Source organism: Bos indicus x Bos taurus, chromosome 3, assembly GCF_003369695.1.
Source record: "Bos indicus x Bos taurus breed Angus x Brahman F1 hybrid chromosome 3, Bos_hybrid_MaternalHap_v2.0, whole genome shotgun sequence".
NCBI lineage: Eukaryota > Metazoa > Chordata > Mammalia > Artiodactyla > Bovidae > Bos > Bos indicus x Bos taurus.
In genome coordinates this window covers 76,947,380-77,019,468 of record NC_040078.1, presented here as the reverse complement: position 1 = coordinate 77,019,468, position 72,089 = coordinate 76,947,380, and the positions used below count along the sequence as shown (strand labels likewise).

Below are 72,089 nucleotides of genomic sequence, written 5' to 3'. Positions count from 1 at the left end.
CAGAGGAGCCTGGTGGGCTACAGTCCATGAGTGGCAGAGCAGACACAACTGAGCAACTAAGCACAGCAAACAGCATATGATCAGGGCAATGAATGTTGCCCAGCTTATTCACAGGGTTGTGGCATTAGGGTTCTTAAAAGCAGCAAGAGACAGCAAGCCTCCAAACCCAAGCACTTTTCAGGCCTCTAGTTGTACCATGTTGACTAAAGTCCCATTGTCACATGGAAGTCACAGGACCAAGACCAGATTTAGAGGGTGGAGAGACACTCCGTCTCAATGGGAGAGACTGCATAGTTGCTTTGCAAAAGAGTGTGGTTAAGAGGATAAGGTAAATTTCTAGTAAATGTTTATCCCACATGTACCACACACTCAGCAAGTAGTCTCTTTCTCTTTTAAGACTATAGTGTAAAAATATGCATAATTTAAAACCAGAGAGTGGACTAGAAGGAACTGATTCAGGCTGCTTGAAAAATCATTGTTAGCCCAGAAGATTTTCTGCAACAGATGTTAATGCATGAGCCAACTTTGAGGGAGAAAACGTCAACATAGAATAGATGACAGCATTTGTGAACACCAACACTTTTTTGTTTTAAGATCCAATTAATTAGAAATTGGAAAGATACATGGAATCTGATATATGTTAGTAGTTAAGGATGCAACAGTGAAAAGTATGTCACTATACCAAATTGTCGTGAAAAAACAACTCTGAACACAAGATTTACAATCAAGAATCACCTTGCAATTGCGTACCTCATTGATAGCGGAGGAGCATTTTTGAGCTATGTAAATAATAACATGATGAATTATTAGTCTTTTGGTTTCTTTATGGATTCATAGCATTTATTATCATTGGACAATGTTGATGATCTTCACTCATGGCAGGAGGTTGATTTCTGGAACACTGATGATATTATCTCTTAGCTATGCTAATTCCTAGTTATGAAATTACTTAAGGTGATTAATTTCTCTAACCTGGGCTCTTTTTTCAATGGTATCATTGAATTAGCTAATGATAATGTGGTAACATTTCACCTATATGGAATTCTGCAATCAGTTTCATTCAGTTCCACAAATATTTTCTGAGCACTTGATTTGGTATAGGCATTGTATAGGCTGGGGATATAATGATGAATAAAGTAGGCATGTTTGGAGCCTTTATTTTGGTAGGAAAGACATAGGTTAATTAATTATAAATGTTAGATATTTCAGTTAAACCAGCTATGAGATCATGTACTAGGATATCTACCTTAGTTGAGGAATCAGAGATGTCCTTCCTGAAGAAGTGATACTTTAGCTAAAATTGAAGAATGGATAGGAGTTAACTGGATGGAGATAAGGACAAGATGTACAGAGTAGAGATGAGCTTTACAAATAGATGAAAATGTATGTGGACAGATCTGTAGGTACAAGACAGCAAGAATATTTGACAACCTGAGACTAGTCCATTGTACCTGGATTAGAGAGAGCAAGGGAAAATGACGGGTGGTGAGGCTAGAGGGTCAGTCATGGCCAGATTGTTCAAAAAAATCATTGAGATTGATAGGAAAAGTATTATCTTTTTTGGAGATTGTAATATATATAGAAAGTGTAGATCTCAAAAAGTATGAAAAATCTCTGGCTGTACTCTGTATATCCCCTAGGGCAAAAAAAGTGTTCAAACTCTGTTTTTCATGGATTTGCTTCATTATACAGATAGCTGTCTAGTTTCTCACATTTCCCTAAACAAAACATGTGGATTGTTTTCAGTTTTTTGGTATTATAAGCAATGTTCCAATATACATATTTCTTGCAGAAATAAGTTGACTATTTTTGTGGAATAATTCCCAGAAGTGGAAGTGCTAAGTTAAGGTGTATGTGCATTTCAAATTTGGTTAGAAATCATTGCTTCACAAAAGGGGATATATAAATGACTAAATATGTATTTGAAAACAAGGTGCTTAATATTATTATTCACCTAGGAAATGCAAATTAAAGCCACAAGGAGATACCATCAAGTCCCCATGAAAATGCCTAAAATTAAAAAGGCTGATTAACCAGTGTTAGAAAGGATATGGTAAAACTGGAACTCACATACATAGTTCGTGGGAGTATAAATTAATACAGTACTTTGGAAGACTGTTTGGGAATATCTATTAAAGCTAAAGACATTCTGTGGCTCAGTAATCCCAAGATAGATGAACAAATATGCTCCCCAAAAGACATGTGCAAGAATGTTTACAATAGCTTTACTCCTAACAGGCCCAAACTGAAAATAATCTAAATGTTTACCAATAGAAAATTGACCAAAAATTTGAACTCCTTACCTATGTGAATGAATTCACAGATGTGTTATTGAAAGAACCCAGATGCAAAAGAAAACTAACTTTGATTTCCTTTACATGAAACTCAAGAATAGGCAAAACTAACTGTAATGATAGGAGTTACCATATGTTAATCTTGGTGATAGTTACATGATATTTTACATGTGTAAAAAATCTCCAAATTGTATAATTAATATAGTACACTTTGTATCTCCATGAAAAATAAAAGTAATTAAAAAGGAAAGATATACATTTTACTAGATAGTATAAAACTGTCCTTCAAAACACTGTACAAATACACAGGCCTGTCTAAAGAAGTGGATTCCCAGGTGGCTCAGTGGTGAAAATCTGCCTGCTAATGCAGGAGATGCAGGAGACACGGGTTTGATTCCTTTCCTTCCTTTTCCTTCACCTTTTCTTTCTTCTTCCTTTTACTCTTCTCTGCAATATTAGGCTATTTGACATTTCTTCTCTCAGATGAACTTTGGAGTCAATTTTTCAAGTCAAGTCTTCCTATCCAGAATGTAACATACTTCTCTATTAATGACATATTTTATGTCTTTCATAAAATTCTAGAGTTGACTCCAGAGAGGTGTTGGATTTTTCTTTTTAACTTTCTTCTGAGCTATTTTAAAACTTTTTCTTTAATGGGATCATTTTCATGGCATTTTGAAAATGAACTTTGCTTGTATACAAGAAAAAGATTTCTTTCTCAATTTTTACCACAGATTTACTTATTTGGTCTAAAATTCTCAGTTATTTTTTTTTGAAGTTTCTAGGTAGACCATTATGTTACCTGTAGATAGAGATAAAAATTCCTTCACTTTGTAATATTTAATGCTATTTCTTTTTTCTATTTTATTGTATTTCCTAACATAGCCAGACAATATTAACTACTAAAGTCAATAGTGTTCCTATCTTAGATTCTTAGATTTTAATAGAATGTTTCTATATTTGAGATAAATAAATATATACATATTATTTATGTAAGTATATGAAATAAATATATAAATATGTTAGTTTGTACAAATGAATTTTATTAAGGATGCTTCCTTTTATTCTTATTTTACTAGGAGTTTTCATCACAGTTGTTTAAAAATGTGTATCTGTACATTCTTATACTAAAATTATTTTGGAGGTGACTGTTAAAATTTAGGTATAGTTGATGTACACTATTATGTGTTACAGGTGCAGAATATAGTGATTCATGCGTTTTGAAGATTAAACTTCATGCATGTGTGTATGCATCTTAGGTTGCTTCAGTTGTGTCCAACTCTTTGCAACTCTATGGCCAGGCTCCCCTGTCTATGAGGTTCTCCAGGCAAGAATACTGGAATGGGTCACTCTGCCCTCCTCCAGGAGATCTTCCTGATCCAGGGATCAAACCGAGTCTCTCATGTCTCCTGCACTGGCAGGTGGGTTCTTTACCACTAGCACTACCTGGGAAACCCTAAACTCCACGTATAGTTATCATAAAATATTGGCTATATTCCCCATGTTGCACAATATATCATTGTAGCTTATTTTATACCTAATACTTTGTACCTCTTACTCACCTACTTCTGTAATGCCCCTCCCACATCCCTTCTTCTTAATGGTAGCCACTAGTTTGTTCTCTGTATCTATGAGTCTGATTCTTCTTTTTTTTGTTATATTCACTAGTTTGTTATATTTTTTAGTTTCCACATATAAGTGATATCATACAGTATTTCTCTGTCTGGCTTATTTCACTAAGCATAATGCACTCCAGGCCTATCCATGTTGCTGCAAATGGAAAAATTTCATTCTTTTTATGACTGAGTAGTATTCCATTGTGTGTGTGTGTGTATGTATGTATGTATGTGTGTGTGTGTGTGTGTGTATATATATATATATATGTATATATATATGCCACATCTTCTTTATCCATTCATCTGTTGATGGACACATAGGTTGCATCCACATCCCCAAGTGAAGTGAAAGTAGCTCAGTCATGTCCGACTCTTTGCAACCCCATGGACTGTAGCCTGCCAGGTTCCTCTGTTCATGGAATTCTCCATTCTCCATGGAATGCTGGATTGGGTTGCCATTCACTTCTCCAGGGGATCTTCCTGACCCAGGGATCGAACTCAGGTCTCCTGCACTGCAGGCAGATTCTTTACCATCTGAGCCCTGCTATGAACACTGGGGTGTATGTATCTTTACACATTAGTATTTTTAGATTTTCTTTATAGATATATACCCAGGAGTGGAATTGCTCGGCCATACGGTAGTTCTGTTTTTAGTTTTTTGAGAACCTGCATACTTTTTCCCACAGTGGCTGCACCAATTTACGTTCCCACCAACAGTGTATGAGGGTTCCCCTTTCTTCACATCCTGGTCAACATCTGTATTTGTGTTCTTTTTGATGACAGCCATTCTTAACAGTGTGAGGTGACATCTCATTATGGTGTTGATTTGCATTTCCTTGATGATTAGCAATGTTGGGCATCTTTTCATATGCCTATTGGTTATCTGAATTTACTCTTTGGAAAAATGTCTATTCAGTTATTTTGTCCATTTTAAAATCAGGTTGTCTTTTTGATGTTGAGTTGGATGAGCTGCTCATATATGTATTTTGGATATTAATCCTTTATTGGTCACATTTTTTGCAAACACTTTTTCCCATTCAGTAGATTGTCTTTTTGTTTTGTTGATGGTTTCCTTTGCTGTGCAAAAACTTTTATGTTTACTTAGGTCCCATTTGTTTAATTTTGCTTTAGGAGACAGATCCAAAAAATTGACTTTAAACAAAGGAAAAAGTGCATATACTTAGCCAATTTCCCTTATATTTATATGACTGCTGCCATTTTTAAAAACTCTCTATCAGTAACATTATCAAAGTACCTTACTATTTTAAAATCTGGAATTCTTGCACGCTAAGTCATTTAGGACATGTCCGACTCTTTGCAACCCTATGGACCGTAGCCCACCAGGCTCCTCTGTCCATGGGATTCTCCAGGCAATAATACTGGAGTGGGTGGCCATGCTCTCCTCCAGGGGATCTTCCTGACCCAGGGATCAAACCAGTGTCTCTCATGAATCCTGCATTGGCAGGTGGTTTCTTAACCATTAGTGCCATCTGGGAAGCCCAAAATTGTATAATTAGTTATAGCTTTTGAATGTTGAGTAGAAAATATAAAGATGTGTAACATATGGTTAATAGTTTGTTTCAACTTACAAATTTTGAATAGAAACTGATTCTTATTTTTAAAGTCTTAACTGAAACCTCAGGTGGAATTTTTTACTTTGTATCTGTTTGATTCTCATCCCAGGCAGACATTTTTCCAAAAGAAGAGTATGGTGGTAGAATGATACATAGAACATAGTGTTAATGCTTTCAGTGAAAATCCCACAGGTACTATACTATTTTTAATTCTGTAGGATTTTAGAATCCCAGGGGCAGGGAAGCCTCATGGGCTACCGTCTATGGGGTCGCACAGAGTCGGACACGACTGAAGCGACTTAGCAGCAGCAGCGGCAGCAGCAGGATTTTAGAATATACATATTTAATAAACTATTTACATAACATTTCAGGTTCTATTTGTAAAACTGCTACTTACAAATCATTCTAAATATTTGCATTTGTCTTTCCTTTGAAAACTTGTGTGTGTTTTCACTGTAAAATATTTATAATGACTTGAAAAATAAATGACCCAATCAAAAAATGGGCCAAAGAATTAAACAGACATTTCTCCAAAGAAGACATACAGATGGTTAACAAACACATGAAAAGATGCTCAACATCACTCATTATCAGAGAAATGCAAATCAAAACCACAATGAGGTACCATTCCACGCCAGTCAGAATGGCTGCTATCCAAAAGTCTACAAGCAATAAATGCTGGAGAGGGTGTGGAGAAAAGGGAACCCTCTTACACTGTTGGTGGGAATGCAAACTAGTACAGCCACTATAGAGAACAGTGTGGAGATTCCTTAAAAAACTGGAAATAGAACTGCCATACGACCCAGCAATCCCACTGCTGGGCATACACACCAAGGAAACCAGAATTGAAAGAGACACGTGTACCCCGATGTTCATTGCAACACTGTTTATAATAGCCAGGGCATGGAAGCAACCTAGATGTCCATCAGCAGATGAATGGATAAGAAAGCAGTGGTACATATACACAATGGAGTATTACTCAGCCATTAAAAAGAATACATTTGAATCAGTTCTAATGAGGTCGATGAAACTGGAGACTATTATACAGAGTGAAGTAAGCCAGAAAGAAAAACACCAATACAGTATACTAATGCATATATATGGAATCTAGAAAGATGGTAACGATAACCCTGTATGCGAGACAGCAAAAGAGACACAGATGTATAGAACAGTCTTTTGGACTCTGTGGGAGAGGGCGAGGGTGGGATGATTTGGGAGAAAGGCATTGAAACATGTATAATATCATATGTGAAACAAATCACCAGTCCAGGTTCAATGCAGGATACAGGATGCTCAAGGCTGGTGCACTGGGATGACCCAGAGGGATGGTATGGAGAGGGAGGTGGGAGCAGGATTCAGGATGGGGAACATGTGTACACCTGTGGTGGATTCATGTTGATGTATGGCAAAACAAATACAATATTGTAAAGTAATTAGCCTCCAATTAAAATAAATAAATTTATATTAAGAAAAGTAAAAAAAATAATCAAAATTCAAAAAAAGGAAGCAATCACCCTATAATACTGATAAAAAACTATTTTTCTGATACATTCTTTTCTGGTATTCTATCCATATACACATGTTTACATAATTATAATCAGAGTAAGCATGTGATCTTTGTAAGTTGTGCGTTTAACTTTATATCACTTATCATCTGCATTTTCCTTAAATGATACATAGTTATCAACAATGGCTTCATAATATGAAATTTTTAGATGTATTATAATTTGCTCAGTCATTTTTCTTTTGTCAGAAATTTAGGTTATTCCTACTATTTCACTATGATAAAGTAATTTAATATTTTTTCCCCTGTGATCTAAATTAAAAAAAATTTTTTGAAAGTATAGTTGTGTATGATGTTAGTTTCACCTGTTTTATATAGTTATTTGACATTTGCACACATTCTGAAATGTTGATCCTTTCTTTAAAGGCTAGATTACTTAGCAGTGAATTTATTGAATAAAAGATTAATCAATTTTCTTATTTCTTTTGATATATTTTTACAAATTGTTTCCAGAAGTTTTATTCCAATTTATGCTCCCATCCATCCCTCAAGAAATGTATGAGGGTGGGATTTTCCTAGTGGTCCAGTGGATAAGACTCCATGACCCCAGTGCAGGGGGCCCGGGTTCGACCCCTGGTCAGGGAACCAGATCTCAGCTGCTGCAACTAAGATTGAAGGTCTTGCATGCCACAAGTAAGACCCAGAGCAGCCAAACAAATAAAATAAATAAATATTTTTTAAAAGAGAGGATTTCACAACATTCTTATCAACACTGAGTATTATCATGTTATTAAAAGTTTTAGTTTGTTATTTCATAAAATGAAATTTTCAAGCATTGGCACAGAAGATAAATATAACCATATAATCTTAAGACCTGAAAAATAATAACTTTTGTTTGCTTCTCTCATTCAGTGCTGTGTGGTTCTTGTGTAGCAGGAGCTCCCTACATTCTTAGCTTAACCTGAAGAATGTATAATTGTAAACAAAATTGTGTCTGTATTCTTAGATGGCCCAGCTTAATAAAAGAAGATATCTCTGTAGAAAACTTGGGAGGAGCCATTCTGAATTCTTGTAGGATAAAAGATGAATGAATTAGATGTTCTCAAAAAGTACTATTTAAAACACAGGTAAACTGCATGTTACTTTTATGCAGACTGAGTAATTATAATTAGAGCATTATAAAGAAGGATCAGTTCCTCTGACTGATCCATGCTGAACATTATGCAGTGACCAGTCATAACTAGGAGCTCACCCTGGTTTAGGAATCTGACCTTGAACTTCTCAAAGAAAATCCAAAAGATTGAAATCATACAAAGCATAGACCAACAATCTCAGTAATCATCCCAAAATGTTAAATAATAAATGCAGAAAACATTGAAATGAAGAAAAATTATATAATAAAATTGACCATTTGTCTCTTTGAAAAGACTAATAATGCTGATAAGTTTAGATGAAAGTTATGAAGACAAAAAGTGAAAAGTTAAAAAAAAATTGAGAAGGAATGACAAAGGGGACGTTAAAAAGAACCATACCTAGAAGGGTGGGACGGTATGGGGGGCGGGTGGTGGAAGGGAGGTTCAAGAGGGAGGGGACATATGTATATTTATGGTTGATTCACATTGTTGTATGGCAGAAGCCAACACAGTACTGTAAAGCAGTTATCATCCAATTATAAAGAAAAGAACCGTAAGAGTGCATTATGAACAAATTAATGTCAGAGCCTTAGAAAATTTAAATGAAACAGACAAATTTCTGGGAAAATAAAACTTACCAAAAATGAGAAAAGACAAAATCAAGGAATTATATATAACTTCTAAAAAAAGTTAATGTATAATTAAACACTTTCCATAGAGAAAACTTTGAGTTCAAATCATTACCAATGAGTTTTTCAAAATATATAAAGAAACAATGCCTCTCACACAAGTTTTTCTAGAAAATAGGGACAAAAAGAACACTTACCAACTTTTTTGTGACACCTACATAGCCTTAGTAATTAAACCTGATGAGAGCTTAAGAAAATTCAAGCCAGCTTTTTAAAAATAAACCTAGATACAAAAATCCTCAATAAAACAATGGGATACCAAATCCTGGAATTTATAAAAAGAATAATAAAATATAACCAACTTGGGTTTATTCCTAATAATGAAAATTTATAAAATTTTATTTGTCACATCAACAAAATATAGAAGGCACATCATATGTTGATAGACACCAAAAAATCACTTTAATAGTCAACATCCACTCATAATAAAAAATTCCTAGGAAATATGAATTAGAAGGAAACATTCTTAATCCAGGAAAGGATATTTACAAAACACAAAATCCTGTTGAAAATACTTTGCTTGTATCAGGCAAATTTGTTTTCTCTAAGGAAGCTCATTGTTTAGTGCTGGAGTTAAACTTTCCATGGTAGTTAAGGAGCAAATTATATAAATCATGTATCATCATCACAGATACTTAATGAATATTTACTGGATATGTTTAACAGTGCTGGGCACATTATGGGAATTTTAAGTTTCTAGAGAAGTGTGAGAACAACTCGTTTAATACTTCCAGTTTTATTATCTAAATGTTTTATTAGTTTTATAATTTTGGAGTGACACTAGAGAGTACTGAGATCAGGAATTAATAGTCTTCCTTGATCAAGCATTTTAGGAAATAATTGAGACAAATGCCCTTAAAATGGGCTTTCCAGGTAGCACTATTGGTAAAGAACCTGTCTTCTGATGCAGGAGACTTAGGTTTGAATTGGGAAGATCCCCTGGAGAAGGAAATAGCAACCCACTCCAGTATCTTGCCTGGGAAATCCCATGGACAGATGAGCTTGGCAGGCTACAACAGTCCATGGGGTCACAGTCAGACAAGACTGAAGCAAATTGGCACAGATGAGGGGGCAAGCAGATCCACCTTGGGGTATAAAAGGGATGTTTCCTCAACTGATTAGAACTAGCTGGTCATTCACACGGACAGTTATGGAAGTCAGGGCAAGGTTCAGGCAAAGAGAGTGGCTTTGGGGTTGTGCTTTGATGTGAGAAGAAAAGAGTGGAGGTAGAAAGAGGAGAGATATTGGGAAAGCAAATAATTCACTTGTTGAGACTGGGTTTCTTTGCTTTTAAAAACACCAATGAAAAAATGCGGTTTCATTAAAAAAAAAAAGTCACTTCCTCAATCATGCTATCACCAGCAAACCCCACTAACAATGCCCAAGAATTAAAAATAGAATTATGGTAATAAAAAGTCTAACCTTTTTTTCCTTTGTGTTTCATTTATTTTTAAATTGCTCACAGGCTTAAGTCTTCCCCTTGGTACTTTAGATCAGCATTCTTAGTGCTAACTGGTTGTGCCAATAACACCTCAGCTCTAGCGTTGTGTAAAGAGACTCTTCGGACTTAGTTCACTGAAATCCAACATGGCGGCAGAAGGCCATGTGCAGAGACACTGCACCCGGCACTGAGATCTGGAGTGAGTGCCCTGAACAGCACAGCCTAGGAGACTCGAAAGAACTCCGCCCTGGCTCTGCTGAGGTAAAGCAGCCCCGCCCACGTCCTGTCGGGAGAGCATGTGCTCTAGAGTGAGCTCCTACCTTTCCATTCTTTGAAGGAAGAGGAAAAATTTCCTTGGCTTTTGAACCAAACTTGGTCTCGTTCTTTTGGCTCAAACAACATGGGGTAGAATTCTTGTCAGGGCTCAACTTGGGAGGGTGGGTTTTAATGATGGCCACATCTGAAATGATCAATAGTCATATGTGGCCAGTGATTATAGCATCGGACAACACAATACAGAACATTTCCACCATCATGGGTCTAGACAGTACTTGGAACATAGTGGTTACTCAATATATTAGCTGAGTGAAAGAGTTGAATAAACAATATTTGTTTTGCCCACTTCACAAAGTTTTTGAGAATCAACAGCTCTTTTCAGATGGTGAGGGATCTGGGCATGTTGAAGAACCTTATTTCCATGATGGCTGTCAAACAACAAATAACTTGAGTGAAGAACCTTTTGTTCTAGCGTTACACAAAGAATTTTTACTGTTAGCTGGGTTTTACGAATGGTGTTTCCTTGTGTTCCTGCAGTTAAACAAATCTTCCCTTTTGATTATGGGAAACAGGGTAAACTTGACATAACTGTGTGATGTTGTTAGTTCTTCCGTTTTTCTCTTCAACCATTTGACTCTGTTAAAAACCCCTTTGGGATTGCTCCTAGGAACATTTGGTGAAGTAGTCTAAGGGGAAAAAACCTGTGTGTGTCTGTGGTGGTGGTGGTGGTGGTGTGAGCAGAGCTGGCAGTGAAGGGGTTTTTAATCCACTTGCAGTGGTTTCCCAAGCAACCTCTGTAGATGACAAAAAAAGCTGCTTTCAATAACAGGAGTAAAAGTGACTTGAATTCTTTGTACTCTGGTTTTAATTATGTTTTTAAAACTTCCTTGCTAATTGACCTATTTATTACTCTCAAAATGAACAGTTACATTATTTGAATCAGTATCTTATATTTAAATCTGTCTCCTCAGTTTATTAAAATGTTTATATGTCATCTCACTTGTCTTAGAATGGTTTCAGAGAGTGGCTGGACAGATATAATTATTGTGGCAAACAGCATTTTGAGTGTTTTGCTTCAGGTTATGTAGCTTATGGAAAGCAAAATAGGGCTAGAATCCAGGGCTTCTGATACTCCTTTACAGTCTGAAGCCTAATTTACTTTGAAGGGGGATGAACCCAGAGGTGGGTAGAGCCTATTTCAGTTTTCTCTAATATCCTTTAAACTGGGTTGTGTTTTGCCATTCTTTTGTCTTTGCTTAACTTAGATACAATGAAGAATGGTAGGATAGAATGGATTTTTAAGTCAGACAGGCTTGAGTTCTGATGTCTCCCCCACTACTAACTAGATGAATACATTTGGGCAAGTTACTTACATTTTCTGAACTTTGGTTTACTCATTAAAAAACAAACAATCAAGCAAATTAGCAAATCAGGAATATCAACTCGCTTACAAGTATACTATGACTTAATAAGCTTTTTATAAATACAGCATTCTCCCCCTTTTAGAACTGTCAGTGACAGATCTCAGATAAAGGTTAGGCAGTCCATGTATTCTCAAAAGGCCTACCACTTATTTATCTACTATGTGCCCTTAAAATGTGCCATGCAAGGCTCATCAGAATGCACAATCTGTGTTCTTGAACTTTGAGGCTCTGACACAGCCTATTGATTAGTGAACAAATACTGTTTATGGAGCACTTATGTATAGCAGTATGTCAAAAATGACATGAAAAATGGTAAGATGTAGCCTTACACATAAGATGAAATCTTAACCACTGGACCACGAGGGAAGTCCCTCCCATGTCCTATTCTTAATCTTGTCGTACGCTTTACTGCAAACTCTCTACAATCTCAGTTTCACATACTCTATTTTGCAACCATTACTGTCTATTTTTTCCTATAACAAAATAGTTTGGCTGGACATGACCAGTGACCCTATCCTAATAATCTTTTATCTTCCTGTTTCTCTCTCTGCTTAAATTCCATGTCTATTCATTATAACTTTTTTGCATGATACTACCTCAACCCATCCAAAATATACATGCCTCAGATTCCAGTTTTTTCTTGTCTTTTCAAGGACATTGCCCTAGAAATTTTCTTCTGTTTCTACCAACTCATCGTGTTCTCCTCTTTACTAGATCATTCTTAATAGCATAAAAATTAGCCATCATTTCTTCAATTAAAAAAAAAAGCTTTTTGGATCCCAATTTCTCCCAGTTACCCCCACTATCATTTCACTGCCTTCCTTCCCTTTATGGAAAAGCCTGTTGAAGGTGTTTGCTATGCTTTATATTTCTGTTCCCCGCTTTCATTTCTCTTGCCCCTGTATCGGTCAAGTATCTTTACCCAGCACTCTGCAAAAACTACTCTTAACAAAGTCAGCCAGTGACTTCCACATTTCTAAGCTAAATGAGCAGATGAGGTTAATTCTCAATCCTTCTCTAACTTGACCTATTGCAGCATTTAACGCAGATGACCACCCACCTTTTCTTAAAACACTTTGCTTCCATAACGTCCATTTTCTTTATTTCTTGTACATTTCTGTCTACCCTTAAAAATTTTTCAATTAATTCCTTCTCATCTCCCTGACTTCTAAATGTTGGAATGTCCCAGAGCTCGCCTTTGAATCTCTTTATTTCCCTTTTGCTATCTTTTCTTTTGTTGATTTTATTTAATTTCATGGCTTTAAGTACCATGTATGTGGTAACAACTCCCAAATATATGTCTGCAGACCTGATTTCTCAACTCCAGAAACTTATAACCAGTAGCTTACTTGATATGTCATGTGGATTGCTATAGATATCTCAAAGTTAGCATGTCAAAAACAGTTCCCGATATTTGTCACTGAACCAGCTCCTCACATTGACTTTTCCATTAATGGTAATTCTATCTTTCCAGATGCTCAGAACAAAAATTCTAGTGTTACTATTTACTCTCTACTGTCTCCCCTCAACATAATTTGTCAGCAAATTTTGTTGGCTCTATCCTCACAATATATCCAGAATTCTGCTTCTCATCACTTTCATCACAACTCATCACCACTTTTTCAGTCCAGACTTTCATCCTCTCTCACATGAATTATTGCAATAGCTTCTTAAAAGCCTCCTTATCTCTGGCTTGTTCCATTGTAGTCTAGCCTCTGAATAGCTACTCCAAAGATGCCTTACATTTGTTTAAACCAGATGACCTTAAACCTGTTTACCTCTCCAATGGCTTGCAATCTGAAAGCCCATGAGATCTCACCAACCTCCCAGATCCGAAGACCTGTCTGCCTACATACTTCGCTAGTTTATTCCATTGTAGATTATTCCATTAGGAATGACTAAAATTTCACCTAATTAAGACTAACCATCTCTCCTAAAATTTTCATCCCCTCCCAATATTCATATACCTCCTTCTTCATTTAACACTAACCACTATTGATTTTTTTTACTTACAGTGTTCATTTCTGCTCAGCTGACTAGAATATAAGCTCCATGAAGTCAGGGATATTTGCCTATTTTGTTTCACCTTGTGCTTGGAACAGAGAGCCTGGCACACAGTTGATTATCAGTTGGTACTGAAGATATTATTTAATTGTAAATCAACATAGAACTAATAACCCTTATGCTCTCTTAATGTATGCATCCTATACAGAACTCACAAAGCTAGAAGGAGCCATAAAGATAATATTGTTCAGTACCTCTCACTTTGAGGACACTGGAGAACAGAGAGATGAGAAGACATTCACAATCCTATGGATAACAACAGAGCCCTGCCAAAGCTCTTTTATTACATGTCTTATAGTAACCTTCATCTTCAACATTTACATTGTCAGGGCTTACTTATAACTTCATGTAAAACTCTAGCTATTTATTTTTCAGTCACTAAGTCATGTCGGACTCTTTGCAAAACCACAGACTGTAGTACACCAGGCTTCCCTGTCCTTCACTGTCTCCCAGAGTTTGCTCAAACTCATGTCCATTGAATCAATGATGTTATCTAACCATCTCATCCTCTGCCACCTCCTTTTCCTCTTGCCCACAATCTTTCCCAGCATCAGGGTCTTTTCCAAAGAGTCAGCTCTTTGCTTCAGGTGGCCAAACTAGCTACTTATGCCATAATCTTAGTTTACTAATATTTTCTTAAATGTTAAGTTTATTAGTTGCAAGTGAACTCCCCTGAAGTCAGAAAAAGCCATGTGACATATCTCACTTACATGACACTAAACACATTTCTAGTTTGAGGGATTATGGTTATACAACTTAATTTTTAAGATCACAAAATTTTAATAACTTAGTGATTATTATTGTACTGTTTGTAATATTGTGATTTATATACTTTGAATATACTTATTATCTAAGGCTAACATAAAAAATATTCACAAGCACCACTTTCTTAGAACAAAGCAAGATTTTTCTGTTGTTTTTCTTGGTAAGAGAGTTATTGTTTATAATCTTAATGTAAGTAAGTTTTATCTCAGTAAAAATTAGCTTTCTCACAAATAGAGCTGTAAATTAGTGTACTCACTGTCTCAGAAATAATGGGTTCCTATCACCAGGGGATTGAAGAAGAGATTAGATAATCCCTTCCCTAAAATGTGAAAAAGATTTATACCAGATATAGGTTGACCTGGATGACCTTTCAATTTTAAGATTCTCTTGTTCCAAATGGGTGTCAGGTATTATGCAATTTCTATTTTATCAAATATATGGTGGGAAGTACACACAAGTACACATATTATACAATTTTTAAATGAATCTGCAAGCTTTGTGAAAAGCAAGTTTTGAAATACCAGTAACAATTATTAATAAATATTTCTAGGAATATTAGTAGAATATATATAAATGTATTTATGTGTATATTATATACAAGTTTCTTATCAGCTGTATTTTTTTTTTTGGAAATGTTTTCTCCTTTTCTGTAAGTTGTTTTTTCACTTTCTTGATGGTGTTCTTTGAAGCACAGACTTAAAAAATTTCCATAGGGGACTTCCCTGTTGATACAGTGGTTTAAGACTCCATGCTTCCACTGCAGGAGGGTGTGGATTCAATCCTTAGTTAGGGAACTAAGATCCTGCATGCCTCCCTGTGTGGCAAATTTTTTTTTCCCCATCAAGTCTAATTTATTTGTCTTTTTATTTTGTTATTTATTCTTTTGGTATCACATATAAGAAACCAGGGTTATGGAAATTTACCCTTAGGAATTCTGAAGTTTTAGCAGTTATATTTAATTCTGTAATCAATTTTGAGATAATTTATATATATTATGTGAGATAAAGGTCTAGCTTCATTCTATGGCATGAATATATCCAGTTTTTCCCCAGCATCTTTCCCTATTGAATTATCTTGGTGCCTTTGTTGAAAATGATCTTACTAAATGTAGGGGATAACTTCTGGACTCTCAATCCTATTAATTTGACCTATGTCTCTATCCTTATAGTGATACCATACTGTCTTGATTACAACAGTTTTGAAGTGAAAAAGTATGAATCCTTCAATTCTGTTTCTTGAAGATCATTTGGGCTATTTTTGGTCTCTTCCATGTTCTATGAAAATTAAAGATACCAAGGGAACATTTCATGCAAAGATGGGCTCAATAAAGGACAGAATGGTAGGGACCTAACAGAAGCAGAAGATATTAAGAAGAGGTGGCAAGAATACACAGAAGAACTGTACAAAAAAGATCTTCATGACCCAGAAAATCACAATGGTGTGATCACTCACCTAGAGCCAGACATCCTGGAATGTGAAGTCACTACGAACAAAGCTAGTGCAGGTGATGGAATTCCAGTTGAGCTATTTCAGTCCTGAAAGATGATGCTGTGACAGTGCTGAACTCAATATGCCAGCAAATTTGGAAAACTCAGCAGTGGCCACAGGACTGGAAAAGGTCAGTTTTCATTCCAGTCCCTAAGAAATGCAATGCTAAAGAATACTCAAGCTACCACACAATTGTACTCATCTCACGCACTAGCAAAGTAATGCTCAAAATTCTCCAAGCCAGGCTTCAGCAATACATGAACCATGAACTTCCAGATGTTCAAGCTGGTTTTAGAAAAGGTAGAGGAAACAGAGATCAAACCGCCAATATCTGCTGGATCATGGAAAAAGCAAGAGAGTTCCAGAAAAACGTCTATTTCTGCTTTATTGACTATGCCAAAGCCTTTGACTGTGTGGATAACAATAAACTGTGGAAAATTCTGAAAGAGATGGAAATACCAGACCACCTGACCTGCCTCTTGAGAAACCTGTATCCAGGTCAGGAAGCAACAGTTAGAACTAGACATGGAACAACATACTGATTCCAAATGGGAAAAGGAGTACGTCAAGGCTGTATATTGTCACCCTGCTTATTTAACTTATATGCAGAGTACATCATGAGAAATGCTGGGCTGGATGAAGCACAAGCTGGAATCAAGGTTGCCAGGAGAAATATCAATAACCTCAGATATGCAGATGACACCACCCTTATGGCAGAAAGGGAAAAGGAACTAAAGAGCCTCCTGATGAAAGTGAAAGGGGAGAGTGAAAAATTGGCTTAAAGCTCAACATTCAGAAAACAAAGATCTTGGCATCCAGGCCCATCACTTCATGGCAAAAAGATGGAGAAACAATGGAAACAGTGGCAGACTTTATTTTTCTGGGCTCCAAAATCACTGCAGATGGTGAGTACAGCCATGAAATTAAAAGACGCTTACTCCTTGGAAGGAAGTTTATGACCAACCTAGGCAGCATATTAAAAAGCAGAGACATTACTTTGCCAATAAAGGTCCATCTAGTCAAGGCTTTGGTTTTTCCAGTGGTCATGTATGGATGTGAGAGTTGGACTATAAAGAAAGCTGAGCACTGAAGAATTGATGCTTCTGAACTGTGGTGTTGGAGAAGACTCTTGAGAGTCCCTTGGACTGCAAGGAGATCCAACCAGTCCATCCTAAAGGAAATCAGTCCTGAATGTTCATTGGAAGGACTGATGTTGAAGCTGAAACTCCAATACATTGGCAACCTGATGTGAAGAACTGACTCATTTGAAAGGACTCTGATACTGGGAAAGATTGAGGGCAGGAGAAGGGGATGACAGAAGATGAGATGGTTGGATGGCATCACCGACTCAATGGACAGGAGTTTGAGTAAACACTGGGAATTGGTGATAGACAGGGAGTCCTGGCCTGCTGCAGTCCATAGGGTCACAAAGAGTCAGACATGACTGAGCAACTGAACTGACTGATGTTCTATGAATTTTAGAATCAGCACATCAATTTTTGTTTCAGTTCAGTTCCGTTCAGTTCAGTCGCTCAGTCGTGTCCGACTCTTTGCAACCCCATGAACCACAGCACGCCAGGCCTCCCTGTCCATCACCAACTCCCAGAGTCCACCCAAACCCATGTCCATCAAGTCAGTGATGGCATCCAGCCATCTCATCCTCTGTCGTCCCCTTCTCCTGCCCTCAATCTTTCCCAGCATCAGGGTCTTTTCAAGTGAGTCAGCTCTTCACATCAGGTGGCCAAAGTATTGGAGTTTCCGCTTCAACATCAGTCCTTCCAATGAACATTCAGGACTGATTTCCTTTAGGATGGACTGGTTGGATCTCCTTGCAGTTCTAGGCACTATCAAGAGTCTTCTCCAACACCGCAGTTCAAAAGCATCAATTCTTCGGTGCTCAGCCTTTTTTATAGTCCCACTCTCACATCCATACATGACCACTGGAAAAACCAAAGCCTTGACTAGATGGACCTTTGTTGGCAAAGTAATGTCTCTGCTTTTCAATATGCTGTCCAGGTTGGTCATATCTTTCCTTCCAAGGAGTAAGTGTCTTTTAATTTCATGGCTGTACTCACCATCTGCAGTGATTTTGGAGCCCAGAAATATAAAATTAGCCACTGTTTCCACTGTTTTCTTATCCATTTGCCATGAAGTGATGAGACCAGATGCCATGATCTTAGTTTTCTGAATGTTGAGCTTTAAGCCAACTTTTTCACTCTCCTCTTTCACTTTCATCAAGAAGCTCTTTAGTTCTTCTTCACTTTCTGCCATAAAGGTGGTGTCATGTTTAAAGACAGTAAATTGCATTGAATCTGCAGGCCATTTTGGGTAGCAATGCTAGCTTAACAATATTAAATCTTTTAATCCAAGAACTTGGGATGTTTTTCCATTTAAGAATTCTTTAATTTCTTTCAACTGTGTGTTACAGTTTCAGGATACAAGTCTTGAAACATTTTTCTTAAGTTTATTTCTAAATATTTTATTCTTTGATACTACTGTAAATGGACTTGCTATCTTAATTTTATTTTCAGATTGTTCATTGCTGGTATATAGAAATGCAATTAATTTTCGTGAATTGGTTTTGTATCCTGCAAGTTTGCTGAACTTACTAGTTCCAGTACATATTATTAAGATAATTACTTAGAATTTTATACATACAAATCATGCCATCTGTAAAGTTTTCCTTCTTTTCCAATTGTATACATCTTATTTTCTTTGCCTAATTGCAAACTTCCAGTAAAATGTTGGATAGTAGTGGGAAGAGCATACATCCTGTTCCTGATCTTGGGCAGAAAATTCAATCTTTCTTCATAAAGTAGAATGCTAACTACGGGTTTTTCAGAGATACTTTTTAGCAGGATGAAGAAGTTCCCTTCTATAGGTGATTTTTTTTCATTTTTAAAATGAATGTTGAATGTTTTCAAGTGTGTTTGCATCTACTGAGATGATCATGTGACTTTGTCTGCTGCTCTATTAATATGGTGAATTATACTGATTAATTTGTGGTTATTAAGCCAACTTTGAATTTCTAGGAGAAATCCCACTTGGTCATAGTATAGTCTTTTTATACACTGCTGAATTTGGTTTGTTAGTGTTGTATTATGGATTTTTCATGTAAATTCTTAAGTGATATTGGTCTGTGGTTTTCTTTTCTTGTGATGTTTTTGTCTGATACTGTTATCAAGGTAAATTTTCCTTCATAGAATGAGTTGGGAAGTATTTCCTCTATGTCTACTTTTGGGAAAACTCTGCAAGTAATTGGTATTAATTCATCTTTAAATGTTTTGTACAATTCATGAGGGAAGCCATGTAAGCCTGGATATTTCTTTGGGGAGATTTTTAAATTACTAATTCAGTCTCTTTATTTCTTATTGGTATATTCAGATTTTCTATTTATTTTTCAGTCAATTTTTATTTTTATAATTTTTCTAGAAAATTGTGTATTCCATCTAGGTTGCTTAATTTGTTGGCATAGAGTTGTTCATACTATTCCCTTATGTGTTATTAAAATTTACCCTTTTATCATTACAAACTGTCTTGGTCTCTAGTAACAGTTTTTGTCATTAATGTCTATTTTATCTGATGTTAGTATAGCCATTTCAGTTCTCTTTTGGTTACTTTTTCCATTCTTTAAAAGAAAAATCTATCTATTTGTGCCTTTGAATCTAAAGTGTGTTGCTTGTACACAGGCTTTCAGTAGATCATAAAAAAAAATACATCTTGCCAATCTCTGCCTTATGATTGGAGTGCTTAATCCATTTATATTTAATTGCTGATATGATTTTTGCATGACATTTTGCTATTTATTTTCTATATCTTTTGTTTTTTTTTCTGTTCCTTTCTTCTTCCACTTTTGTATTCTTTTTTGTTAAATGTTTCTAGTGCATATTTAAATATTTAACACATTTATAAGTTAACATTTTAGTGGTTGCCCTGGTGATTACAATTAACACCTCTAAAATGTAAAAGCACTGGATATTTATTAGGGTTCTAGCTTGTCTTTGAAACAAATGTCTCATGATATGTGTCAATAAAAAAGGTCCTACCCTTGTATAAGATTGACAATTGTTTTATACTCTGTCCCATGTAGTATATCATAAAATACTTTAAATATTAAAGACAAATCATATATTAAAGAAAGCTGTTAAGTTTGTTGAAACCCCAAGTTAAAAATATTAGCTACCATTTCTTGAGTAGCTTAGGGGCTTTTCTGCTGGCTCATTTGGTAAAGAATCCACATGCAGTGATACACCACATTAACAAATTGAAAGATAAAAACCATATGATTATCTCAATAGATGCAGAGAAAGCCTTTGACAAAATTCAACATCTATTTATGATAAAAACTCTCTAGAAAGCAGGCATAGAAGGAACAAACCTCAACATAATAAAAGCCATATATGATAAACCCACAGCAAACATTATCCTCAATGGTGAATTGAAAGCATTTCTCCTAAAGTCAGGAACAAGACAAGGGCGCCCACTCTCACCTACTGTTCAACATAGTTTTGAAAATTTTAGCCACAGCAATCAGGGAAGAAAAAGAAATAAAAGGAATCCAGATTAGAAAAGAAGAGGTAAAACTCTCACTGTTTGCAGATGACATGATCCTCTACATAGAAAACCCTAAAGACTCCACCAGAAAATTACTAGAGATAATCAATGAATATAGTAAAGTTGCAGGATATAAAATTAATATACAGAAATCCCTTGCATTCCTATATACTAACAATGAGAGAACAGAAAGAGAAATTAAGGAAAGAATTCCATTCACCATTGCAATGAAAAGAATAAAATACTTAGGAATAAATCTACCTAAAGAAAGAAAAGACCTATATATAGAAAACTATAGAACACTGATGAAAGAAATTAAAGAGGACACTAATAGATGGAGAAATATACCATGTTCATGGATCGGAAGAATCAATATAGTGAAAATGAGTATACTACCCAAAGCAATCTATAGATTCAGTGCAATCCCATTCAAGCTACCAATGGTATTTTTCAGAGAACTAGAACAAATAATTTCACAATTTGTATGGAAATACAAAAAACCTCGAATAGCCAAAGCAATCTTGAGAAAGAAGAATGGAACTGGAGGAGTCAACCTGCCTGACTTCAGACTATACTATAAAGCTACAGTTATCAAGACAGTATGGCACTGGCAACAAAAACAGAAATATAGATCAATGGAACAAAATAGAAAGCCCAGAGATAAATCCACACACCTATGGATCCATGCACCTTATCTTTGACAAAGGAGGGAAGAATATACAATGGAGAAAAGACAATCTCTTTAACAAGTGGTGCTGGGAAAACTGGTCAACCACTTGTAAAAGAATGAACTAGAACACTTTCTAATACTATACATAAAAATAAACTCAAAATGGATTAAAGATCTAAATTTAAGACTAGAAACTATAAAACTCCTAGGGGAAAACATAGGTAAAACACTCTCTGATATAAATCACAGCAGGATCCTCTATGACCCACCTCCCAGAGTAATGGAAATAAAAGCAAAAATAAACAAATGGGGCCTAATTAAAATTAAAAGCTTTAGCACAACAAAGGAAACTATAAGCTAGGTAAAAAGACAGCCTTAAGAATGGGAGAAAATAATAGCAAATGAAGCAACTGACAAAGAATTAATCTCAAAAACATACAAGCAGCTCCTGCTGCTTAATTCCAGAAAAATAAAGGACCCAGTCAAAAAATGGGCCAAAGAACTAAGCAGACATTTCTCCAAAGAAGACATACAGATGGCTAATAAACACATGAAAAGTTGCTTAACATCACTCATTATCAGAGAAATGCAAATCAAAACCACAATGAGGTACCATCTCACACCCATCAGAATGGCTGCTATCAAAAAATCTACAAACAATAAATGCTGGAGAGGGTGCAGAGAAAAGGAAACCCTCTTACACTGTTGGTGGGAATGCAAACTAGTACAGCCACTATGGAGAACAGTGTGGAGATTCCTTAAAAAACTGGAAATAGAACTGCCATATGACCCAGCAATGCCACTGCTGGGCATACACACTGAGGAAACCAAAATTGAAAGAGACATGTGTCTTCCAATGTTCATCAAAACACTGTTTACAATAGCAAGGACATGGAAGCAACCTAGATGTCCATCAGCAGACGAATAGATAAGAAAACTGTGGTACATATATACAATGGAATATTACTCAGCTACTAAAAAGAATGCATTTGAATCAGTTCTAATGAGGTGGGTGAAACTGAAGCCTATTATACAGAGCGAAGTAAGTCAGAGAGAAAAACACCAACACAGTATATTAATGCATATATATGGATGTGAGAGTTGGACTGTGAAGAAAGCTGAGCGCTGAAGAACTGATGCTTTTGAACTGTGGTGTTGGAGAAGACTCTTGAGAGTCCCTGGGACTGCAAGGAGATCCAACCAGTCCATTCTAAAGGAGATCAGTCCTGGGTGTTCATTGGAAGGACTGATGCTAAAGCTAAAACTCCAGTACTTTGGCCACCTCATGTGAAAAGTTGACTCATTGGAAAGGACTCTGATGCTGGGAGGGATTGGGGGCAGGGGGAGAAGGGGACGACAGAGGATGAGATGGCTGGATGGCATCACCGACTCGATGGACATGAGTTTGAGTGGACTCTGGTAGTTGGTGATTGACAGGGAGGCCTGGCGTGCTGCGATTCATGGGGTAGCAGAGTCAGACACAACTGAGCAACTGAACTGAACTGATGGAAATTAGAAAGATGGTAACGATGACCCTTTTAGAAAGACAGCAAAAGAGACACAGATATAAAGAACAGACTTTTGGACTCTGTGGGAGAAGGCAAAGGTGGGATGATTTGAGAGACTATCATTGAAACATATATATTATCATATGTGAAATAGATCGCCAGTCCATGTTTGGGACATGAGACTGGGTGCTCAGGGCTGGTGCACTGGGATGACCCTGAGGGATGGGATAAGGAGGGAGGAGAGAGGGGGGTTCAGGATGGGGAACACATGTACACCCATGGCTGATTCATGTCAATATATGGCAAAAACCACTACAGTATTGTAAGGTAATTAGCCTCCAATTAAAATAAATAAATTAAAAAAATTTTTTAAATTCTCATTAAAAAAAGAAAGAAGCCACCTGCAATGCAGGAGACCCTGTTTGGATTCCTCCTGGTTGGGAAGATCCACTGGAGAAGGGATAGGCTACCCACACCAGTATTCTTGGGCTTCCTTTGTGGCTCATCTGGTAAAGAATCCACCTGCAATGCAGGAGACCTGGGTTTGATCCCTGGGTTGGGAAGATCCCTTGGAGAAGGGAAAGGCTATCCACCCCAGTATTCTGGCCTGGAGAATTCCATGGACAGTATAGTCCATGGGGTCACAAAGAGTCGGACACGACTGAGCGACTTTCACTTTCATTGCATGTTAGGCACTATGTTAGGTACATAATACCTCCCCCAAACCATTCAAGGCAGATCTAGTACTATTTAGTACTACTTCCTATCATAGCTCTGAAATAATAACTCATAACTACTTATCTTATAAAGAATATTCAAGTCTCTTTTACATTTCACATCAGCTTAGTCATCACATCAAGGCTTTTACAACTCTCTTTATAATAGCTTCAGCCATAATATATATTTTTTGCTTCTTGGATTATTTATTCATTAATAGTTCTATTACAAATGTACTATTATATAATTCCCTAACACTTAGCAATATTTCTTCTTTTAGTGTGGTAGATTGTTTGATCTTTAATTCTTAGTCCTATGTCTCAATGCAAGGGTTGCTCTTATAAAGGGGTGATACACTTTTGCTTACTTTTTGGAAAGAGATTAAGATATATGTGTATATGTATATATATGTGTGTGTGTGTGTGAGAGAGAGAGAGTATATATATAGATACAGAGATGAATCCAAGTTAAAAAAATCTTGAGAAACAGTGAGTTTTGAAATTATTGTTGGCAGCCTCTTAAACATATTTTATCAATCTAGTATAATATTATCAACATATTAGAATATGAAATATCCAGACTAATCATATAAATATTGAATATTATTCTTTCATCTTTCTTTTTTCAAAATAAGTAAAGCTTTTTAATGCAAATTTAATGTAATAACTGATATAAAATGGCTTGTCTTGAGGATGAATTTATAAACTTATTTAAATCATAACCCTCTAGACTAGGTCCTATGAGGTTACAGCTTTACCTACTAAGTTAAAAACAAGAGTCTCAAACAGAGATTCTCTAACTTTCTTGCTTCACAAAACCTTTACTGTCAGAATTAATTTTTATGGCACACTAAAAGAAATACATAAAACCTTTGCTTATTACATAGATAAGTCCAAGAGACACAATAGACATCTTTGTTCTAATAGCTTAGTAACGTTTGGACTTTGCATAACTTCTCAAACTTTGGAATCAGATTGGACATGGTCATTATCACTTTGTATTCCACATTAATTTTTGCATGTAACATATTTTCACAGAAATCAATGGAAAGTGGTTTTTAAAAATGTCATCAAAAGGAATGTAGTGATCTAATGTTGAAATTGTGAACTACCTCAAGGTAGGAGTGCTCAACACATGTGAGCTCAACACGGTGCTCAACACATACATTGGTATTTGGAATCAGATTTTCATTCTGTGTGGAAAGTTGACCAAGTTATTTAACTTTATTGAGCTTTACTTCACCTGCAAAATAGCATTATCAAAACTATATATTTACAGACTAATTAGTGGAATCCCTGGCATAATATATACTTGGTAGTTGGTTACTATTATTCAAGGAGCATTTGACCCACTATCAATAGTAGGAGTTACTAAATTGTCAAAGATTTTATTTGCTCCCAGCTTTCCCTGGTGGCTCAGATGGTAAAGCATCTGCCCGCAACGCTGGAGACCCAGGTTCTATCCTTGGGTCAGGAAAATCCCCTGCAGAAGGAAATGGCAACCCACTTGAGTATTCGTGCCTGGGAAATCCCATGGACTGAGGAACCTAGTGGGCTACAGTCCATGGGGTCGCAAAGAGTCGGACACAACTGAGCAACTTCACTCACTTCACTTTGATGACTGAGTAGTATGATAGTGGTTGTATTTGAAATAAATTTTAAATTAATAGAAATATTTTAGAAAGCATCAGAAACCAAATTTTTAATGGAAGGACTGATAGGCTTAGATTTCAGTTTGAGTTTTGTGACTATTAGAAAAGTTACTTGACCTCCCTTTCCTGATCTTTAAAATGGTGAAGATAGTATCATGGTGGGTATAATATTCGGAGTAATTTCCACCTTTCTGTAAAAGTAAAAGGCACTCAATGAGTATAAGTTTCTTCTTCTCCTGTCTTTCAGAGATTGTTTTCCCATTGAGACTGATTTGGTATTCCCTAAGGGATCCTTTAGGAGACATTTTCTCTTAATCCTAATCATTGATCACTCTTATGTGTTTACAGAAGAAAGCACTGCATTTTATTCTTCAGCCAGATTGTAGATGATAGAATAAAACAGCCACAGAATTCTTGGAAGGTAGGCTGGCTTTGCTGCCTGTTGATCTTTTTTTGGTTTAGAATATAGTATAGGAACTCTAAAAAGCAGAACCATTACTTTATCAACAAAAGTCCATATAGTCAAAACTATGGTTTTTCCAGTAGTCATGTGTGGATATGAGAGTTGGACCATAAAGAAAGCTGAGCACCAAAGAAGTGATGCTTTTGAATTGTGGTGTTGGAGAAGACTCTTAAGAGTTCCTTGAGGAAAACAAGGAGATCAAGCCAGTCAATCCTAAAGAAAATAAGTCCTGAATATTCATTGGAAGGACTGATACTGAAGCTGAAACTCCAATACTTTGGCCACCTGATACAAAGAACTGACTCATTGGAAAAGACCCTGATGCTGGGAAAGATTGAAGGCTAGAGAATGGGATGACAGAGGATGAGATGCTTGGATAACATCACTGACTCAATGGACATAAGTTTGAGCAAGCTCCGGGAGTTGGTGATGGACAGGGAAGCCTGGCATGCTGCAGTCCATGGGGTCCAAAGAGTCAGACATGAGTGAGCGACTGAACTGAATTGACTGATAGGAACTCTGTCTAGATTGTCATGAGGCAATTATCAGCTACTAATTACTTTTTTTATATTCTCAAAGATGTTATTATTTCTCCTGTGCTATGACAAATAGGGTGTTGAAATGGAAGAAAGCTGACTTCAAACAACTTATTTTAAAAGTAGCTACTTACTAATAGGTTTATTTATCTTAATTTGAATTTTCCCATTAAAACATATTTATTTGTTTTTGGATGGGACATGATTCTCTAGATTCCTCCAGATGAATACCTTTGATACTTAGAAATCAGGTTACCTAATTTTTTCAATCTGAATTTCTGAGTTAATCCTTCCTGCTTGACTTAAATCTCCCTTATCCTAATTTAAGTTTTTAAAACTCATGTTCTATCTTTGCACTTGTAAAGCAGCTCCTAAGCCTTTTTGGTATAATATCAGCAATGATTATATATTCAATCCAATTGGTGAAAAGGTATTGACAGAATGTTCCTTTAGTCAGATGTGCCTCTCTCCCTTCTTAACACTGTGGCTATCTCCACAGAGCATAGAGCTCAAAGTGGGATCTTCCAACTGGAGAAGCAGGCACAAAGAACTGCCAGACTTTCCTGTGGAAAAGGAATGGGAAGAAGGCAGGGGCTGATTGGCAAGTGTGGGAAGTGACAGTATTAGGAATTCTCTTAAATTTAGAGACTTAAATAAGCACAAAACTAGGTAATTATTCAGTAATTTATTTTTTGCATTTTTAAAATAAATGTATGAATAGCTTTCTTTGTGGAATTAAGTTCACGTGCCACATCTAGAGACAAAATCCAGCAGATTGATGTTTATCTACAGTCACATTTTCCATGTTATTTTATGGCATTTTTCTTTTTTTTTTTTGAGATATCTAGGTTTACCTAGGAATTACTCCCAAAGAAATAATGATTACATTAAAAAGCCACACATGGGAAATGATGGAAAAGACCAGTAGTTGTGCTTAGATGAGCTCTGTATGATTTTACTTTATAATTTCTGTTTTTTGCAATTTTAGATTTTCTTTGAAAAGTATATTTTAATGAGTACTTATAATCTTAAAAAATGAGTTTGCATTTTATCTAAATAAAGAAATCAAATGGATGCATCAAGTACCCAAGTCAGTCTGTTCCTTCAAGCTGTTTTTACTTAGTCAAACAGGATTAAGATATAGAATAAAAATTTTTGTCAATCTTCATTTTTTTTGCAACATGTATCTCAGAAAAGAATAATTTTAAAAACAAAAGTGCTTAAACTATATTCATATCTGAACATTAATGACAGTATTTTCTATTTTCTCATTTTCTCTTCAGTCAGGTGCACAGTGCTTAAATGTAATTAAGCAGAAGAGGCAACAAAGTATAACCCCCCCATACACATTATTATCCACATAATCTGATTTTAAACAGCAATTATGTTTGTAAGTATTTTATGCTATTTAAAAAAAATAGTCACTACTATATGTAATTGCTTTTATGTTATATAAGTTTCTAATAGATAATGTAATCTCTGAGAAGTTATTTGGTTGACAGCCCTCAGTGACTTAGAAACAGGCTTCCTTACTGTAAAATCAGAAATAGTAATAATTGCCTATATTAAATGGAAATATTAAAGTTTAAACCATGAGAATCTTTGAATAATAATACATATGTGCATACAATTACAATGATTGTCTTAGATCAAAGTCCCTGGTTTGAGAAGAAGTTTGATTTGACATTTAGTAACTAAGCCTTTTTCCAAGATGCTGCCTTGACACAGCAAAGCTATATACATATCAGCTGTAGAGGACTTTGGCTTTTAAATGTTAAAAAGTAATAGGAGTAGATGGGTGCCTAAAATACACTTTTATAATAGGAATGAAAAACAGTTTAATAAATTCACATTCATTTTCTATTTGATTGTAAATATATAAAGAGTTTTTAGTTATGATGTGCCTGTCTCACGAAGTACGATTATCTAAATAAGCACTTTTTTAAAAGGAATTCCTTACTCAACTCTGTGCTTTCTGTAAAATACTGCAAAACGGTATGCATCTGCAAGTTAAAACCCTTATAGACAGCAGGCTAAAGCTAAACAGAATTTGATTGCAGACCTAACTACGTTTCTCTGTGTTTTGTCACCAGAAACATGTCATGCTAGAATGTGCTCAGGATTTTTTGAACAGTCCATGAAAGGTGACGGGGATGTTAATCTCCACTTCAGCCCTGGCAACTTCACTCAAGTCCTTGGCATTCAGAATCAGAAGATAAGCAGGCTTTTGTCCTGCCCCAGGGCTCACCACCACACTCAGAACTACACCTGTTAATGAGAAGTTAATAAGGCAGTGTTGAATTTAAAAAAAAAAAAAAAGCCCAGAGCCATAGATTAAATATCATTGAAATAATACAGGAGACATTACACTCAGAAATAAAGAAAAACAGATGACCTGATAGCTTGTTCTGACTCTTCTGCCACCTGGCTGTGTGGCAACCATGAAAGTGAAAGTGTTAGTTGCTCAATCATGTCTGACTGTGACCCCATGGACTGTAGGCAGCCAGGTTCCTCTGTCCATGGAATTCTCCAAGCAAGAGTACTCTCCTGCATTGCAGGCAGATTCTCTACCGCCTGAGTCACCAACAAAGCCCATGGCAACCATGAGAGGGATGTTAAATTTTCAAGTCCCCTAGACTATAAGCTCCAGGAAGGGAGTGATAGTGTCTTTCTTGCCCACCATTGTATCCTGATAGCCTACCACAATGGTTAGAACACAGTAAATATTCATTGAATTCTTATTTAATGAATGTTTCTGTGTTTTTATTTGTGTCATAAGATTTAACACCTGCTCTACTTACTGCAAAAAATGTTGTGACAATCAAATGAAACATATATTAAAGATTTTCAAAACAGTAAGGTACATTATTTCTACAATTTCCAAGACCTAGCTTGGATGCTTACTTCCATCAAACAAAATAGGAACAAACTTTTTGCAGTTTTGACTGGATGCACTGCAAATGTAAAATCACTTAGTGTAAAATGGCTCTAAAACTCTTTATTCTATTCATTTCTCTGTGGTCTCCCATATTTTAATCCCAGAGAGTATCACCTACCCTGCTGTCCCAGCTTTGTAGTTGAGTGTATCTGAATTGCTGTTTTATAGACTGTTGCTCTGGATCCCCTTCTAGCCTCAGCTTACTAAAATGAAAAACTAGAACCAGAATCTCAAAGCCTCATTCTCTTGGATCAGTTAGAATATTCAGTTTCTCTCCTTAGAACCCTATTTCTTTTCAGAAATGTATTTGGACTGGAAAGGCAAAACCTAGATAGCATGCTGCTCCTTCTTCCTTCTCGCCTCCATCTAGAGCAGATACTGATATTCCATCGTGACACCCGATGGTGCTCTAAGCATTTTTCCAACAGTACCTAATGAAACCTGACCATAAGATAAAACTTATTTTCAAACACATTTACATTCTTTAGTGCTGTCCTATTCAATAGCAGGAAGGATTATTTCTGAACATTTGGAAATAATCAACATAACTCCTCTCCTAGTGAATTAACTATATGAACTCCAATGAGAAGAGAGGGTTCAGACACATCTATTACTCTCATTACCGTCATCTTCCTCCAAGGCATCTGGGTGAGAAACAAAGATAGGTTCTGAGGGATATGAATCAGGCTCTTGCCATACCCAGGTTTCTTTAGTTTTGACGTTCAGCTTACAGAGCTGCTTATAAGAAAGAAAAATTAGTCAATAAATTAGTCAGTCAATATGCTTTACTTGACTTACATATGATTCAAGTACTGTTCGAATATTAGGAAGAGGGATTAATTACCCTGTCTGGAACAAAGTGATTCAAGCCAAGTCCATATGCATATGTGTAAGGTTTCCCACCATACTTCTGGTAATTGATTTGAGGAAACTCAAATGCTACAAAATAAAATACACGCTTAGGAAAACTCAGTTACTCTCTCTGAGTGGAACATTTTGTTCTCTCACATGTGAAGTTTTTTCCTATACCATCTCACCTTGGCGAGGCCCTGAAAAGAGAACCTCAGGTTCCAGCCAGATGGTCTCGTCACTGCACAGAATTGCAGTGGCAGTTGTGTTGGGGAGTGTGACTAAATTCTTGCCTGTGTCAGCCTAAGAAAGAGGATAACAGAAACCTCAGTGAGCAAGGAATAAAAATCAAGCAGCTGTGAGAACAGTTTCCAAGTTTAGTTTCCTGAGTTCTTCATTTCTTAAGTCAACATGTAGAAGAATCAGTACAGAAAACTCTAGAAGGGCGAGACCAAGAACACAACTGGGAAAGCTGCCCATGTCCATGTCAGTCACTGACTGTGTATCACTGGGAAAGTCAGTGATATATAAAAGAAATATAACCTCGTAGGCCCTTAGTCTTCTCATCTGTGAAATGAGACTGACCTCAAAGAACATATAGGGCCCTGAGGATGTGGCTCTGGAAAAAGAAGTATTTTGCTTCACAGTAACAAAGACTTCAACCTCTAGGTATCCATACAATGTTTATCTCCTTTAAAGTTAGCTATATTTTGATTTTATTGGAAAAATATCATATCCTTATGTTGTCAAAAAAGAAAACAAATGAAAAAACTACTGGACCTGATGTTTTCTAAGATCTCTTGATACCGAAATTTCCCCCACGTCATTTTTCAGATTATATTATGAAAGGAATGAATATCATGAGCTCTTCAAAGAACATATGCATTTAGTTTTGCATTAAATACCCGAATACATGGTTTGTACTAGACTCTATTCTGGGCACTTGTGATATTTCAGAGAACAGAGTTCCTATTGTTATGAAGTTTACATTCTAATTTGGAAAACTATAAATATAGATAAAGTGTTTAGTATATCATGAATGTGGAGAGAAAAACAGAGCAGAATATGGGGGATCAGAAGTGTGACAGGTAAGTGATTTATAATTTTAGTAGGTAGTCAGGATGGGCTTCATTGATAAGGTGATATTTGGGGTAAAACTTGTATGAGATGAAGGAAGCAATGTAGATATCTGGGGAACAGCATTTAAGCAGAGAGAACAAATTGCAAACGCGTGAGGCAGGAGTGTTGTCAAGTGTGGTTGAAGAGCATTAAGGAGACCAGGTTGGCTGTGCTGAGCTGGGGGGAGAACACAGGAGAGGAAGGTAGAAGGGTATAATGGGGTCAGACTGGTTAGAGCCTGATGGGTCATTGTGAGGACTTGGGTTTTTCCTGTGAGCAAGAGATGAGCAGAAGAGTTTGCAAGGCTATCATTTATTTTTAAAAGAATCAGTCTGGCTGTTCTGTCAAGATCCCTTTAAGAATAGGGGATATGCAGGTGTGAAATCAGGGAAACCAGTCTGTCTTGTAGTAGTCTAGTCAAAAGAAAACAATGGTTCAAACTGGGCTAGTGGCACTGAAGTTAGTGAGGAATGGAAGGCAGAGCAGAGGATTTCCTGATAGGTAAGATACTGGATAGGGAACAGGCATGAAATTAAGTGAGAAGTCAAGGATGGCTCCAAGTTTTTGGGCCCAAATAGTTAAAAGTTGGAGTTGTCACAATAAAGATGGGGATTACTGAAGGAGGGATAAATTTTTTTGTAGGGGAAGAGAAGAAGTTTGAGTTTTGTCTTATTAAACTTGAGATATTTACTGAACATCAAAATAAAGACAGCATTGGCAATAACATATAAGAATCTTGAGTTAAGAGGAAGTTGGAAGTGGAAGTGCAGGTTGCTTTAAGGCATGAGTCTTTACAAAGGAGTGAAAGTACAAATAGAAGCAGGACAAAGGGCTGAGTCCTGGTGCCCTCCAACATTAAAGGGGCCACAAGACAGGAAAGAAGGGATAAATGAAGGGGCAAGAAGAGTCAAGAGAAGGATTTTATAAGAAGGCAAAATAACAGCATGATATGCATGAGTTAATGACAAATATATGACAGAGTGGGAGAGTTGTAGAATAATGTCCTGGAGTTGGTGAGGAAGGATGGGAAAGACTAGTTCTGAATAAGATGATGGATAATTCAGTATGAGTACAGATGCTGGTGGGTGGGTAGATGTGGTGGCAGGAGTCTACATTCTTTTCTGATTTCTTTCATTTGTTTCAGTAAAAGAGGAAACAGAGTCATTAATTGAGTATGAGTGTGGAGGTGGGATGTGTTAGAAGTTTGAGAGAGGAGGGTGTGAAATACTTAACTAGGAAAATGAAGTTGGGAAATGTTGCAGTAAGGTTTGTGGTCAATGGGCCAATTAACACAATTGTGTATTTTTAGCACTTAATTTGAGCCTTAGAGGTATAAGCATGGAGTGGGTGGAGAGTTGAATTTAACTAAGATTTATGACTTTGACAAATAAATTCTATAAAGTAAGAAAGTGGCAAGAGAAATGAGGATCTACTCAACGGGGTGATTACAATGATCATGAAATTTTACCTGAATAAGGAGGTAAGATAAGTCTTCAGAGGAGTGAGAGATGGTGAGCAGGTTCAATAGATTGGAGGTTCTGGTGGGAATTGTAATAGGGTTGGTAATCTTGAAAGGTAAGTCAGAATGTGTCCTGTATGAACCAAGGTTATGATAGAAGCACAGTCAAAGGTAATAGCAAGGTCAATTGTATGACTTGGGAAGTGAGTGGCTGAGTCAGAATGGAAGACAGATGGATCAGTGGAAGATGTCAAAGAACTCAGGCCAGGCTGTTGGAAGAATCATCTATGATGTGTATACTGAAATCACTGATTGTTGGAAGTAGATCAGGGAGGGGAGTGTGACACTGAGCCAAAAGAAGAGGGAGTGGTGATTAGTATGTGAAAACAATAATGAAGGGTTATATATATATATATATATATATATATATGTACACATACCACTTGGGTATATAATTAGTTGAAGTGAGATTTGAAATTGAAAGATTTTAAGGGTGGGCAGAAGGATCAGTGGTTTGGAAGCAGCAAAGGGGAACAAGTGTTCCAACTCCAGGCCCAGTGGTACAAGGGCTGGGGGAGAAACTGCTACTCCTGGAAACTGCTGCTGAAGAGACCAGTGTCCTAGAGAGTATCAGATTTTTTTGGTAAAAGAGATAAGATGGAAGGAACCTTCTGAGCAGAGGATAGATAGAATTTTTCTGGTGAGGTACAATGAACTAAAAGGAAATAGTGAAAGATTTTCAGAATTGGGAAGAGAGAGGAGGTGAGGAATGGATCTTGTAAGATTCCGTGAAGTGTGACCTCGAGGCTCTTCGTGGTGATGTTGGGAAGCAGAGAGCAGCATGTATGTATATATACATATTGATATATGACTACCTAAAGGTGGCAAAATAAAGAAAATTTTATATATGTCTCTCTCTCTCTCTCCATATAGAAGACCTGGAAATAACAATTGATCCAACATAGTGAGTCCTTATGATCTGTAGCATTGTATGAATTAAGAAAAAAAAATTAGTTCAAATGTTGATGTTGAACACATTACTTATGGGACTGTAACTTTAATGATTTTACTCTGTTGTATCTTATTTTTTCTATTATTAAATTCAGGCTTTTTAATGTAAGAGATCTGTAACATCATCTTTGCTTTCCAAACCAGCACCTTCTTTTCACTCTCCCTCTCACTATTTTTTTTTTTTAAACAGATGTGTTTATCCTCTGATACTGCAAACTCACGTCTGACAGTCTATCCTATTGCTATATCTGCATATACATAAAAGAACATACATACAAAGTTATTCCTTGTGACATTATCTGTTACAGTCAAAAAATGGAAATGACTCTGTTGCTCAGCAGTGAGGGACTGCAGCATATTGGTAAAAAAGAACACTGTGTGGTTGAAGAAAGTAAGATCTTCAATATATATTTTAAAATGAAAATAAGCAAGGAATAAAAATGTGGATATAGAAAGTTACTTTTTGTGTAAAAAGTGGGAATAATAATTCTCTATGTTGACATTTTTTTATATTTTCATAAACAAACAAATGCAAAGGAAAGACATTAAAAGTTACACATAGAAGTGAAGAGGAATGGTATGGAATGGATGCAGACAGTGGTTGGAGTGACACTTTCAGTGCAAACTTTTTTAGATCATTTTGATTTTCTGACCGATTAAATGCACTGCCTATTCAAAAATAAGAAAGATATATTTAAAAATATCACCATTATTTCAATCACTAAACCTGAAGCTTTAGTCATCTTATACTCTTTCCCTTCCTTAGCCCCTCCTTCAATTTGTTTATCTCTTCTTTCTCTAATTTATGATCTAGTTTTCTCTTTATTGCCAAACTTTAAAAGTACAGGCTATAGTAATTGCTATCACATTGTCACTGTGGCTTGAAACCTGATTTCTGCCTCTCTCCCTATTCTCCTGGAGGTCACTAAATCTGGGTTTTGGCTCCTTTTTTTAGCTTCATTTTTTCCAGCTTGCCTATATGTAGCAGTGGACATCAATGAAACCCTCTCTTGCTTTGTCAATGTGGCATTTTCCTCTCTTAATTGTAACTAGGACCCTTTAGTGATTTTTTTTTCTTTCTTTTTATGATTCCTCTTTTCCTACCACTTTCTGTACATGGGTGTTTCCCCAACTTATGTGCTTGGCTATCTTTTCTTTCAACATTTTCTGGCTGTCAAGTTCCTCATTTTTTAAAATCAACAAATTTGTAAGTTTCTTTTAGAATACTTACTTCAAAGTATGAACTTTTGCTGCTAGCAATGTCTATCCTCATATATTTTATCATCATTTTAATGCCAATAACTATTAGCTCTAGATGATCAACAACATCTTCATGAAGATATCTGGTAGGCTTTCATGTGGAAGTGCAGGTCCTTGTGATACAAAGCAGGGTTAGAAGAAAAGAGCTAATAGTTATTGGCATTGAAATGATGATCAAATATATGAGGATAGACATTGCTAGCAAGAGAAGTTCATACTTCTTTGTTGTTGATGAGAATTATAATGAATATTATTTAACACTTAGTTTATGTGGGGGACTATATTCAGAGATTGATATATATCACCTCATTTATTGATCACAAAAATCCTGTATGGTGGATATAGATAAAGAAAATGAAATAAAAGTGTTAGTTACTCAGTTGTGTACAACTCTTTTGCGACCTCATGAACCGTAGCCTGTTGGGCTCCTTTGTCCGTGGGATTCTCCAGGCAAGAATAATGGAGTGGGTAGCCATTTCCTTCTCCAGGGTATTTTCCCAATCCAGGGGTTGAACTTGAGTCTCCTGCATTGCAGGCAAATTCTGAGCCACCAGGAAAGTCCATAAAGAAAGGGGATGTGAAAAGACTAAATGTCTTGCCCCAAATCACACACTAGAAAGCTGGAAGCCCCGGTCAACCTGGGTTTGTCTTCCAGTCAGCCCTTTTACTCATTATTACCCTTTCCTCCTAGTTCTACAGTTCATGTTTATCTCCAAATCTGCTCTGCCTATTGCAGTTCCTATTTCCAAAGGTATCAACACTCTAGACACATAGGGTTTTGCATGTCTAAGACTTAATTCATTCTGCCATCCAGTCAAATGTAGGATCCTTTTTTATTCTAGCTGTAGGAACACTCACTTTTGTCTTTCTGTTGCTACTACCACTACACTTTTCTGGCACCTGAGTAATTTAAATTGTCTCCAGTCTCAGGTCCCTATCTTTCTCCTTCACTTCCAATACTACTTACACATGACACAGCCTTATTTTAGAAAATCAAAACAGCAAATGACCTAGCTATTATTTAGTCCCATTTATTTAGGTTTCAGAGCAGGCAACTGAACTTTGGGGTAACTTGCTCATTGAGAGACTTGCTCAGGGAGGCTGGACATTTAGCAGGAGAGACAACTAGAAGAGTCAGTACACTTGATACCCAGTTCACTAACTCTGAATATGTCTTTCTTCTACTCAAAATCCTTAATACCCTACGACCAGTCAAATAAAACACAAACATTTTAGCCTAGCCTAAAAGCCTTCAAAGATTACCAACCTATTGTTTTAAGTTATTTTCGCCCACTTATTCCACTGTTTTTGTTTATGTTCTAACCAGTTGGATTGCAATCAGTTTTTTGTTGTTTGTTTTTTAGCAATCAGTTTTAAAAGGATTTTGAAAAAAAAAACCAGTTTTCACTTTGACTCTGTCATAACTGGATTTTGCTAAGTCATGAGCTTCAGTTTCACTTATAAAATGAGGGGAATTGAATTTGCTAATTTTTAAAGTCCCTTCCAGTTCAGAAATTTTGAGCCTTTATGTATAAACACACAGCAGGAGAAAAAATCCTGAGAAAGATGAAACATTCTTGTTATATCTGAAATCTATGTAGAGGGTGTTTACCTTGTCAATATTCAAAGGAAGTACGTATCTCCTAACTTCAGGCTGAGGAGCCTTTCTGGCATTTTTTTTCACCTCTTCCCAGTTCTCACGTAAATTGGCTAAATATAAATAATTATAAACAAATTCAAATCTGCAAAAATAAGAAGTCAAATGTGAGGACAGACAATTAAAATAATTTTAGAGACATGATGCATGTCTTTTAAAAGCAGAAATGCCTGTCTCTTCTTTAGTCTTCAATCTAGAAACTCCTAAAGACTCAGGTATACTGGAACCACTTCTGCCCACTCTGGGTAGAGAAAAGAGTTCTGCTTCATGGATATGTTTAAATAACAGCAGCCTTTGAAACTTTCTGCTCTGTTTCTCTATCACCATTCTGTCTGTGTCTTTAGGGGCTACTGTCTCTTTTAGTGACTTGCTGTTCTGAAGAAAGTATGTCTATCTTTTTTTAAAAAAGTCAAACCCAGAGTAGATGCAGTTTAAGGCTCCTCAAAGGATCTTGTTAAATTTGAGGGAAATTAAGTTTAAGTTCATTCATCAAGTCATAGAATCTTTTATTTTTAGGTCTGTTTCATGGACCTGAGCACTTTTCAATCATTAACCATGGTTGTGAGGTTCAGTTTGTGTTTCTGATTACCTAAACTCCCTACAGCTTTTTCAATCATATTTTGTGACTTAAGCATACTTTTAAAATATATAATTCAGATTAAATGTTGAAAGCAGTATCTCCGAAACAAACAAACAAACAAACAAACAAACAAACCTGATTTCCAGGACCAACTGGAGATGTAACATTTATTCATTCAATGTGCTCTCTTACCCTTTCCAGCAACAGAGATCCACAATCAGAAACTCATGGTCTTCATAGGTATTGATGTGATGAAAGAGGTTAAAAGGAGAGGTCCTGTATTTATTATTGATATACTTTTTTCTTTTTTTGTCAGCAATATGAAGCCAAACCTAAAAGTGAGAATATTTTGATGCATTTAAAAAGAAAAAAAGTATGCATTATGAAACACATATTCTTTGGAATCATAAACCTGACAAATAAATGTAAGACTTACCCCCATGGTTTCATTGGATTCAAAACAATCCATGTAATTGGCTCCCCAAAGACTCCATGAAGAAAGAAACTTGAACAGATTAATTTTGACTGGTGTCTCCACAAAAACAATATAGTTGGGAGTCAAACCAAAACTGTTCAGAAACAGAAATAAACTTGTGAGTGGGAAGGGTTGATGCTCAAACCACAGAGAAATATGTACACATGAGGTATGCTCAGTTATATGAATCAACAGTGCCTACATGAAATTAATTACATTTAAATTTAGGTTTCTGCAAGAAAATGTCATGATCAGGACTGGTATCAAAGGTAGGCAAAGCAGATCTTTAAACTTGAGTTTTCCTGAAGATTCATAGCAGGCCTTCGAGTTACCTATGGACGTAAGATGGCTTGAATCGGTCACTGCAGGGGAATTGTACAACGATCTCTGACTTGCTTATTGGATCTTCCTTGTCTGAAATAAAGTGGTTTTAAAAGGCTGTGGAACAGCCTCTTTTTTTAAATACAAAGCATTTAGAACAGCTTATGCGAGCAAAGAAATACATTTTCAGATCTTGATTTTTTAAAGAGTTTATTTCCATTTTCTCAGTCACTGGCATTTCTGAGGGAAATTTCATGTGGAGCTGCAATCACCCAGGAAAATCCAAATAGCAGCAGATTTGGAAAGTGCACTCAAACAGTGTGTGGTAGATAGAGTATAGTGGAGTCACATCTTACTAACTGGAGGTGGGTTCTAAGTCAAGGGAGTAAGGCAAAACTTTAGTATGGTCAAAGTGACTTTTACAATCTCTTAAATTAGCCGTAAAGTTATGGAATATGTGGTTTTGTTGTTTGTGGGTGCTAAGTCCCTTCAGTCATGTCCGATTTTGTGCAGTCCTATGGACTGTAGCCCATAAAGCTCCTCTGTCCATGGGATTATCCAGGCAAGAATACTGGAGTGGGTTGTCAGACCCAGGGATCGAACCCCTGTCTCTTATGTCTCCTGCATTGGCATATACCACTAGCACCACCTGAGAAGCCCTTTTGGTGTCAATAGCCCTATACAATAATTCTTAAGCACATTAAAGTTTATTTGCTACTAAGGCAGTGTCTTTAAACCTTAGTGTACACCAGAAATACATAAAGAGTTTCTGAAAATACTGAGCATGGGCCCACCCTCAGAGTTACTCATTCAGTCTACCTTAGGTGGGGCTTGAGATTTGTATTTCTAACAGGTTTCCAGGTGATGCTGCTGGTCCAGGATCTAAACTTCACAAATTATACTAAGCAAAAACTAAATAAAAATCCATATATACTCAAATAATTCTATTAACAAGATCAATATCAAATTTCTGACAATGAATGGAGGATGAATGAAGAATTCTAAAGAGTACTCTTCTGTTTTAGCATTCTTTCTCTATAGTCTACGTATGAGTTAAAAGGTTTTGTTTGGGAATTAAATACATATAAAATACTAAATACACTTTCATATACATACATATGTTTGTTTGAAAACTTAATTTTGTCTGGCACATGGATAAATGCTCAATAACTATTTGCTTGATTTGAATCTAAATTTTATATGATCGAAGTCACATATACACTATATCTTTGAAACACTGTAGAACAGAACATGGCCACATGCTTTTTGTATTTGCAATTTGTTATTTCCTACTATGGTGCTATTAGGTATTTGTTCCCTCGTAGGGTGAGGATGAGGATAGTTTTCTGAAAATCTGAAAGTAATTTAACAGTCCGTATAGTGCAGTCCTCATATTTCTGATCTGACATCTTGTATTTCCAGTAATTTTCTCACATTATAGATACTTGTTTTAGAAGAGTCAAAGTGGTAAACTGACCTGCTTGTAGTGGTGGGATCTTTACAATATTGTAGGCAATTGAAAAATTTTTCCCAAAGCAATTACCAATGTTGTAAACAGTCCCATCATTTTCAATGTGGGGGTGAGCAGTGGCTCCATTGACTGAGACATAGTTGCAAAGGTCAACCTATGGAAAGAAAAGAGATATCACCCATGTTAAGAGAAAAACTGTATTGCATCTTTGGTCCCTCAGTCTGACCTCACCACGACCATCTGCACCTTCACCCTAAGTGCACTTTCTCTTCCTTCTATCCCTCTGGGGTCCTACTTTCTTTCAAACCTGTGGAAGTTCCAACTTTAGTGCAGAGCTCTTCTCTGACCCCCACATTGACCCTTCATGCCTTTGAAATCTTTAAATTCTCTCTGACTGTGTTCTTCTGTTGATGTAGACAATGCATTGCTCTGGTTGGTTATTTTCCTTTTGTACATACAAGCTGTCCTCAAACAGTGATAAATTTTAATCCTGAAACGTCTTTACATTTTCCTTATTGAATTACATTGAACTGCATGTTGATAGTTATTAATTTTCATTTTCCAAAAATACAAATTTTGTATGATACAACCTAAATACCAAATCCAGTGTCTTACATGTAGATGAATTTGGAACTGAAATAAACCTCAGAATTCTAGTATAGAAAGTCTTAACCTAAATAGACTTCAGGGGAACCATGAATTCCTGGAATTAATGGAAACTTCTGAAGACAGGATTCAGTACTTTAGTTGACTTTGGATTCTCATAAAAAATTCAAAACCATAAATCTATCACAAATCTCTCAGTTTACATAAGGAGAACTTGAGGAATCATAGAGGTCAAGTGACTTGTCAAAAGATGCAGAGTACTAGAATTTCTGCTTGGGACCTACTCGGTAAAGATTTATTGAATAAATAATCCATGATTATATATTTATCTAATCAAAGTTCTTTCTCTTTGATTAAGAGAATATGTTTTAAAGCTTAGGGAGTTTTTAGCACTCATTTAAATATTAGGCAAGACATTCATTCATTCAGTCATTTGTCAAGTACTCATTGGGCTTCTATTATATGCCAGATGCTGTGTCAGTGTCTAGGAAAACAGAGATAGTCCTTACTTTTGAAAATTTCAGTATTGATTGACAGTATCCAATACTGTAGCCACATGTAGCAATTTCAATGTAAGTTAATCATAATTAGATAGAACTTCAAATTCAGTTCCTCAGTCACATTAGCCACATCCATGTATTCAACAGCACTTGGACAATGTAGATATAGAAATGTTGTCTACAAAGTTCCATTGACAGCACTGTACTAGACAACTGATTGGTTCAAGACTGAGAAAGGAGTACAGCAGGGCTGTCTGCTATCACCCTATATGCTGAGTATATCATGAGAAATACCAGGCTGATAAGTTACAAGCCGGAATTAAGATAGGTGGGAGAAACATCAACAACCTCAGATATGTGGATGATACCACTATAATGGTGGAAAGCAAAGAGGGACTAGAAAGCCTGTTGATGAGGGTGAAAGAGGAGAGTGAAAGAGCCAACTTAAGACTAAATATTAAAAAAAACTAAGATCATGGCATCTGGCCCCATTACTGCATGGCAAATAGAAGGGGAAAAGGTGGAAGTAGTGACGGATTTCTTCTTCTTGGGCTCCAAAATCACTGCAGACCATGACTATAGCCATGAAATCAGAAGACAATTGCTTCATGGCAGGAAAGAGATGACAGGCCTAGACAGTGTGTTGAAAAGTAGAAATGTGATTCTGCTGACAAAGGTCCGTATAGTCAAGGCTATGGTCTTCCCAGTGGTCACATACGGTTGTGAGAGCTGGACCATAAAGAAGGCAGAATGCCAAAGAATTGATGCCTTCAAACTGTGGTTTTGGAGAAGACTCCTGAAAGTCCTTTGGACAGCAAGGAGATCAAACCAGTCAATCTTAAGGGAGATCAACCCTGAATACTCACTGGAAGGACTGGTGCTGAAGCTGAAGCTCCAGTATTTTGCTTATCTGACATGAACAGATGACTCATTGGACAAGTCCCTGATTCTGGGAAAGATTGAGGGCAGAAGAGGGTGTCAGAGGATGAGATGGCTGGATAGCATCACTGATACAATGAACATGAACTTGGGCAAACTCTGGGGGATGGTGATGACAAGGAGGCCTGGCATGCTGCAGTCCATGGGGTTGTAAAGAGTCAGACATGACTGGGTGACTGAACAACAACACTAGAACGATGAGCTGGAATAAGTGTAGTAAGTGCAAAACCATATCTGTAAAGAAAAGCCATTTAACCCAAACTGGGAGATTAGGTAGGGCTTCCCAAGGGTGATGACTCCAACTCATGTTGAAAGATGAGTAAAAGTCAGTCAGATGCAGGATAACAATGTGTTCCAGGAAGCAGGAACCTTACTGTAAAGGCATAGAGTTGTAAATAGTGAATGCTGCTTGGGGAAGTCTAGTCATTCAGTATGGCTGTGGTGAGGAGCACACATGGAGAAGGAGAAATAAAAGTGGGCCAGCCACAAAGGTCTGTGTTTTAACTTTATCTTGGAAACTGTGGAATAGCACATTTATACTTGCATTTTAGAAAAAAATTGCTTCTACTGAATTAAGGAAGCTGTATTTAAGGGAATCAGTCTGGAGGCAAAGGTACTTGTTAGCAGGCTATTTCAGTCATGGTAAACAAATAAACAAACAAAAAAAACCCTCAAAATTTTAAAACTACATTTTTATATGAAGTTAGGGTATAGTGCTGCTCACAATGAAACCTGACTCCTAATAAAGTCTATTCCGGAGCCATACCATGAACTTCACACTTCCAATTAAATTATCATGGCAATCTGATACACTGTCAAAGTCAAAAGAGTAGTTTAGAAACTTGGTTTCAGAACTTCTGTAAATACACACACACTCATATGTGGTTACAAACATACATCTAAACCAAGAAAAAGCTGCTGAGAATATGTTAAACCTTAGTAAACAGTCTGTGGGATTATAAATCAGCCTGTAGTATTGAGACCCAGTGTTGTGACTACTTTCCTTTCTATTCCTATTACACTCAGTTTCTCCTTTTGGTCTTCGGTTCCACCAACTGGTCTCCTAGTTCTTTTGCCCTCCCATACAGCTTATGCATAGCTTCCAGATTAAATAACCTAAAGCTTTGCTTATACCACTTGTCTGAACAAAAACTTTCAGTAGTTTACCATCAACCAAACAACTTATTCAAAATTTTTGTCAATTATTCAAACTTCTGGTTTCACTCTACCCTTGACATGCCATGCTCTGAACATTAGTTTGCACCTAGAAGTGCTATTGTCCCCTAGTGGGGAAGTGGAAATGTTGGGGAGCATTTGGGGTTTGTGCAATGATTGAGGACATGTCTGGTGTTTAGTGGGTGAGACCAGGGATGTCAAACCTCTTCAATAGGTGAGACAGTCCCCATAATGATGAAGTGCCACTGGCCCAATGCCAATGCCACCTCCATTGAGAAATACTGCAATTCTAGCCAAAAAAAATTATTCTTTATTCTCCAGTTTCCCACCTATATTCATTTGGTCATGGTACTTCTTATATCTGAAATGCTCTTTTCCCAAATTCAATGAAGTTTTGCCTTCCCTCTAATTTCTAACTCAAATACAATACTTTTAAACCTTCCTTGATCTGCCCCACTTCACACACCTCAACACTGCTAGAAGTAATCTTTATATGCACTTCCATAGAAGGTTTCCTTCTGTGAAAGGACTTACTATATTCTGTGTTCTATTATAGTTAAGTAATATATTAATTGATTTCTCCACCTAGCTGTTAAGTGTTCTGAAAGCAAGAATGATGCCTTGAAAACACTGGGATGACCCAGAGGGATGGTATGGGGAGGGAGGTAGGAGGGGGGTTCAGGATGGGGAACACGTGCACACCCATGGCAGATTCATGTTGATGTATGGCAAAACCAATACAATATTGTAAAGTAATTAGCCTCCAATTAAAATAAATAAATTTATATTAAAAATAAAATAAAATAATTAAAAAATAAATTCACAAAGCAAAAAAAAAAAAGAAAAGAAAACAGCTGCAACTTAATAAACATTGGTTGAAAATGTAGATCTGTCTTACTGAATGCTGCACTGAGACTGCCTCATATCTCAGCAAAATTTATCACTTTCTAATATTGCTCATGTGTTTCTTTATGCTTTTTCATTTAAGGTATGGCTTTTATTTCTAACAAGAAGTTCTATAAGAAGGTGTAAAATTGATGCAACACACTTTCTTAGAACCATGAATTTAATCTTTTCAATATTAAATGTGCCAGTTTCATGCTAGCCTATAAAAACCATGAAGAGCAGGGACTGTGTTGTCTTACTCACTGGTGTATCTTTTGCATCTAGCATACATTCTGGTACATGGAAGGGACTTAATACTTGTGTCACAAATAAATATGTTAGGCATTTTATACAGTTTTCCTCTAATTAACACAATAAATATTTAAAATTTCACAGATGAGAAGAAAAGTCTGCCTTATGTCACATAGCTAGTAGTTGATGACAAAGCAGGGATTTGAAACTTAATCTATCTGGCTCTCATATTCTTCCAAACAAAATGTATAGTGTACTTAATTCTAAGGTACAAATTCTAAATTCCTAAGCAATATCTTTTGAGCACTGTGTCCTACCTGCTTAATTGTTTCCAAGGTCTCAGGATTAACCTTTGTAATGAAGTTGGTCTCTGTGCAGGCATAGTAATCTTCCCCCACTGGGTAGATATTAACAAGGGCATTGTCAGTAACCTCCACTCCTCGGAAGTAAGAAAAAAACCTGTAGAAGCAAATGGATTTTTTAGTCCAGTAACTTTCAAGCCATGAGAGAAAAATGGCTAATGTAAAATGTCTTTAATAACATGCAGTTGGGTTTCAGAAACCTGGAAAATATATTCTTGCAGGGATCTGGGAAAGCACAGGTGCCAAATTCTGTTATGACGATCCTTTTCTCAGTCATTGCCCGTACGTAAGCATCAGTGCGGATGAACCTGAAGGACATTGAGACATGGGAAAAGTCACAGAGAAGGGGAATTAGTGTAGTCCCTGGGGAGCATAGAAGGTCATTCATGTGCCCTTATCAAGAATCATAAATTCACAACATGAAGAATGAAGAGTTAAGTCACTTTCTTGGGGGTGACTGAAGGAGAAGAAGACAATGTGCCATGAGCTTCAACTATAAACTTCACAGTGACAGATGAGGAAATCAAGGCTCAGAGAAGCTGATGATTGGCATATATAGCCTGAGCCAGAAAATATGACTTTTCCATATAATATCATGCAGCCCCATGGATAGTTCAAATTGGGCCTCTGACTTCCTGTAGCCTATGACTCACCAGCCTACACTGAGCAGGGAGGTATAGAACATGGTGTGCTGAATTAGATTTCCTTCAATCTTACTTATATTCCTCTAGTGTTTTTCTTTAATTTAAAATTTTATTTTGCTACTTTTAAAAGTAGATATTTTTGAATCCAGTCTCTTACACAGGCAGACCTCCTCAACCATATCCCAGACTAGACAGCATACGTTGCCTAGGGTTTCTCATGTGGAGAGCCAATTAAAATTTGATTTTGTACTTTTGTGAAGAGGAAAAAGTACCAAGGTCTTTAGAAGGCATATAAAGGCTTTCTCTGACCTCCAAAATAAGCTTTCATAGCTAAATTTTTGCTTGACCTGATCTGTTTCTCTTCTAAAACAGTCCAAGTTATCCCAACTACTTCAAGACTCCATTTATTCTTGCTTTTGATGTCTCTTCAGAATGCCTGAAATCTGTGGTGATCAACAAAGCCACTAACAGGCCTGAATATTAAAACATAAAACAAAGTATTTATTGTGGTGCTAATGAGTCTTTGTAATGAAGTTGGAGTGATGGCTTAGGGCCTCAAGCCTTTTAGCAACCATCTCCTGTTTTTAGAAAACTTATTCCTGGTATTATTATGACATATTTGGTCCTTGCCTGCTCTGTGACACCCCCTCCCTCCTTCCCATTGGCCTTTCTGATTATAAAAAAGGAAAGAAATCAAGCAATCCATGGTCTAATAATAATAAAATGACTATTATTATTATTAAATGCTTCTGATGGACTAAGCACTGTGTTCTCATTTTATCCTTGTAATAAAGTCTGAAGTAAATTCTTTTACTTCTCCCATTTTTATAGATGACAAAACAAAGAAGTAGAAGTTAACAACTTGCCAAAGGGCACCCACCTAGGCAAATGGTATCTAGGGCATATAGGATTTGATGCCAGGCATGTCAGAGCCCAAAGCCCTAGTTCTTTGCTGTTTCTTTATCCTGTCCTATAGGTCCCAGGTGTCCATGCAGACTCATGGCCCAGGAGGATTCTGAATGGAGGTGAATATAAAGTCTCCTCTTGGGTTCAGGAGGTTAAAAAGTACATGCAAGGAGGAGCTGAGCTAGGCCCCAACCCTAGGAAGGGGAGTGGAACCTAGTGTTCTTTACCTTCTGTGGTATGTGACATGTCCTTCTTTAAAGTCAAACTTGTGTAGGAGGGCTTGCCCATCAAACAGGTGGTAAAATGGTTCCGATCCAACCTCAAAGAGTCCTGGCCCACATCGAAGGAGACTGCCGGTTAGCCAGAGGGGGATCCTGCCTGTGAAGAAAGCGAGACACAGAATCTTGTTTCTTATACCTGCTCTGCTCACCCCTGGTAAGGAGCAGTAATTATATAAGACATCTGGATGGGCAGCCTTTTACTTCTAAAGCTGGCAGTGATTTCCATTCCCAGCTCTTACGTGGGGTAGCTCTCAGCAAATGCCTGCTGGCTGACTCTCTTTTTTCTAGGCGACCAATGGTGGGAAATGTGGCAGCATCTCTGAGTTTAAACAAAAGGTTGGAAGGAGACAGGGAATAACATCTAGAATGGAAAGGGATTCTCCATCTAACAGATTTTCCCAGCTACCAATACATTTGCATTTTTACCATCTTACTTTTAAGAAAAATTTTCAAATTTTTTGATACAGGAGGAATGGATTAGAAGTAGAGATCAAGATGCTAAAAAAAAGATGTGTCAATAGAACAAACCATTTCTGTGAAACAATAGGATACTGGCTTTTAAAATACAGAGCTAAATTCCTTTGAGAATATGGCTATTGTCCAGATAAAGGTCACCTTGCTGTAGCAGAAAGTACACAGGGCAGTCAGAGACCTGAATTCTGGTTCAGGATTTGCTGTGTGCTATCTCTGGGCCTCAGTGTCCTTCTCTGCAAAATGAGGGACACACAATAAAGGTTTTAAGGCCATTCAGTCTAAACAGGTTGTGCCCTTTGGTCCTTTGAAAGTATAGCATATGGCAGTATTTGTTTAATCCTTGTCAACTCTCCAACCCGAAATGTATTATTTCATACAGCTCAGTTTCAGCAGTCCACTTTATACAGATTTATATTTCTGATAAAAATTTGAAAAGAAGACATGGCTCAGCTCAAAGACACACCATTAATTTGATTGCTAGCATCTAGACTGTTAACATCAGAATCTAGTTGAGAAAGAGCATTGGGTTCATCTTTTCTATTTTCCAGAAGAGGCAATTGGGAGGAGACAGTTTAAAGATGACAAAGGTATAGTCCCAGTAGTTAAGGAATTCCAGTTAGGTAGCATTTTTAAAATATATATTTTAGAAAAGTAAAGAAAAGGGGAAATGGGTTCTTGGTATAAAAAGCCCAAATCCCCAGATTCCTCTCTTTGTAGCCCACAGGGGTACCTATGCTGAGAGATGCCAATGAATAAGGAGACAGCAAAGAGAGATGGCTTTCTCGACAAAAAAGAGAAGATGGCTTCAAGAAAGCTGAGACCAACCTGTAACATGGGCTGTGAGCGGTGAGGATAGTTCCTCCACAGTTTCAAACAGTTTCTTGTAACCACCAGCTGGATGTTCAACTCTGAAATGGTGGAATATGAGGAAGAAGTTCATGTGGAATCTCAGGGAATCCATGGAGACAGAGGCAGAGCTCCAGGAGAAAAGATGTCCTCTACTCAATGCTGGTGTGTACTGCCAGTCTAGCTGGAGCTGGGAGTACAGTGATTTGGGAGGAGATGTGGTGGTTGTAGAAACCGGGGAAAGGTGGCAGAATGTATCACGTTGGCAAAGGGGCCCAGGTTGGTTTTTCTCCTTTGATGACAAGGAAATTCCCTTTTAATATTACAGTTGACTTGCCTTCTGCAGTTTTCCCATATTTCTGAGGACAAGTCAATAAATCCCATTATCATTGTCACTTCTCTTCCTGACCAAGTCCTTCCCACAGAATTATCCTACCATGTCAGTACCCTTAGCTTACTGCACTATTCATTCTCTTGACTCCCAGACAGTTGCATTCCTCTCCCTCTTATGAACTGGGAGACCACAGGTTTTGGGGTCAATACCTCATCCTTTGCTATTCATGCATATTATATCATCTCTTCCCACTGTCTTGTTTTGTCACCAATCTCCAAGAGCTTCACTACATTTTAAAAGTAGTCAGACAAGAATATTTAGGTCATATATACATATATATTTTTTTTAATGTTCTTCCTTCTCACTTTGGCTCATATAACTTCTTAGAGTGAGAGCTCTGACAAGACTGCCTAATTTAGGCCGTTATCTTTTATTAAGCATTTACTATGTGCCACATACCATCAAAAGGAATTTCTATGCTCTTCATTCATTTAAATATCACAGCACCAAAATGAGGTAAGTACTACTTATCCTATATATGGAAAAGCCTAGACTTTAAAAAGTAATTTGCCTAAGATAACACAGTTAGGAAATGACTGGAAAAGAAGTGGAACCCAGGTCTGCCTCATTGAATCTTCATGCTCACTACTGCTTCCAAGGACCATTCCAAGCCATAAAAATCCCACTGTAACTTAGATCTTCCTTCTAGATATTTGCTTCAATATGTATATAGGAGGAAACAAACTCTCCCACCAAGACCCAAGGCTTTCCTTAAATGGATCATCAGTTGTCTTCAGGAGTTCTTGAAATAGCTCATTTACCATCAACACACTAAGGCATTAATAAAAAAAATCTCCCAGAGATACTTACTGGCTGGACATTTTCTCTCAGTAGAGGATTGAGAGTTCTGGCACCAACTGTGGACTGAGGAAGCAAGTCCTCAGCCAGGGGCCTTTATATGCCTTCTAAATCCCCCTGAAAGGAGCGATGGCTTTGGGAACCTGTTCCCACCCTCCTCAGCTGAGAGAGGGAAAACAGAAGTGGCTTTCAGCACTCAGATACTTCTGATACTTGAGCATTAATTTGGGCTGGCTGCTCGCTTAATTGTTTTTTGGCCATCTTCCAGAGACCTCAATCCTTCCCAAAGAGAACAAGAAGTGGATTAGAAAGAAAGGAGTTGTGTGGTAGTGGCTAGCATCAGGCCTGAACTGATCCGTGTCACCCCACGGGAACCTGGCATCCTTCTCTGGTGCCCACTTCCCTCTTCTTCTATGCCCTCGTCTTTATCCTCATTCACTATTCTTTCAATTACTTATTTTTGAAAATATCTGTTACTCATTGTCTATGGAGCAGGCATGGATAAGCTATTTCTGTCTTCACAGATCTTGTATCTGTACAAGAATGACAAGAAACTAACAAGCTATTCTATAAAATTTTATCAGTGCTATGATTGGAGAAGTATGGAGTGTTATAGAAGCACACTGCAGTACCTCTCACCCTCTTTGGTCACCTTTTTGATCCCTTTCAGGGCCCATTTCTGACCAGGCTGAGGAATTCAGCTGTGTTCTTTTGATGTGCTGCAGATGAACCCCTTTTGATATCCTTGCTTGTCACTAAAGCTTGCCTGAACTCCACGTCACCTTCCTATTCCTTGGTACATGTGCTGCACTCAGAAAGTAAATAGCAATATTCCATTCATATTTCCACACTCTTTTCATTAAGCCTCAATAGTTTGTCAGCACAAATGTGGTACTATCCAAAGGGGTCCCCAGGAACATACAAGATATATGCTATACCAGCTGATAACTTTAACATTTTTAAGAAACTCATTAACTTATTAACCTGTTAAACTCATTAAACTATTTAACTCATTTAAATATTAATAAGTGGTTAGGCTACTTATCCTCAAGATCTTCAACAAATCTATAAAGCAGTATATCTGAGCACTCTCCAAGATAGGTGACAAAACCTTACTTTCCCAGCATGTTTTGCAGTTAAGATTCAGGCATGTGACCTGGACTCCATCAATCAGAGGCAAGGGCAAAAGTCTTAGTGGTAGCACCCAGTGCCCAAGATCAGGGGTATCTCTATTCATCCAAGGCATCATGGTGTGGAACCATTCTACAGTGGGGCCTGGAGCATCATCACTGGCCTGGTAGTCTCCAAGTCTCATTTTTTAGCTATCCTGGAGATTCTATTAGCTATCTAGTATTTAAAATTTGTGTGTGCAGCTTTGATTAACTAGAGGTAGTTTTACTATTTATAACTAAGAATTCTGTATCTAGAAAATAATGATAATATAGGATACTATAGTATCACATAGAATGAACATCTGTATTAATGTATGGAGAATTTTTGAGAACGTATCTAAGATGAGATAGGAAGAATATATAAGCACTAGCCAGTCAAAGCGCAGGGAGAAGAAAGTTTAGGAACAGTCTGGAGGAATTTACAAAAGTCTGGAAGTGAGCAAGATTTGGAAAAATGGCAAGAGATGAAGTTAGACTAGAGATAATCATAGGCCAGATTTTGCGGAGCCCTGTGAACTATGAAAAGAAATTGAGACGATTCTTTAGTTACTGCGTTAAAGTTTTCGTGTTTTTTTCTCACCCGGGAGTCGCCGCTTTGGGAAATCAATTAATCTCAGGCTTTGCTGTTTCCACATCTACTTCCTGATCAGATGCTTGCACTTCCAGAGATTAAAAAGTAACTGTAGAGAAGAAAGGAAGGGGCTGTAGTAGAATCAAGCAGTCATTCCCTGAGAGGCCTCCTGGATAAGGAGAATTTCCTTGCTTTTTTAAGTCAGCTGCCAAAATTCGTTGCTTCGCTCCTATTCCTAGAGCTTCGGTTGTTCTTTCACGTCCCAATTCCTCAAGAGCACTGGGCGACAGAGTTATGGAGAAACGCCTGCAGGAGGCTCAGCTGTACAAGGAGAAAGGGAACCAGTGTTACCGGGAAGGGAAGTACCGGGATGCTGTAAGTGGGTACCATCGAGCTCTGCTGCAGCTGCGGGGTCTGGATCCAAGTCTGCCCTCCCCGATACCTAATCTGGGACCTCAGGGCCCGGCCCTCACACCTGAACAAGAAAACCTACTTCACACCACCCAGACAGATTGCTACAACAACCTGGCTGCCTGTCTCCTTCAGATGGAACCAGTAAACTATGAACGGGTGAAAGAGTACAGCCAGAAAGACCTGGAGCGGCAGCCTGATAATGCCAAGGCCTTGTATCGGGCTGGAGTGGCCTTTTTCTACCTGCAGGACTATGACCAGGCCCGGCACTACCTCATGGCTGCTGTCAATAGGAAGCCAAAAGACGCCAACGTCCGGAGGTACCTTCAGCGGACACAGTTGGAACTCAGCAGCTACCATCGGAAAGAGAAGCAGCTCTACCTGGGCATGTTTGGTTAAAAGAAGAAAGATACTCCTCCACTTGAACTTAGATGAACCATTAGAGACCCATCAAAGGGAAACCTGAGCCTCAGCAAGAGAAATTACCCCCACACCTCTGACTGAGGTGAACTTCTGTTTTGCTTCTAGTGCTGCACAAACTCTTCTATCACTTACATAGTCTGTGTTTTTGTTTCCCCATCTTTCTATTTATATGGCTTTTAATATATGGTATTATATATCAGAAACATTTGCCTTGAGAAATACAACCAGAAAACACTCATCAGTTATAGGTGGATTAATCATAGCTCTGGCATAGATTTTGATGATAGATGTTGGTAGATGTAGTCATATACAACGGATAAGGCTTAGCAGAAGATGAAGTAATAAGGACAGGCAGAAAGGAATGTTTTCCCTTCGTTTCCTCAGATTTCTAAAGCCAAAATGGGAAGCCCTTACACAGGTCACAAACTGGCAAATACATACTGTGAAACTAGACAATAATAAATTGGATCCACATGCCTCAAAATGAAAGATTTAAAAGTAACTACTTCATTAATTCCTTTTTCTTAATGTTCCACATACATTGAGATTCTTTATCCTCCACAAAAGTATCTAGTTCCTCTTGTTTCTCTTGATAATTTCTAACTATTGTAGCCTTGCTATTGCTCACACTCAGATCATTAATGTAGTATACTTATTTTTTTTTTATTAAACCCTTCTGTCTTAAGACCCCTGGAGTCAAGCATCTAAGTATATATTTTATAACCTTTCAAAAGACCTCATGCCAGAAAACTTGTAAACGCTTGAATTTTTAAGTTGCATACCTATAGGACGCTCATTTCTCTAAGAAAGGCAAGAGTTTACCAAGTCTTCTAGAAACAATGCGACAAAGAGCAGGATAGAAATATAGATCTGTTTTTTACCTGTCACCTTGTATTTTGTAAGAACTCCATTCCTTAAAAAGGAGGGAAACAGTGAGGAAAGGTTCTCTTTCCTTTGTGCCTTTTAAGCACCGACAGAACTTTCTGGAAGCTTTGTTGGGCACAGGTGCAGGCTGCAGATCTGGTATAGCCATGGCTCCGTAGGAGGCTTCCTCAACCGGAGCACCTTTATCATTCTGCACACTTATTCTAATGTCCACAATGTATGAGTTGTACAAGAGTAGATGAGGCCATAATAGCTCTGCCTCTATATTTATGAATGAAAGGAATAAGGACATGTCATTAGCCATCATATAAACACAGTTTACAGACAAAAACTTCTTGGTCTTGCCAAGTGTACATGAGCTCTTCTCTCTTAATCAGTAATGTGTCTCTCTTGATGAACTAGGCTCCTCTTTGTATCTCCCTGTACTCTTAAATAGTACAACCATCAGCTTATAACAAAAAGTCTTTATACCAAATAGTCTTTTAAGTCCAAGGACACAGCTAACAAAAGAGGAATATTTTATTCCTCTTCCAAGCTTCTTAAATTTCTAAGCCTAGACTGTTGCCAAATTATGTCATGGTTGTGTGTTATCTTTGTTTGGGGCTGGTTTTGCTTTCTGATTTTCTCTTTTTTCCCCACTAAGACTTGATGTTATAGTAAGCTATGTTCTGTATCAATGAGGAAAAAATAAAGCTGATATTTAAAAATGAAAAAAAAAAAAAAAAAGAAATTGATACCCATATCATGAGAACAGAGGGAGTCACTGAAATATTTTACCCAGGAGAGTGATATGATCTGATCTGCCTTTTATTAAGACCACTCTGATTACATTGTGGACAATATGTTGGAATAGCAGACTTGGGCAATATAAACTAGAAAGTGACCAAATAAGTGAAGGTAGTTGATGAAGGGGAATGAGTTGATGAAGGGGAATGATGGCAGGGGGGTGGGGGGTGGGAGGATATGAATGGTCAGATTCAAGAACTATTTCAGAGGAAGACTGATAAAACTCTGTGCTTGGTGAATGTATAGAGAAATAAAAGGCAGAACAAGGTTTGCCAGAAGGTTTCTGACTTGAAATATGGTACAGTTCAACGAGATAATGCACACTCTGTGTGATATTTTAGCAATGCAGAAAAGGAAAAGCATGAATTTAATATAGTTATTAAAAGAAAGACATTATTGGGAGTTGTGATAGTTTGAAAGCTTTATAGGGAAATGAAATGAGTTGGAATCTGAATGACAGCCTAGGTATGGAGAAAGTGTAGAAGATGGAGAGGTCACTTCTGGTGAAGGGAGAGAGTGAAGACAGTAGGAGAGGCACATGTTAGAAGGATTTTCTGACTCGTACACCATTTCTGCTGGATTTCATTTTCCCAGAAGGAATCTCATTTCCTTGAGTAGAGCCATGTGCCATATTGTGATACCTGTACACTGGCAGTCCACTGAAGAGAAATCTCAGGAGTACCAGGACCCAGATGCTCTTCTTCATGTTCACCTTTCATTACAAGGAGCCAAAAAAGAAGGCTTTGTAGCAGCCAGGTGCCAGAAAACTACACTACACTGTAGTACTACACATTGGCTGAGTGATGGGGCATTGACAAACTATATTTTGTATTGAATATCACTTCCAGGGAAAACCAGTCTTACTGGTGACCACAACTGCACCAAACACCTTTCTTAGGTATTCCTGTGCTGCTTTGGGTATTCTGCAGGTGTAGTCATGTTATTTAAAAACAAGAACTGATTCTAGTGATTTTTGTATTTTGCTTTTCATCTTTGGTAGCCTTTATTTTTCAGCCTGTTTTAATATGAGAAGCCAGTTAGCTGCTTGAGGGCTAATTGTTTGAAAAATACAAATAGTGGCAATTCTGGGAAGGCATACAGACTCACGGATTGCATGAAATGTCAAGTTACCATGTGTGATTAAAGTCACAATGAAAACTAATTACTATGTACTGAACCTCACTGGGTTCTAAGTTCTTCAGGTATAAAGCAAGAAAAATAGGTATAAGCATTTTTTTAGCTAAGTACTCTGTAGAAATATTAAGCAATACCAAAGCTGATTCTCAGGGAGTTTGAATTCATGTCTAATTGTTCAGTTAATACCTTCTACCTCAGGTAACTTATTTCCTCTCTCCTATCTCTGTGAAGTTAGAGAACAGCTAGGTTATATCCTTTCCAAAGCCCCATATGTAGACCTCTCTTCCAGGTCTGAAAGCATTAGTAGCTCAGTTGTATCTGACTCTTTGCAACTCCATGGACTGTAGCCCATCAGGCTCCTCTGTCCATGGAATTCTCCAGGCAAGAATATTGGAGAGGGTTGCCATTCCCTTCTCCAGGGGATCTTCCAGGCAGAGGCTTTATATTTGAGCCACCAGAGAAGCCCCCTTCTAAGTCTAACTGTATCCTTCTGTCATTGCAGTGTGATACACTGGACCTCCAATGGAGTGTTACGTTTTCTTTCATCTCTCTTATTCTCTCCCTAATTTTTTTTTTCTTTTTGTTATTTGGTAAAATCAAATCGTCATGTTTGATTTCTGTGTTTCCAAAGAAACTGTTTCATTGTGATAAATTTTGGTGGTGTTGTTGTCATTCATTCACTAAGTTGTATCCTACTCTTTGTGACCCCATGGACTGCAGCACACCAGGCTCCTCTGTTCTCCCCTTTCTCCCGAAGTTTGCTCAAATTTGTGTCCATTGAGTCAGTGCTGCTATTTAACCATCTCATTCTCTGCTGCCCCCTTCTCCTTTTGTCTTCAATCTTTTTCAGCATCAGGGTCTTTTCCAATGAGTCAACTTTTCAGATCAGGTGGCCAAAGTATTAAAACTTCAGCATCAGTCCTTCCGATGAATATTCAGGGTTGATTTCCTTTAAGATTGACTGGCTTGATCTCTTTGCAGTCCTAAGAGTGAAGGACAGGGAAGTCTGGTGTGTTGCAGGGCATGGGGTTGCAGAGTCGGACATGACTTAGCGACTAAACAACAAAATTGGATTTCTAGGTTTTTGCTTGAGCATTTAAATGAATATTATACTCTTCCTTAAGACTAAAAGAGGAATAGTTGAGAAGTAATGGATATATCAAGAGTTCACAGTGAAATCTGAGATACTATAAGATCTTCATCTTCTCCATAGGGGTTAGTTGTTTGTTTATCCTTCCCTCCTGTAGCACTTCCTTACCCTGAAGGAACTTGCTCAGTAGAAACAGAATTTCAACCAAAGCAGTCATATTCCAAGGTCTATGTTCTTATAAATACTACTTTCATCCGCAAATGGAAGTTCTGGTAAATGTTATTTTCTTGATTTCTTTATATGCCCAATGATATTTTAGTGCTCCGTGTAGACAGATGGTACTGGAAGCTTCTCAGCTAACTTGGCTTCAACCATTCCTTAACCATCCTATCAGAGTCATTCCTCTTAAAGGAAAATCAGATCATATCCCTTCTATACTTAGGACCTTTCAAGAGGTCTGCATTACCACTGGATAAAGTCCAAGTACTTTAGCACAGCAATAAGATCCCACACACTTGCCCCTGCCTACTTCTGTGTCAACATCTGCCACTCTCCCCTTTCATCTGTGCTCTAGCAGTAGCAAGCTGTTTACTGCTTCTTGTCAATTGCATACTGTTTCGTGCTTCCCTTTCTTCACACAGGCTAACTCCTTTACTTGGAGTGCCCTTCCTTCTTTCATCTGGTAAATTCCAAGTTTCCACCACAACCCTGATAGAGCATTGCTTTCTTGTGATGCCTCAGACAGGATATTCTCTTTTGTACTTTTTTTGAAATTCATGTATAAGTTTAAAATTTTTGTATATATCACATCATGTTGTTCATTTGTTAGGATCTGTCTTCCACTTGTGATTGTATGCATCTTGCTTACTGTGTACTCAGTCACTTCAATTGCCTCCAACTCTGTGACCCCATGGACTAAAGCTTGCCAAACTCCTCTATGGGATTCTCCAGGCAAGACTACTGGAGAGGGTTGCCATGCCTTTCTTCAGGGGATCTTCTTGAGCTAGGGATTGAACTGGCATCTCCTGCACCACAGGCCAATTCTTTACCCACTGAGCCACCTGGGAAGCCCTTGCTTATTGTAGAGAGAGAATTAACTCACCCTAGTACAATGACATTTGGCTAAGTCATTTGACATCTGTCAGGATGGGAACTGGCAGCCACCCATCTTTCCCCCATGGTGAGAACTAATAGATGGTCAAAAGTTCTGCACCTACTTCTGCTGCCCCCCTCTCCCCCCATAAATCACATATAAGGCAACCCACCCTGCCCCTCTTCTCTCCCCTACCACCACCAGAACTTAGTCTGCCCTGGCAACATTTAAAAAGATAATAGGGAAAGAAGGATATGTATAGATATCCTTATGATCATGCACACTCTGCCTCTCTCTTTCCTCTGGGGGTGTTAAGAGTGCCCACTTGCTGGTGGATCCTGCCCCTCACTCATGGAATCCTCCTTGCTTTGTATATGCCTGTTTCAGTAATAATTTGAATAGTTTGTGGTCTCTGGTTTGAGTGTGGTGTATTTTGATATCTGATATCTTGAAAACGTAGAGCCCAGCAGCAGCCTACAGTAACATTTATGCACTGTTATGCTCAGTGCATCAGTATAAGAAGGAAATAAAGCTTGTCTGCTCAATCAAGTTAATAGAGGCCACTAGAAGAACTGCCTTAATGAAATGAACACAAGAATCATTTAAAAATTGAATTTATAAATGAGTTCTTAAGGATTTGGGGTTTTTTTTTAAAGAATTTGAAATATTTTACTTTTTCTTAAAATCTTGATTATACTCATTTTAATTAATCAGCTCTTGATTCACAGAAAAAAAGACACAGTAAAAGCAAGTTCTGGGCCAGCCTCATTGGATTATGATGCCTCAGCTGTTGAAGACCTCAGTACGCTTTTAAGTTCTCAGGTTCTGCCAGTTGGTACAAATGTAAAAAAAGGAGGGGTTGGTTACTGAATCTTTTAGAACAGACTCCCCCCACCCTCTGGGCCAGAGAACTGGTTTATTAGACAAAAGAACCTTACATGTGGATTAGGAAAACTTATCCTCTTTACTTCAGGCACATGAACATCAGAAAAAGAGCTGTTCTAATAGCATTAGGAATTCTGGTTGCACTGATTCAGTTTATGGAATTACTGGATTGCTTATGAGTCATTCTCAGACAATGGAAGAATAGGTTTCTTAACAAGAGGAAGTTGTTAGTAATATTTAACCTTATGTTCACTCTTAATTGTATTCCTTATCAGAATGTTATATCTGTTTTTATATTTGTTTACCCACTTAGTGTCTTGAAGACTGTGCCCTTATTTATTTGTTACTGTGTTGTAAACCTCAGCATTAATAAGTAATTGTTAAACATTATATGCTATTGTAAATGGTACTGTTTTATTAATATGAATTTATTCCCCTTGTTGATGCTAGTGTATAGAGATAAATTTGATTTTTGCATATTTATTTGTATCCTGAAATTCTTCTAAACTAAGAGTGCTAGTAGTTTTTTAAAAATAAATCATGTTTTCAACATAAAGATCATGTTGCTATGAACAAAGACTGTCTTACTTCTTCCTTTCCAATCTAGATGCATTTTACTTCTTTTATTTTCTTATCACACTGCTAGAACTTCAGGACAATGCTGAATAGAAATAGTGAGAAATGACAGCCTCATCTTGTCCTTATCTCAAAGAGAAAGTATTGTGTCTTTCCAGAGAAGGCAATGGCAACCCACTCCAGTACACTTACCTGGAAAATCCCATGGATGGAGGAGGCTGGTAGGCTGCAGTCCATGAGGTTGCTAAGAGTTGGACACGACTGAGTGACTTCACTTTCACTTTTCACTTTCATGCATTGGAGAAGGAAATGGCAACCCACTCCAGTGTTCTTGCCTAGAGAATCCCAGGGACGGGGGAGCCGGGGGGGGGGGGGGGCTGCCGTCTATGGGGTCGCACAGAGTCGGACAGGACTGAAGCAACTTAGCAGCAGCATTGAGTCTTTCACTACAAAGTATGGCATTAGCTGTAGGCTCTTTCAAACATCCTTCATCACGTTGAGAAAATTTCCTACTTGTTGAGAGCTTTAAATCAGGAATGGAGGTTAGATTATATCAAATGCTTTTTCTGTATGTTAAGATGATCATATGAAAATTGTTTATTAGCTTGTTAATATGGTGAATTACATTGACTATAATAGAATATTAAACTAATTTTGCATTTTTGGGATAAATCAGAAAAATATACTATCATTTTACCAACTTTTAGATTCTATTTGCTAAAATTTTGAGAGTTCTGCACAGTGTTCATGGGGGAATTGGTGTATAGTGTTTTATTTCTTTTTTTGGTATTGATATCAAAGTAATGATGGAGTCAGAGAATAAACTGGAAATTTCTATCAGCTCTTAAGTTTATTGGAAAATTCTGTACAGATTTACTGTTATTTCTTCCTTAAATGTTTGGTAGACTTTACCAGTAAAGCAATTTGAGCCAGAGCTTTGTTTTTTTGAAAGGGCTTTAACTACAAAATTATTTTTCTTTAATAGGATCAAAGATATATGACTCTAGGTTATTTATTTGAGGCATTTATTTCATGCTATCTGTTTGTGTCTTTTAAGAATTTGTCTATTTCACCTATGTAAGTGAATTCGGTGGCATACAGTTGCTCATAATAATTCCATTTTATCTCTGTAGAATCTATAGTTATATTGCATCTCCTATTTCTAGTATTGTGCAACTGCACCTTTTTTCTTTTTTTAATTGATAAGTCTGGTTAGGGGTTTATCAGATTTATTGGTCTTCTCAAAGAACCATCTTTTCTATCTTTAATCTATTTGTGTCTGTATCTACTTGCTTTAGGCTGACATTGGCTCAAATATATTAAAAACAAAATCTACATTTTCTTACTTTCTTCCCCCTCATTTTATACTTTTGATGTACTCTACTACATCTTCATGTTTATCCTTTTGCTGTTCATTTGGTTATCATTTTCACATAATTTAAAACTTAAAAAAAATATGTACATTGGCTTATTTAAGTGATTTACTTTCCAATTGTGATTTTTCTCTTTCCTATAGAGTCTTACTTCTTTTCTATTTAAAAAAGGCTTTTCAATATTTCCTTTAGGATAGATTTAGTATTGCCATCATCTTTTAGCTTTTGCTTGTCTGAGAAATTCTTTCTCCTGTTCTAAATGATAATCTTCCTGGGTAGAGTATACTAGGTTGAAGAGTTTTCCTTTTCATTTGAACATATCTTTCCACTCCCTTCTGTGGATGCCAGACATTTTAAATTTTGCTTCATTGGTTGTTAAGTTTATTTGTATTCTTTTAAATATTATTGTACTTTATTCTGTGACTCACTGTTTTTGGAGACAGTTTGGCCTTCGTTTTTTAAGAATTTTTAGGTTGGATTGAAGCAGTGCTAAGACCAATTTTCCTTAATACTGTATTATACAATATTACTGTCCAATACTGAGTCAAGAGTCTTCCGAGAATTCTACCAAATTCTTAATGAATCAAGAGGCTTTCTAGTCTGTGTGGTGGGAACAGGTACTATATACTCAATTCTGTGTGGGTGAGAGCACTGTGACCTCTAAACCACTCAGGTGATTCTCTTGGCCTTGGGTAATTTCCTAAAATAGTAGTGCTAATAAGTATTTCAGCTGAATACTCAAGGGGAACACTTTGCAGAGCTTCAGAATTCTTTGTAGATTTCCCCTTTTATGACTCTTTCCTGTGAACTCTAGACCTCTTGTTTCCCACAATTCTCAACTCCATCTCCTCAATTTGGAATTTTCTAGGCTGTATGGATATTACAGCCTAGAATCCTTTCATAGCATTAAACTGGTACAGTTAGGTGCCTCATCTTGTCTAGTGGTCTTTGTTTTTTTTTTAATTACAGCTTCCAGTATCTTGAATAGCATTGTTTTTTAAACAAATTATTTCATTAGTCTGGTCCTTAGTACTTAATTTTGGTTGGGAACTAAATTTCACTGATTGGTAAGTATATATTTTTGTCAAATAAATTTCAGAGAATTGCTTGAGCTTTATATAGAGCATTGTGAGGAGCTTCTGTTATACATTTTTAGAAGTGGGAAAATGAGATTAAGGAGCTTCATGACTGAAGGCATTAGGTATTATACGGTGGTACTGGAAGTAAGACAATGCAAGAGGCAAGAAATTTAAGAAAGACTTTTCTATTAAGACTTGTAAGATACAAATGTGTCAAACACTATGTATATATGACAGTGAATAAAAAGATCAAGTCTCTTTTTTCATTAAACTTCATCCCAGTGTGCATGAAATCAAGTTTTGAGTACCTATTATTTTTGTATCAATAACTGAGATGTTTTATTTAATTAGGGTAGATGATGTAATACAAAAATACACATGTGATACATGTTACCTTATAGCCTTATACTTTGTTATAGAACTTGTTACATTATAATTGACAATTTATTCATCTCTTTCTCTAACCAGCCTATGAACTTCTCTATATCAGGACTAGGGTTTCTTATTTAGTCTTTTAACTCCATTGTCTAGCACAATGCAGTGGACACAGCAGGTATTAGTGAGTGAATACATGAATGGAAGAATGAATGGTGCAACTTTTCTGTACCACAGTTGATTGTCAAGGGAGTTGTTTTGAGTAAATAGGCCTTCTGCCCACTGTTCTATCACCCATCAGTCAAAATGGCTAACAAGTTTATTCTCAAGCACAACTGAGGTTGGTGTGTAATCATAGGTTAAGTGTTTAGTACATGTTTTCTAAAGTTTTAATACTAAACTTCTATGACAACTTCAAGCTTTTTGCCTTTAAATTTAAATGAGCAGCAGTAATTCTTAAATTCAAAGAAGTGAGAAGCTAATTACGTATCTACTTGAGTGTTACTCAGTACTTACTTCACAATATGACAAAGGCAGTTCTGTGATCTTTTATGTAAGAGAGAAAAAAAGTGAGGCAACAAAAAATTGTGGCCCATGACCATGGCAGCAGGATCTTTTTGTCTCTAGGATCTAGAACAATGCCTAGAAATGAAGAGATGAACACCATCTCATCCTTCTCAAGGCTAATTCACCATCAGCAAAATGTATCAGTGCATAGCTGAAAAAAAGAAGTGACCTCATTTTTTATAATATCAATTTGTGATGAGAATGCTATTATAATAGATTATGAAGAGAATTCTAATTTATCAAAGGGTTTCTTCTAAAGCTGCCTCTTTGAAAAAGCAGAGATTTTCTAATCAAATGGGTGAGTAGATCGCTTTTTAGAATATCTGTCGAATATAAGGCTTCAACTCACGCCAAGCTATTGAAGCCATGATTCAATATCCCGAATTCCAATCAGATTTGTAAAATAAGATGCCAGATTGAAAACTTCAGTCTTTTTTTTTAATATAAATTTATTTAAATTGGAGGCTAATTACATTACAATATTGTATTGGTTTTGTCATAACATCAACATGAATCCACCACGGTTGTACATGTGTTCCCCATTCTGAATCCCCCTCCCACCTCCCTCTCCGTACCATCCCTCTGGGTCATTCCAGTGCACCAGCCCCAGGCATCCTGTATCGTGCATCAAACCTGGACTGGCAATTCATTTCATATATGATATTATACATGTTTCAATGACATTCTCCCAAATCACCACACCCTGTCCCTCTCCCACAGAGTCCAAAAGACTGTTCTACACATCTGTGTCTCTTTTGTTGTCTCATATACAGGGTTGTTGTTACCATCTTTCTAAATTCCATATATATGTGTTAGTATACTGTATTGGTGTTTTTCTTTCTGGCTTACTTCACTCTGTATAATAGGCTCCAGTTTTATCCACCTCATTAGAAGTGATTCAAATGTATTCTTTTTAATGGCTGAGTAATATTCCATTGTGTATATGTACCACAGCTTTCTTATCCATTCATCTGCTGATGGACATCTAGGTTGCTTCCATGTCCTGGCTATTGTAACAGTGCTGTGATGAACATTGGGGTACACGTGTCTCTTTCAATTCTGATTTCCTTGGTGTGTATGCCCAGTAGTGGGATTGCTGGGTCATAAAGCAGTTCTATTTCGAGTTTTTAAAGAAATCTCCACACTGTTCTCCATAGTGGCTGTACTAGTTTGCATTCCCATCAACAGTGTAAGAGGGTTCCCTTTTCTCCACACCCTCTCCAGCATTTATTTTTTGTAGACTTTTGGATAGCAGCCATTCTGACTGGCGTGAAATGGTACCTCACTGTGGTTTTGATTTGCATTTCTCTGATAATGAGTGATGTTGAGCATCTTTTCTTCTGTTAGCCATCTGTATGTCTTCTTTGGAGAAATGTCTGTTTAGTTCTTTGGCCCATTTTTTGATTGGGTCATTTATTTTTCTGGAATTGAGCTGCAGGAGTTGCTTGTATATTTTGAGATTATTTCTTTGTCAGTTGCTTCATTTGCTATTATTTTCTCCCATTCTGAGGGCTGTCTTTTCACCTTGCTTACAGTTTCCTTTGTTGTGCATAAGCTTTTAATTTTAATTAGGTCCCATTTGTTTATTTTTGCTTTTATTTCCAATATTCTAGGAGGTGGTTCATAGAGGATCCTGCTGTGATTTATGTCAGAGAGTGTTTTGCCTATGTTCTTCTCTAGGAGTTTCATAGTTTTTGGTCTTATGTTTAGATCTTTAATCCATTTTGAGTTATTTTTGTGTATGGTGTTAGAAAGTATTCTGGTTTCATTCTTTTACAAGTGGTTGACCAATTTTCCCAGAACCATTTGTTAAAGATTATCTTTTCTCCATTGTATATTCTTGCCTCTTTTGTCAAAGATAAGGTGTCCATAGGTGTGTGGATTTATCTCTGGGCTTTCTATTTTGTTCCATTGATCTATATTTCTGTCTTTGTGCCAGTACCATGGTGTCTTAATGACTGTGGCTTTGTAGTAGAGCCTGAAGTCAGGCAGGTTGATTCCTCCAGTTTCATTTTTCTTTCTCAAGATTGCTTTGTCTATTCGAGATTTTTTGTATTTCCATACAAATTGTGAAATTATTTGTTCTAGTTCTGTGAAAAATACCACTGGTAGCTTGATAGGGATTGCAAAACCTCAGTCATTCTTAACTTGCTTCTCAGAAGATCCTTGTATGTAATCAGCAGAATAGTACAAGGGCACACAGGAGAAGAAAAACAAGCCACACACAAACAGAATGTGGTAAAGTTGGGCATAAGTTACAGGGCTTTAAACCTATTTTATAATTAAAAACTTGGTCAAACATTTGTTAAGATATAAAATATAATGAAAAGGTGAAATATCAGAAAAGAATTCACTGAAAATACCCAAATCAGACTTGTTGAATTATTTATTTCCAGACTTTGCTTATCCTGCATACGAAAAAAAAAAAAAAAAAAGCTGAGTGGGAAAAAAAGCAGATTAGTAGATTCTAATAGCTTACCAAGCAAGCTTTGTCAATTAGTTTGCAACTGCTGATAAAAGCACAAAAATGTGTACTAGAGCTGTGAGATAGTCCATGAAACTGTTACAGTGTCTTTTCCTGGTATTAATTGCAAATGCAAAAATTGACATTCAGTAAGATTTACTAGTAATTTCTTTCCAAATAAATCCCTCATAATCTTTCTTTAGCTAAGTTAATCATGTCTGTTCAGATTGTGTGCAACTGATTCAATTTTTCAAAGAATCTTGGTCTCAAAAAAATCACTTTGATCTGTAATATTCATCTTTCTGAATGAATGCTTTCAACTTGAAACTTTTATCTGAATTATCTACTGTTGAGTCAAATTCCTATTTTATTCTTTTGCATGAGGACATATTTTTGAGTGTCCTGGTAGCTCAGCTGGTAAAGAATCCAACTGCAATGCAGGAGACCCTGGTTCGATTTCTGGGTTGGGAAGATCCCCTGGAGAAGGGATAGGCTACCCACTCCAGTATTCTTGGGCTTCCCTGGTGGTTCAGACAGTAAAGAATCCACGTGCAATGTGGGAGATCTATGTTGGATCCCTGGGTTAGGAAGATCCCCTGGAGGAGGGCATGGCAACCCACACCAGTATTCTTGGCTTGGAGAATCCCCATGGCCAGAGGAGCCTGGCAGGCTACAGTCCCTTGGGTTGCAAAAAGTTGGATATCACTGAGTGACTAAGCACAGCAAAATTTATTGTTTTTTTTTGTATTCAGTAGAGATGTTTTACTTGATTAGGAATTTCTTTTAACAACTGGATTTAGAAAGGTTCCAACTGCACTGAAATTAAATTTTAATTTATCTTAGGATTTATCTTAGATAGAAGCATTATGAAACTTTTCCCTGTGTCTTGGACCTTTACTCAACCATGAGAAAAAGCCCATGCTAGATGGCTGGAAAGTGAGAGGCATGAAATGGAGATGACCATCTTAGCCGAAAGTGAAACTGAAGTCATTCAGTCGTGTCCAACTCTTTGTGACCCCATGGACTGTAGCCTACCAGGCTCCTCTGTCCGTGGGATTTTCCAGACAATAGTACTGGAGTGGATTGCCATTTCCTTCTCCAGCGGATCTTCCCAACCCAGGGATGGAACCCAGGTCTCCCACATTGTAGACAGACGCTTTACCATCTGAGCCACCAGGGAAGTCCTAATCTTAGCAGAGGCCCATTCTAAATCAGGTAAGATCAGAAACAAACACACACACACACACACACACACACACACAAACACAAAACCTATCTTTCTGAACCCAGTTAAAACTGCTGAATTGCAGAATTGTGAGCTAAATAAATGGTCATTGTTTTAATTTTTAGATCTTGAGGGATGGTTGTTTAATACAAAAATAGCTATTTGATATCTTGCAACTAAAGATGAGGGACAGATGTCAATTGATGAATATTTGCTTATTTGCTACTCTAAGCCAACTACTAGCATTTGGCTAATACCATAAAACATATTATCAAAGAATTTTAAACATGATATAAACTTTAAAGATATCTTGATAGAAGCTCCTTAGTTTACCAATGAAGAAACTGAGACTCAAAGAGATTAAGTGATTTGTAAAAGGTCATATAGGTAACTGAGGTGCTAGATTTTATGGCAACCCACTCCAGTACTCTTGCCTGGAAAATTCCATGGATGGAGGAGCCTGGTGGGTTACAGTCCATGGAATCACAAAGAGTCGGACACGACTGAGCGACTTCACTTTCACTTTTCACTTTCATTCACTGGAGAAGGAAATGGCAACCCACTTCAGTGTTCTTGCCTGGAGAATCCCAGGGATGGGGAAGCCCAAATGGGCTGCCATTTATGGGGTCACACAGAGTCAGACACAACTGATGTGACTTAGCAGCAGCAGCTAGATTTTAAGAATGCTAGGAGAATAATAAAAAAGATAGATGACAAATGCATATCAATTTTGAAAGCAATGTGCTCATGAACTTCTTTAGAAAGAGAAGAGAATGTGACCATGGAAAGCTTAGGAAAGGAGTTCTGCATGACCGAGATGTTTTCCATCATTACCAGTAGACATGTGTCTCTCAAATCTTGTCACCCAAATAGTCTGAATGTTGGATGAGAATGAACTCACCTTCAAGGGTTTTGTGGGTGTAACCAGAGGCTACTGACTTGGAGGATCAAATTTCCTTGAAGTCTGTAAAATACTTTTGTGCCCTATCACATGGTATAGATTGTTTACATAAATAAGGATTTTTTATCTCCAAAATTTCATGACAAACTGACTCTGAAGAAAAATGAAACCTATTTGTCTTAAGTTTTGAGTTATGACCTGAACATAACCTTGAATCCTCCTGGAGAAGCACATTAGATTAAAGCGGTCAAGCAAAAAAAAAACCAACATATTCTATACACTGCTGATAACAGGGTAAAAATTCACAAGGCCTCTGGTTGTCTCATTTGGGGTAACTTATTGTAAATCCTCTCTATTTTACCCCCTCTATACATATTTATTGAGTACCTTATATGTTCCAGATACTGTTCAAAGTCTTGAAGATTTTTTAAAGCAAAGATATACTATTCCAATTGTGACTTAAACCAGAAACAATAGCTTTCTTATAGTGTAACCACAGATACAAGTGGTATCCCGACAGAAAGTGCAGAAGCAGCAGCTCTAACGACCCAGATTCACTTTCAAAGGTAGTCAAAAGCAAGAAAAACTTAAACAAACCGTGAAAACTGGCAGTGGTTGGTAAGATACCTGCTGCGAATAGGGTGCAACCCACATTTCTGGCTTGTTATCTAGATACCCTTGGCTTCCACCCCATCTCCCTGACATCTGGCCACTTGCAGATGCAGGTATGACAACCTGTATGCTCTGGTAGGAGGGAAGCCAAACCTTCAGCACACAGAACCAGACAAACAAGAAAGCAATAGCTGTCTCTTGGAGGGAAAGGATCAATAATCAGTCTCTCAAAATCAAATTCACACGAGTAACCATCCAAATAACTAATTTTACAAATGTTTTTCTCTTGTTAATCTAAATTTGGAAAAGATAAGACTAAAAGACTTTGACCACCCTGGAGACAGAGGTCCGAGAGGCTGACTTTGGGAAGAATTTTTACTTTAGGCCACCTTTGTCAGGGGTCCTGGATTTCAGTTGCAGCATCCAGAGCAAGTGAGTGTCTTAGCTAGCCTATTAATGCCAGAAGTCTAGGAGAGAAAAAAGTCTTTTCTTCTACCCATTTTAAGTTCCTTAGCTGGGGCCCTGATAATCTGGCTAAAGGCAGATTGTTGTTTTTATTGTTCAGTTGCCAAGTCATGTCTGACTCTTTGTGACATTATGGACTGCAGCATGCCAGGCTTCCCTGTCCTTCCTTCACTATCTCCTGGAGTTTGCTCAGATTCTTGTCCATTGAATTGGTGATGCCACACAACCATCTCATCCTTTGCTGCCCTTTTCTCCTTTTGCCTTCAATCTTTCCCAGCATCAGGTTCTCTTCTGATGAGTCAGCTCTTTGCATCAGGTGGTTGAAGTATTGGAGCTTCTACTTCAGCATCAGTCTTTTCAATGAATATTCAGGGTTGATTTCCTTTAGGACTGACTGGTTTGATCTCCTTGCAGTTCAAGGAACTCTCAAGAGTCTTCTCCAGCACCACAATTCAAAGGCATCAATTGTTCAGTGCTCAGTCTTTTTTATGGTCCAACTCTCACATCTATACATAATTACTGGAAAAACCATAGCTTTGACTATAAGGACCTTTGTCAGCAAAGTGATGTCTTTGCTGTTTAAAAAAAAATTATTTATTTTAATTGGAGGCTAATTACTTTACAATATTGTATTGGTTTTGCCATACATTGACATGAATCCGCCACGGGTGTATATGTGTTCCCCATCCTGAACCGCCTCCCACCTTGCATCAAACCTGGACTGGTGATTTGTTTCACATATTATATTTTACATATTTCAATGCCATTCTCCCAAACCATCCCACCCTCGCCCTCTCCCACAGAGTCCAAAAGTCTGTTCTATACATCTGTGTCTCTTTTGCTGTCTCACATACAGGGTTATCATTACCATCTTTCTAAATTCCATATGTATGCATTAGTATACTGTATTGATGTTTTTCTTTCTGGCTTACTTCACTCTGTATAATAGGCTCCAGTTTCATTCACCTCATTAGAACTGATTCAAATGTATTCTTTTTAATGGCTCAGTAATATTCCATTGTGTATATGTACCACAGCTTTCTTATCCATTCGTCTGTTGATGGACATCTAGGTTGCTACCATGTCCTGGCTATTATAAATAGTACTGCAATGAACATTGGGGTACACGTGTCTCTTTCAATTCTGGTTTCCTCGGTGTGTATGCCCAGCAGTGGGATTGCTGGGTCATATGGCAGTTCTATTTTGAGTTTTTAAAGGAATCTCCACACTGTTCTCCATAATGGCTGTACTAGTTTGCATTCCCACCAACAGTGTAAGAGGGTTCCCTTTTCTCCACACCCTCTCCAGCATTTACTTTTTGTAGACTTTTGGATAGCAGCCATTCTGACTGACGTGAAATGGTACCTCATTGTGGTTTTGCATTTCTCTAATAATGAGTGATGTTGAGCATCTTTTCATGTGTTTCTTAGCCATCTGTGTGACTACTTTGGAGAAATGTCTGTTTAGTTCTTTGGCCCATTTTTTGATTGAGTCATTTACTTTTCTGGAATTAAGCTGCAGGAGTTGCTTGTATATTTTTGAGATTAATTCTTTGTTGCTTCGTTTGCTATTATTTTCTCCCATTCTGAAGGCTGTCTTTTCACCTTGCTTATAGTTTCCTTTGTTGTGCATAAGCTTTTAATTTTAATTAGGTCCCATTTGTTTATTTTTGCTTTTATTTCCAATATTTATGGGAGGTGGGTCATAGAGGATCCTGCTGTGATTTATGTCAGAGAGTGTTTTGCCTATGTTTTCCTCTAGGAGTTTTATAGTTTCTGGTTTTACATTTAGATCTTTAACCCATTTTGAGTTTATTTTTGTGTATGGTGTTAGAAAGTGTTCTGGTTTCATTCTTTTACAAGTGGTTGACCAGTTTTCCCAGCACCATTTGTTAAAGAGATTATCTTTTTTCCATGGTATATTCTTCCCTCCTTTGTCAAAGATAAGGTTTCCATAGGTATGTGGATTTATCTCTGGGCTTTCTATTTTGTTCCATTGATCTATATTTCTGTCTTTGTGTCAGTACCATGGTGTCTTGATGACTGTGGCTTTGTAGTAGAGCCTGAAGTCAGGCAGGTTGATTCCTCCAGTTTCATTCTTCTTTCTCAAGATTGCTTTGTCTATTCGAGATTTTTTTGTATTTCCATACAAATTGTGAAATTATTTGTTCTAATTCTCTGAAAAATATCATTGGTAGCTTGATAAGGGTTGCATTGAATGTATAGATTGCTTTGGGTAGTATACTCATTTTCACTATATTGATTCTTCCAATCCGTGAACATAGTGTATTTCTCCATCTATTTGTGACCTCTTTGATTTCTTTCATCAGTGTTCTATAGTTTTCTATATATAGGTCTTTTGTTTCTTTAAGTAGATATATTCCTAAGTATTTTATTTTTTTCATTGCAGTGGTGAATGGAATTGCTTCCTTAATTTCTCTTTCTGTTCTCTCATTGTTAATGTATAGGAATGCAAGGGATTTCTGTGTGCTGATTTTATACCCTGCAACTTTACTATATTCATTGATTAGCTCTAGTAATTTTCTGGTGGAGTCTTTAGGGTTTTCTATGTAGAAGATCATGTCATCTGCAAACAGTGAGAGTTTTACTTCTTCTTTTCCAATCTTTTCCTTTTATTTCTTTTTCTGCTCTGATTGCTGTGGCCAAAACTTCCAAAACTATGTTGAATAGTAGTGGTGAGAGTGGGCACCCTTGTCTTGTTCCTGACTTTGGGGAAATGCTTTAAATTTTTCACCACTGAGGATAATGTTTGCTGTGAGTTTGTCATATACAGCTTTTATTATGCTGACATATGTTCCTTCTATTCCTGCTTTCTGGAGCGTTTTTATCATAAATGGATGTTGAATTTTGTCAAAGGCTTTCTCTGTATCTATTGAGATAATCGTGTGGTTTTTATTTTTTAATTTGTTAATGTGGTGTATTACGTTGATTGATTTGCAGATATTGAAGAATCCTTGCATCCCTGGGATAAAGCCCACTTGGTCATGATGTATGATTTTTTAAATATTTTGTTGGATTCTGTTTGTTAGAATTTTGTTGAGGATTTTTGCATTTATGTTCATCAGTGATATTGGCCTCTAGTTTTCTTTTTTTGTGGCATCTTTGTCAGGTTTTGGTATTAGGGTGATGATGGCCTCATAGAATGAGTTTGGAAGTTTACCTTCCTCTGCAATTTTCTGGAAGAGTTTGAATAGGATAGGTGTTAGCTCTTCTCTAGATTTTTGGTAGAATTCATCTGTGAAGCTGTCTGGTCCTGGGTTTTTGTTTGCTGGAAGATTTCTAATTATAGTTTCAATTTCTGTGCTTGTGATGGGTCTGTTAAGATTTTCTATTTCTTCCTGGTCGAGTTTTGGAAAGTTGTACTTTTCTAAAAATTTGTCCATTTCTTCCAAGTTGTCCATTTTATTGGCATATAGTTGCTGACAGTAGTCTCTTATGATCCTTTGTATTTCTGTGTTGTCTGTTGTGATCTCTCCATTTTAATTTCTAATTTTGTTGATTTGATTTTTCTCCCTTTGTTTCTTGATGAGTCTGGCTAATGGTTTGTCAATTTTATTTATCCTCTCAAATAACCAGCTTTTGGCTTTGTTGGTTTTTGCTATGGTCTCTTTTGTTTCTTTTGCATTTATTTCTGCCCTAATTTTTAAGATTTCTTTCCTTCTACTAACCCTGGGGTTCTTCATTTCTTCCTTTTCTAGTTGCTTTAGGTGTAGAGTTAGGTTATTTATTTGACTTTTTTCTTGTTTCTTGAGGTAAGCCTGTATTGCTATGAACCTTCCTCTTAGCACTGCTTTTACAGTGTCCCATAGGTTTTGGGTTGTGTTTTCATTTTCATTCATTTCTATACATATTTTAATTTCATTTTTGATTTCTTCTGTGATTTGTTCATTATTCAGCAGTGTGTTGTTCAGCCTCCATATGTTGGAATTTTTAATAGTTTTTCTCGTGCAATTGAGATCTAATCTTACTGCATTGTGGTCAGAAAAGGGGCTTGGAATGATTTCAATTTTTTTGAATTTACCAAGGCTAGATTTATGGCCCAGGATGTGATCTATCCTGGAGAAGGTTCCATGTGCGCTTGAGAAGAAGGTGAAATTCATTGTTTTGGGGTGAAATGTCCTATAGATATCAATTAGGTCTAATTGGTCTATTGTATCATTTAAAGTTTGTGTTTCCTTGTTAATTTTGTTTAGTTGATCTATCCATAGGTGTGAGTGGGTTATTAAAGTCTCCCACTATTATTGTGTTATTGTCAATTTCCCCTTTCATACTTGTTAGCATTTGTCTTACATATTGTGGTGCTCCTATGTTGTGTGCATATATATTTATAATTGTTATATCTTCTTGGATTGATCTTTGATCATTACGTAGTGTCCTTCTTTGTCTCTTTTCACAGCCTTTGTTTTAAAGTCTATTTTATATGAGTATTGCTACTCCTGCTTTCTTTTGGTCTTTATTTGTGTGGAATATCTTTTTCAAGCCCTTCACTTTCAGTCTGTATGTGTCCCTTGTTTTGAGGTGGGTCTCTTGTAGACATCATATATAGGGGTCTTGTTTTTGTATCCATTCAGCCAGTCTCTGTCTTTTGGTTGGGGCATTCAACCCATTTACATTTAAGCTAATTATTGATAAGTATGATCCTGTTGCCATTTACTTTCTTGTTTTGGGTTTGAGTTTATATACCCTATCTGTGTTTCCTGTCTAGAGAAGATCCTTTAGCATTTGTTGGAGAGCTGGTTTGGTGGTGCTGAATTATCTGAGCTTTTGCTTGTCTGTAAAGCTTTTGACTTCTCCTTCATGTTTGAATGAGATCCTTGCTGGGTACGGTAATCTGGGCTGTAGGTTATTTTCTTTCATCACTTGAAGTATGTCTTACCATTCCCTCCTGGCCTGAAGAGTTTCTATTGAAAGATAAGCTGTTATCCTTATGGGAATCCCCTTGTGTGTTATTTGTTGTTTTTCCCTTGCTGCTTTTAATATTTGTTCTTTGTGTTTGATCTTTGTTAATTTGATTAATATGTGTCTTGGGGTGTTCCACCTGGGGTTTATCTTGTTGGGACTCTCTGGGTTTCTTGGACTTGGGTGATTATTTCCTTCCCCATTTTAGGGATGTTTTCAAGTATTATCTCCTCAAGTATTTTCTCATGGTCTTTCTTTTTGTCTTCTTCTTCTGGGACTCCTATGATTCGAATGTTGGGGCATTTAACATTGTCCCAGAGATCTCTGAGGTTGTCCTCATTTCTTTTAATTCTTTTTTTTTTTTTTCCTCTCTGTTTATTTCTACCATTCTATCTTCTACCTCACTTATCCTATCTTCTGCCTCAGTTATTCTACTGTTGGTTCCCTCCAGAGTGTTTTTGATGTCATTTATTGCATTATTCATTATATTTGACTCTTTTTTATTTTTTC

The 72,089-nt window shown here is 37.1% G+C and overlaps 2 protein-coding genes across 2 annotated transcripts; one reads left to right on the top strand and one right to left on the bottom strand.

The window, feature by feature from the left end:
* Positions 1-27,033: 27,033 nt before the first annotated feature.
* Positions 27,034-48,645, bottom strand: RPE65 (RPE65, retinoid isomerohydrolase). The gene is made up of 14 exons (XM_027538360.1): positions 48,583-48,645; positions 47,358-47,440; positions 46,005-46,155; positions 44,428-44,535; positions 44,183-44,324; positions 39,514-39,661; positions 38,048-38,129; positions 37,677-37,809; positions 37,433-37,572; positions 36,616-36,745; positions 30,343-30,457; positions 30,150-30,244; positions 29,929-30,040; positions 27,034-28,635 (listed from the first exon to the last, which is right to left on the bottom strand). Exons 1-14 carry the CDS (start codon positions 48,591-48,593, stop codon positions 28,484-28,486), a joined length of 1,602 nt encoding a protein of 533 aa, XP_027394161.1. The 5' UTR covers positions 48,594-48,645; the 3' UTR covers positions 27,034-28,483.
* Positions 48,646-50,429: 1,784 nt separating this feature from the next.
* On the top strand, positions 50,430-52,758 carry LOC113889744 (tetratricopeptide repeat protein 9C-like). The gene has a single exon (XM_027536934.1). The coding sequence runs from the start codon at positions 50,608-50,610 to the stop codon at positions 51,121-51,123; it is 516 nt and encodes a 171-aa protein (XP_027392735.1). The 5' UTR covers positions 50,430-50,607; the 3' UTR covers positions 51,124-52,758.
* Positions 52,759-72,089: the final 19,331 nt, after the last annotated feature.

Coding starts and splice junctions, on each gene's coding strand:
- LOC113889744 (XM_027536934.1), top strand. CDS start 50,608: ATGGAGAAACGCCTGCAGGAGGCTCAGCTGTACAAGGAGAAAGGGAAC.
- RPE65 (XM_027538360.1), bottom strand. Junction 39,662..44,182: donor CCTTGGAAACAATTAAGCAG/GTAGGACACAGT, acceptor TTCTTTCCATAG/GTTGACCTTTGCAACTATGT. Junction 30,245..30,342: donor CTTTTCAGGGCCTCGCCAAG/GTGAGATGGTAT, acceptor TTTATTTTGTAG/CATTTGAGTTTCCTCAAATC.